Genomic DNA, 71,626 nt, shown 5'->3' on the forward strand with positions numbered 1-71,626 from the left:
ATGGATATTCCCACGGCTGTTGTTGCCTGCGCCACGGCCTCCGCCTCGTATACTGGCGAACAATACCGATGGGAATATCCATGACCAACCCCACTCTCTCGTGCTATATTGCTTAAGTAGCACACTAATTACATTTTTTACATGACTAGCAAAAATACAGTTGGAATTTTTTAACCTTGTTTGTTGCGTCCAGTCTGTTTAGTTCAGTTCGACAGACTAGCAGTATTTTGTCCTGTAATATTTTAGTAGCAGCCTAACGTTATATCCAACTCTACCCCCTTTCCAAAATGTAGCCTAATGGTAACGTACTTGTTTAGGCTAGCAGCTTGTTGACGTCTAGTAGCCTAATGAGCCGCTGGTCTAGGCTTTTTCGTAAATGCAACCCGGTGACAAGTGACTAACTGACTTATTTTCAATGACACCTACCACATAAGGGCGAAAACTGATGTGTGGGCTTATCCTAACAGACAGACCGTACTACTGTTGATACATTTTAACTGTACATTTTGTGCAGAATAACGTTATTTTGGGGCGATTGAGAAAGGGGCAAAGTGAAGTGAACTATTTTGCACTCTGTTATGATACTGTCAGGTCTAGGGTAACACTATGGCTAATATATGCAACTTTTCATTTACAGAATGAGAGAATTTGATGAGTGAGGCACTAACAGTTAAGAAAGTGGATGAGGGTTGTAAAACCAATTGGAACTGGTCTTGGTTACAGGTTGAAACGGAGATTGAGGTCAAGACAGCCAAACACAAATTCAAAATGTCAGACTTTTTCAAAAAAATTGAAAAAAAGGGACATGCCAAATGTACTTTCTGCATGAAAGAGATTAATTATGCTAACAAGGGAGTGCATGCTCTGTTGAATCACTGCCAGAGTGCTATACACACAGAGAGAGTGGCTACCATCATATCTACCCAGTGTGGCCCAGCTCCTCTGTCAAGACAAGCCAGCTACCAGCCAAAGTCAGGCCCCAGCAGACAGAATAAGGGAAGGAAAGTTGCAAATTAAGGAGTATTTCCTGATCGGGGAAACCTTTCGGTCCGCGGTTCAATGATATCATTCAATTGTGCCGCAAATTAACAGACAGAAGTGGGGCGTAATTTAAATTCATGGCTCCGTAGACCAGCAATCTACTTGTCGAGGAGGCTCATAATTTGAGAAACGCTGCAGATCATAGACAGAGAAAGCTCTGGGAATAGAACGCAGGCATATGATTTTGTTGTCACGCGCTACTATGAAAAATGAACTTTATAAAGACTGGCTCGGCCAATAAAAAAAAAGGAAAAAGTATGCCAGATGGCCAGTCCAGCCCTGCGTTCAGGAATTATTTAATTATTATAAGCAAAAGTGGAATGTGCACAATGTTTCATTTATCCCTCCTGATCGGACCTAATAAAACAGGTATTGGGGACGAAATAAGCATACAGTTTAGCCTAAGCTATGTAAACTTCCAATAATTTCAATATTTTACAACAAATGCTTGACTGGTTGAATGGTCATACATGTCATCAGAATATCGCTACCTGTAGCCTGGATGCGAATGAAAGTGTTTAGTGAGTAGGCCTAAGCTTGATGAACCATAAATGAAAAGTTTTCTTAACATTACATTAGGACATTATTACCATTAAACACTTTTACAAAAGTATAGGCCTAGCCTACAGTTAACACTTAATGACCTATCAAATGTCGGCGACTTAAGTGTGTGATTAGATAAATAGGCACTGGCAGATGCAATAGGTAAATAGATATCTTTGCGTGTTAGCACAAGCAGTAGCCTGTAGGCCAATAAAGGCAAGCGTGTTTGCCATTTACATTTCTGACGTCTGATACTTCAAACTGCTGCAAGTGCATCAAGAAAGGTCCTGCCTTAGTCTACAATTGGCCATTAACATGGTCTAAGATTTGGGGGTGGCCAATCGAATCTCAAGGGTGGCCTGTGCCCCCTTGCTCCCCCCTAATGATAGATGCCAACAATTATTGATCTACACAAATATACAATGCATGCCTATACAGTACATGGGTCATTAAAATTAAAGTCATTTAAAGTCATAAAACAGCCACTTAGTCGCAATACATTTTGGCATATACAGTCCAGGAAAAACAATTGAAACACCCTAAAATATATATTTTCTGAAAGCATATAATCTGTAGATAAGATATAGCACCATTTAAAACATGTCCCATCTTCCTCCATGCCATGAACAATGCATTGCCCTCTATTCTGTATAGGCGAATCTAGTGTAAAGGGGATACATTTTAGCCTATATTGTCCAGGCAAAACAGATTAAACACCCAAAACCATATATTTTCTAAAAGCATATAACCTCTAGATGAGATATAACACCAGTTAAGACATGTCTTATCTTCCTCCATGCCATGGAGATGGTTAATAATCCTGTATTGCATTTGCTCTGTATTAAAACGCATTGATTTTAATTTATGGCTGAAAAAGGTAGAGCATTGAAACATTTTCAATTTTAACATTTAAAATCCTATTCTTGTTTAATTTGACCATCATTTGATATCAATTTCACCCCTGTAGGCTGAATAGTAATTGAGATATAGCCATTCTAACCTGTTGACAGCCATTTTTGCGGCCATTTTGAAAATGACCCCTTTCCCAAGGTCAGATTTTACTAGATTTTTAGGATGTTATTTAGCATGTCCAACAGTACCAGAATCCAGAAAAAAACCTGTATCAATTTTTTGGACGTTGAACCCTATATTGACCCGCCTAGTAGGCTTATTTAAAAAAAAAAATAAAGCACTGTTTGGAACAGGGATTCAGTTAATGCGTAGAGCAGACTTCTTTTCTTTCCCTTTTTCGCGAGTTGGGCAGTGAAGTTATAATGCGCATAAGGTAGGCTATGCTCACCTAATTTGAGCCAGAGCCGCTTGCTCTGTAAAGGTATTACTGTCCTTCCCAAACTACGTTAAAATAGTGTGCTTAGCAACCATAATTTAAAAAAAAATCCCAGAACTTTTAAAAAGCTTGAAATACCGCTATAGCCCACGTAGCCTACAGCCAGTATTGTAAAAGTTATGCTTTATGCGGTAGGCTATTTGATGGATGACATGGGTAGGTGGACGTGATTAAGAGGGGCTTTCTGTTCCAGTTTATGTAAAGGTTTTTCTTAGGCTCAATAAGGAGAGAGCAAATTTTGTAAATAAGGTCGGGTATCTTTTTTTTTTTTGGGGCTGGGCCACGATGATGGTGCGTACTATGGAATACAACCCTAGCGGCTCCTGTCTCAGAATATTAATAAACCATCGTTCTGTGCACCTGAATATTCCATGTCTCTCATTGCTAGTAGGGCTGACAGTGATGTTAGCTGCTATAGGAATGCATGTAATATAGCCCATTCAACTTTTATTTTGCTTGTGCAGATGCTGTTTTATGTATGCCAGTGCCTGAAGGCATGTTTTGTTTTAACTTTTCCTAAAGGAATAAATGTGATAAGCCAGTTTTGGTCTCAGTCCCTTCACCGTCTGACTAATAGTTATATATTATTAATATATTAATAAAGCTTAACCAACTTTATTATAAGGGTCCCCCATACTGATAGTTATATATTACTAATATATTAATTAAGCTTAACCAACTTTATTGCAAGCGGTTCCGGCGCCAACAAGAGTGGCAGCATGTCAAGGTAGCTCCGTGTTTTTTTCTTGAATATCCCCTTGGGGAATAAAATATCTATCTATCTATATATCTATTGTAAGGGTCCTATGGGGGGTTCATATTGGGATAGGCAGGAGCACAGTTTAATAACAATTAGTTAACTAATAATAAGTCATTAACTTTTCTATTAACATATAGTTTGTAAATAAACATGTAACATTAAAATGGTGTAAGAAATAACTGTTAATTAGTGCCAAAAAGACATTTAGTTAACTATTAACACATATTAATACAATATTAGTTAATAGATTTGCTAAAACATTAACATACAGATTTTATGCAAACAACAACTAATATTAATTAATGATGAAAACCTTGTGCTAACTTGTGCCAAATAGATATGTTAGTAACAATTAACAAAGGGTTAGGTAATTACTAGTTTGCTATTCATTATGGCACCTTATTATGGAGTGTTACCCTCTATCTTGCACTCCAGCACAATTGACTTTGTATACTCGCGCTTTTGTCTTTCCTACTTTCCTATTTTCTATGACATTTTCCCTCCACAGGTACATGTCTGTAAATTAGGGAATTCGATTGCTTCAGCGAAAAGACGGGGCGTGTTCCGGCGCAAACGTTCCCTGTTGATATTTTGCAGTTTCAGAAAACAATTCCGCCACAGACCAGGAACTCCCTGGTCTAAAGTCAGTGGCGCAAATTCAGATGCTATTTTAAGGGCGCATGCATGGCCACAGGCCTGCAGGAATGAATGCGTTGCACACCGATCTACAGACACCCCCGTGCTCAGACGGAAACATTCAAAGCCTTGATCATATTTGTCCATTTCCCGGTTTTGTTTGTGCAATGGTCGCCTAAAAATTTAGTAGCCTATCTACATGCAATATCTTTACAACAACGCCTAATTACGACCTATTCATTTGGACAACTTTATACAGCCCTATAAAGGCTAAAGTTACCTTTAGTTTTGTTCCAATTTACCGTTGTGTATGGCTTTAAACATCGTGTGCGCTTTAACATCAGCCTAAGCATCATTCCAGCTGCACTAAGGTTTTGAGAAGCACCACAATTTTGCCTACCTTGTTGTAGCCCATCTGAAATAACTCCAAGCCTTGCTATGTTCCCTCCATCCTTTTGTTGTTTTCAAAAAACGTTTTATATCCATGATGGCCTTGAAGTCTTGAGTTAGTGAATTAGCTTAAATCAGCGTATTATGTGCTGTTAACCAGCAACCATAGATAGTAAAAGAAAGCAGCAGGTATGGCTTCAATTTCTGTAGTTGCTGCGTCCATTCATTGCTATTCTCTCTCCTGCTCAAAGAAATGTTGTGCATGCAATAAGTTGATGATGACAAACTCTACTTTACAGAAAATATTGTAAATAGCCTACTGTCATGCAGTTAATGGGATACTGTGCAGAGTTGGAAAGTTAGGTCAACTTGGAAACGGTTTCTCGTTGAGTTGCCTGATGGTAACTTCGCTCCTCTCATCTATACAGTGCAGTTCCCATTTCTGCAAACCATACATAATTACAAGGAAAAAATTACCACACGAGGGAAATCAGTGTGGTGTCCATTAAGATGTGAAAATCTAGCGTACACATTTCCATCAATCACGGCTGTGTTGATGACATAAATTAGGAAATATTAGAGGACTTAAGGAGACGTGATGTTGAACCAGTGTTTCCCATACATTGACTAATCTGTGGCGGGGCGCCATGGAGAAAAAAATAAATAAATAAATCGGCCGCCACAGATTAATATTCTGTTTAATTTAATTTAAATATAAAAGGTCAAATCCTTGCATTGCCATCGAGCTGCGCTTTTTACGCTGTGGCCGCCCGGCAGTGCGGGGCAGAGTAGTGGGTCAACCAATCGGAACAAAGCAGTCAGACGCAGAGGTTGCAGTGAAACAAACTTAGGAATTTATTTATAATGAGTGGGGAAAAGGGATGGGGAGCAAAGTTCAACTCAAATCTTCAGTGCTGGACTGAGGCAGTCAGTGTCGGCTTCTGAGACAAAGGAGAGAGAGAGAGACACAAGACAACGTTAGTGGGGAGTTCAGTCCCTGCCACTGACCTTGTCACCCAGCCCTATTGGTTGTCTTGGTTGTTCACGGTTCTTCAGGCCCTCTTTCCTGTTCCAGCCATCGTAGCTTCCAGTAGCACAATCGCTTCAGCCACGTTCCACCTGAGACTGGCCTTGACATCTGGTCTCCACTCTTCTTAAGTCCAAGCCAGTCTGCCTGAGGTTTGTCCTGGTGAGCTTTAAAAAGGCAGCTAATTGCCTGACTAACCCTCTGCACCTGGCCAGAGACAGGCACAGACACCTGGGGGGCGGAGCTTCCTAACGCACTGCTCTCAGGTAGTACCGCCCATCCAATACTATGCCTCTCATCTGCCTTTGCTGGCCTGCCTGTAGCCATGTGGGGCACTGATCTCCGACAGAGCCCTCACAACGCACGCAGCCTTTTCTTGCCCCGCCCCGCTCTCTCTCGTAGCCCGCTGCCCCTCCTCTGCATGTGCATTTAACAAAATATTCACGATTGTTGAAGGATTGTTGTTGCCACATAGAAGCATTGCATAGAAGACGTCTGGCTAAATTGCTATTAAATCCGCTTAGCATCGTGACCATGCTGCGCAAATTTGTTCAAAACTGCTGCATTAAAGTGAACTCTGCTAAGGTCTTATCACAACATAGTAGGCTACATTGAAGAGAGTAAACTAAGTTAAGTTATGAAATCAAGCAGTATCTCAAAGCTAACGTTAGAATACTGTTTGAATGTCGAATTTAGCATGCTTAGCCTACTTACAGCTGCTTGTCAATTTCGTTGAAGGGCTCATTTTATTGACTCTGACACTGAATGTTTGCAAAATCCCGATGTAAATGGAAAAGTGTTTTCCAAAATTCAAAAGTGCTTGTCCCAAGGAGAAGTACGAACCTTTATTTTAACTATGTAGAAAACGTTATGAATTGCATCCACACATCAGCAGCCTTTCAACTGTGTTACAATTGCAAGGGTTCCCTCAAACGTCTTAAAGTGACAGGCACTCAATTAGACCTATACACTACCAAGACAATCTTAATATCCCCCCTCGTTGTCCAAGTCAGCTACTGCCACAAATTGAATCCAATTCTGTGGGAAACACTGGTTGAACTATATGCCGATGCCATTTAACCCAAATGCCCCAGCAGCAGCACGGGAGAGAAGGGCTTATCTGACTGAACTTATAGCGCTGTGAACGCTCCTGGCTGCGCCTGGCAAATCCGCCATCATAATAGCAATCAGCTATGGAACAAGCATGCCTGTTGTTAAAGGGAATGTGAGATGATGTTCTGATTGGTTTATTGCACGTTACACCCAAACCACACCAAAGAGTAATGTAGCTACTTATATATATATGCCAGGCAGGTTTGAAAAAACACCCTTTCATGCACCCCACACGCACAAAAGGCTACCCTCAACACCCAATACCCTCCCCCACCTGCACTAAGGATCTGTTAGGAGGATGTGTGCCAGCTCTTTCAGAAGCAGAAGATCAAGAAGGGTCCAGGACCTGTGTTCCCCCCCTGCCTGCGAGTAACGGATCTTCACCCAGATCTTTAACCGGTCTCTGGAGCTGTGTGAAGTTCCCTCCTGCTTCAAATGCTCCACCATCATCCCAGTCCCCAAGAAATCCTCCATCCCAGGATTAAATGACTACAGGCCCATCGCCCTGACATCCGTGGTCATGAAATCCTTTGAGGGACTGATGTTGAGCCACCTAAAGGACATAACAGGACCCCTGCTGGAACCCCCTGCAGTTTGCCTACAGGGCAAACAGGTCGGCGGATCATGCTGTCAATATGGGACTGCACGACATCCTGCACCACCTCTACTCCCCAGGAACGTACGCCAGGATCCTATTTGTAGACTTCAGCTTGGCGTTCAACACAATCATCCCAGAACTGCTCTATCAGAAGCTCACCCAGCTCACAGTGCCTGCCTCCACCTGTCAGTGGATCACCAGCTTCATGATAGACAGGCAGCAACAGGTTAGACTGGGGAGCGTTATATCCAAAACAAGGTCCATCAGTACTGGCGCCCCCCAGGGGTGTGCCCTCTCCCTGCTGCTCTTCTCCCTCTACACACTAACGACTGCACCTCGGGTAACCCTTCTGTGAAACTCCTGAAGTTGACTCCACTGTCATTGGTTTGATCCAAGACGGTGACGAGTCTGCTTACAGATTGTAGGTGGAACAACTCAAATGGTGCAGTCAGAACCACCTAGAGCTAAACCCACAGAAGACGGTGGAGATGACAGTAGATTTCAGGAAATGTTTAAAACTCCTTCCCTCTGGTAGGCGCTATAGGGCACTCTTTGCCAAAATCAGTGGCTGTTTCTCAAAGTCAAGAATCTTCGAGGATTCGTGCTTGGTAGAACAGAGCCCTGCCGAGTCAAATTCTTCAAAGACGAGGCAAGGCTTCTTCTTAGCCTTCAGAAAACACACAACTGACACACTGGAACGGACTAGTGAGTGTGCAGAAAGCTGCAGTTGTGTGTTATTGAAAATAATGCATCCTGCCCGCTTCTTTTTGAAAAACAATGAATGCACCACTGTCATTCTCCCACGCCAATAAATTAAACTAGAAAATGTAATTTCGGGGAAATTACCAGTGCATGAAAATGCAAAACATATTGTATATTAACATAAAATGCAAAACAAACTTTTATTTGGAAACAGTTGTGGGCAGAGGAAACAGTTGGCAGGAGGCATAGTTGATAACAACTGACAGTTGAAATGGCTGAACAGTTAAATAGTTGAGTAGTTTAAATAGTTAAATAATCTAATAGTGAATTATTGTAATGAGGACATTTATTTTGAAACAGTTGTGGGCAGAGGAAATAGTTGAACAGGATCTGTAGTCTTAAGAGAGACAGATTGTATGCTTAAAGCCTGAGACAGATTATATAGTTTAAAAGTTAAATGTATATAGTGTAATGGATGTTGATAGACAGAAAGTTGAATGGATGTTGATAGGCAGATTGTTTAATGGACGTTGATGGATAGTTTAATGGGTGGATGAGTGAATGGTTTGAAGAGGATGAATGGATAGAAAGTTGGATGGAATGTGCCTTATATCCTTGTTGGCCTAGTTGAGCAGAAAGCAGTTGATACAGGTGCAATCAGTTTAACTGGCTCTTTGATGGGGCCTAGTTGAGCAGCTGGAAGTTGGTACAGGTGCAAATCAAGTTAATTAGCCCATTGTGATGTCATAGTGCCAATGCAAAGTCTATGGGGAAAAATAAGCTTGTTTTTTGTTAATATCTCAAAAAGTATAAAGTTTACAAAAGTGAAAAATACATTCCTCAAGTGTCCTTTTCAAGACCTACGTTACAAAGTTTGAACGAAGTTTCTACGTTAAACGGTTGAAGCTGAATTAGACGCAGAAATTTGGTGGGAAGAAGAAGAAGAAGAAGACTTTGGATTTTCATGCACTGTAATTATACATGTTTGATTAATTTGCCAAAATAAACCACAGAGCAGCAACCATTAAGCAAAATCATAAAAAAAAATGTTGCTCTCATTAGAAATAAAAAGGTTTAAAGCAACACCAAAGAGATTTTTGATAATGTTTCCAAAATCGTTTCAGTGGTTCATCAACTCGTAACAGGGTGAACGGCACCTCTGCATTCGCTTCGCGGCCCTCTATCGCACTATGTAAGTTTGCCAGATCGGGTAGCGGATCAGTTCGATGGAATGAGACATAAGAAACTACAACTGACTTTGACTTGCTTCTGATGTCGCAATACATCATACTTTCATTAAATCATGCAACATACTCTACCGTGTCTGTGGACATCGTTATTTGGAGCTAAATTGTTTGTTTGTCGTTCGTCTACAAAGCTACCTGGCATTATACTGGGAATTCCTATAAAGTAGCATCTATTGCACCCATGCCGTAAACTTGGCAAACATTGCCCATTTCCCCCCAGTTTGCAGATTTTATCTGGTTATCTCTTCCCTTGTACCCATACTTGTTGACTGTGCATTTGTCATTTTAATGCAGGTTTTAAAGACTGCATGGCTAACGGGTGAATTGATTTGCGTATCAATGGAGTAATGTGGACACACATTGTATCTACTCCCAAACTTATACAATGTTTGTGGAAGCAGATCGGATTTGATCTGAAAATCTGTATCAAAACTGATTCAAAGTAGTGTGGATATAGCCTATATCCCTGGCTTTAAGCAGGTGCAAACATCCGTGGGTTTTGATTGGGGAACGTTTTTTGTATTTCTTTCTGTTTGTTTGTGATTGTATGAAAGCAAATGGGCTAAGTGAAACTATATGCAATTTCTACCAATTCAGTCTTTTCATCTTACATCATTACATTAATGCATTTATATTGAACACTGGTAAACAGCCCATTCCCGTAGCTTTTTATATTTATGGTTTTGTTAATATAAAACTCATTATTTTTCATTTCTGATATTGGTATTGATACTATTGTTATTTGTACTATTATACTTAATGTTGGCCTTTAAACTGTTTATTTTAACTATTGTAATGTTTGTATTCTTTAAGTCACTTTGGACAAAAGCATCAGCAAAATACTATAACTATAACTATGGGAGAAATGGACCTCGACTTAGAAATGAGCCAAAATCATTATAGCCAGATGACTGAATTAGAACATCTCCATAACAGAGGTTTATGGGGTTCTCCAGTGGTGAGTACCCATAGGACCCAAGGAGGGACTAACCGAGGGACCAACCATTAACCGTTGCTAAATTACTAGCCACAGCCCGACAGGTGTCATAATACCAGTTTCGGCCATGGGAGGTGGTATGCGGGCAATGTAACCGCCAGCCAAACTGCAATACACAAATAACTTGCACGACTTGTGGGCGTACTTGAACCAAAGAGTATACTGTACACCTGTCGGGCTGTAGCTAGTAATTTAGCATGCTAATTCAGGTTATCACTGCAGCACTATACCTTGTCATTTTTTAATGACATCATCGCCCTTATTTCTTCTCATTCTTTTGATGCGTGTAGCTCATTTTTTTGGACATTTTTACCTCAATTCTTACACATGGCACCTTTAAAGCTCATTCAAAAACTTGGCTATATAAATGTAACACCTTGAACAACATCCTGTGCAAACATTGGTGGATCAGCTCAATGCTCAGTTCATACAGTATTCAACACAACAGCTTTAATTCAGGCATGAGAGACACTTTGCTCATTGCCTGACATTGCACTTTGCCCAAAATTATATAGAGGGCCCAAAGACTTTAGGTGGCCTCCAAATTCCCCACATTTCAATCAGAAAGAGTATCCATATGGGATGTGGTGGAACAACAAGTCCGATTCATGGCAGTATTACCTTGCAACTTATATAACTTAAAGGATCCACTGCTAACATCTAGCTGCCAAATACCACAGAGCTCATGTAGCCTTGCATGCCTTGGCAGGTTGGAGTTGTTTTGGTGGTATGCAGAGGACCAGAAACAAGGGTCATACGTTTTTGCCTCAGTAGTGTACATAACTCAGATACAATCACCTTTGTCTTCTAGAATATGTGTCTGTTTTGCCACAAAGTTTGCTCACTTCCTAGGCTGAATACACCTGTGGGGTATTTCCACTGAGATGAATCCAACATTACACCAAGCACATGCAACACCTCCACTGAGTCACCTCACTGTGATATCACTGCATCTGCATTTGCCAAAAAAGACCATCAGTTGCTTGAATATCTACAGAGGGCTATTTTCAGGGTGACCATTTCTATGTCCTTGTTTAACATTCAGGTTAATCAACTATAAACTTATATAAAAAGTATAAACATGTAATTGAAACTGTTTTCATGAATGGTTTACAACAAAAAAAGATTCTACTCTAAGACAGAATTCAACTTCCATGCAGAAATAATATTGTAGCACACAAGGGAGTTGTGCTCTAGTCATGTGCTATGTATTCTAGTTCACCCCATATTACAATGTAATGCACGTGTCAGTGTGAATAAGTACTAGTTGAAGAATTTGTGTTAAATGTTGTGTTCATTAATGGTAGGTTGCAGCAGAGAATCACTAGCTGCAAAAGAGAATACAAAACCACCGATGAGGAGGATATGGGCCTAGGGTAGGCTAATAGTGTATTTAGAGAAGCCTATTAAAATAAATGTGTAGTCTAAACATAGACATAGTCTTGAACAGAAAGAGAAAGCCGTTTGAGTATGGAAGATAAAGGTAGAGATCCAGTGCACTGGGGAAAAATTAGCTTGTTCTCCATAGCGATATAGACGCCCTTAGACCTTAGCACCCCCCCCAACACACACACACACACACACACACTTATCACCACCATTATCCACCAATTATCTCCTCTAATATCTAAGCAACGTTTCAGCCTACGTCTTGCGTTTCTTTCTTTTCTAGCTTTGAGGAACGGTCACCTCATGATGATGTGTGCACACTCCGCCTCTTCCCAGCTGATGCTCGCGCCCTGCTGTCAATTTCTATTCTGAGAAGAGTAGTTGAGGAAGGGGGGAAACAGAAAACAAGAGAGGGTCTGCGGGGTAGCGCAGCAAAATATCCATGGGTGGTTGTGTGGGTAGTCATCATGATTCTTCAGGCAGTTTAAACGAAAATTCAGACGGAACTGGAGGTAGGAAATAAGTTATACACTGGGGGTGATATGTTAGTTATTGATTGGAGAAATTTAGTGCATGCTTGTTCCCATGCGCCTTGTCTTCCCTTGTCTGCTGCTGTCTTCACTGTCTGTAACATCGTGCCGATATTATAGTGTTTTTTCTCATGCACTGTTATTCCAGCCGGTCTCATTGTTAGCCATACATTAACGGCAACAAAAATGTTATTATAGCCTTTTGGCAAACGCTGTCTACTGCTTTCAATGGATGCAGCTTTTGGATGTCCCAACGAGCTAACATGCTAGCTTGCTAAGTCTAAAAAGAACGACTGCTAGCCTCTTTCAACTAGCCTATTTCGGTCAGTTGTGTTGTTAAAATGTGGGTCAGTGTTTTCGCGCAGGAATGCGGAACATACTGAGTAGTAACTTATCTTTTTTCTCTCTTATCTCCTAATTATCTGCTCCCTCTCAACTCTATTGCATTGCGTTGTTATTAATTCCTTAAGTCGTTTCTGTAACGTGAGAACATCTAAAAAGGGCAGTAGAATGATACTGTTGCGGGGTAGGGTGCATGTTCATCTCACTGAGCATCAATCACTCCGTGTGTGTATGTTAGCTATCGTGGCCCTTTAGGCCTATGTGAGTAACGTAGATAACAGCACTGTAAAGAAAGATTTTTCTCGCGCATCATTTTAGGTTAACTTTTGGAATCATCATTAACAGTAGTACGGCCACTTAGATAACGCTCTCTTATTAAACGTGCGTTACTGTGGGTTTGTCATCAATTCGGCCTATTATTATCTTGTCACAACCTGGCTCTATGTTACCAAAGCTTGGAAAACATTTTCTTGCGAGTTTAACTTGAAATACTCGTACCAATCCTCAACACGAATGTTCCTCTTTGGTCGGGATTTCCGGTGTCTAGTGTTGCAGATGTTGTAAGGCTACTGTAACTGACAATTGAGCGTGTGCTTTAGGGGGGAGGGGCAGGTTCAGCACAAAGGAGTATACTTGACTCCATACACAATTGACGACTTAAAAGTTACACTTGCCACCTCGGGCTAGGTATATGTACACAAAACAAAATAAAGAAAGACATTTAGTGTAGCATTTAAATGAAATGTATCTGAAATATTTCGGTAAAAACTCTTAAAATTGCTCTGGTTGAGTTTCACTGCACATTGTCTATAACTGTTTAAAGGAGCATACCTCCTTTCCTAATACTACTGAAAAGCATCATATGTTTTTCTTACTCTCATTCTTTGTAACCTACCTGACTGACATTTGCTCTAAACCATGTGGAGAATGTCATCAGTTCAATGGCAACTCTTGTTCATGGCCTAAGGCTACACATCCTGGCACTTGAATAGCTCTAGAAGTGTTTCATGTATTTATCCAAATCTCAGTGTGAAGTTATGACAAAACATTTTCCATTGTTGGCCCTACCTCTCTCAGCCCTCTTCAAAGTGCCATTCAGCACAGCCTTGACTTGCGCAAGTAGTGTAACGGAGAGAATATGCAGCTGAAAGTACAGCTGGACCGACAGAGACCCCCGCACATCTGGAGCTCTGTCCTCACCAGCTGGCACTGGCTTAATTAATGCATGAAGATGAACCCACTTCATCTCCGTCACAGAAGCCCCTCTGTCAATCAGCACAGACTAGAGAGGGGCATTCACCACACCACATTTATCACGGGACTCAACCGCTCTGTACTTCTACTCATTTATTTTCTGGAAGTTTTGTTGTGTTTTTTAATCCGTGCACAAAGTAGTCTCAATGTGAAAACAAAAGAAGGGGCAGCCATCAGGTTGCAGGTTTTGAGGATCGTGGTGGATGAAACAGAAGTCGATGGACTGTCCTGCATTATGCAGTGTTTGAGTTCTCCACACAGGCTCTTCCCAGTCCAGCTTGGCTGCACTTGGCTTACCAAGTAGCCATGGAGATGAGTGAGGTCTGTAGCCACAGAAGGTGGGGTGTCCTTAAGTTCAATTTGATCTTAGAATACAACGTTCTCAAGATCAAATTGGAGTGTCGTGCAACTGTAGCCCATTCTGGAGCTCATAATTCATTTATGAGATGAGTCATTTTTAAGAAACTTTTAAACTGACTGCCATCAATCTTGTGTATTAGAATTAGCCTACTTGCGTAATGGTATTGAGAATTAATGCTCCTACTTTTGTTTTGTTCAAAACCATCACTGTAATGTTGATGGCCTTTAAAAGGATTATTGGAGTTGCAAATGAGTCCCCAAAGAGTTTCCAGAGATCTGTAATGTGGCCCGTGGCACTCAAAGGTTGTGTAATTTTACACTCGTCACATGACCCGTGTGTGCATGTGTGTGTGCAAACCCAGGCAGTGACAGAGGAACACAGTGCCCGACCGTGCTATCCACTGAGGATGTCACACAGGGCTTCCTGCAGATGCACACACATGCTGACTGACCCAGATGACAGCTTCAGAGTCGCTGAGCTGTTTCAGCTCAGCTGTCCAGCTTCTTCATGGGCATGCCACCCTCATGCGTGACACTGTGGGATCTTCTGAGCGTGTGGTGGTCACAGTCACACAGTTCACCAGTGCTGTTGGGTCGTTGCGTAGTTTCCCACCACTGCAATTCAGTCTTCTTGTTTTGCAGGTTTTCTTTCTCTGTGTCTGTGTGTGAGTGTAAGCTGATGTCTCCTCCCTGTACTGACCAGTTGGCAGAGCTGATGGTTCCCAGATGTCAGGCCGCCCTCACACAGCTCGCTCAGAAGAGCTCATATGCCTGACGCCTGCCTGCCGAGGAGAAGTACACACTGGATTAAATACCTCATGGATGAACTCAATTCCTCTGTATTTTCACAAGGGGTGCGGTGGCTGGGTGTACTGTAAGGCCCTGCACTGGCTGAGAGAGAGAAAAGGTCAGATACTAAAAGATTAGTTAAAGGCGAGACCACCTTACAGCTGGATAATGTGTGACATCGTGACTGTCATGAGAAAAATGAGTGGCACTGCTCTGCTCTTCTGTCTCAAGAGTATACGTGCATACGAGCATACACACACAAACACTGTAAGAACATCAAACTTTTCAATACAGCTGGTGTTCATTAGTGGTTCCAGCTAAAAACTGAATTAGCCTATTTTCATCTTGTCCCAAAAATGGACTATTATATCCAACAACTGTTGGTAACCAATATGTGAATTAATTAAGCTCCATGCTTTTCTAATTACAAAAAAATGGCAAAGGGCTTGTTCATAGATGGGTTTTTTTTTCTCTTTCTGTTCTGTTCAACGACCAGCTGCCATGTGTCTGCTTTTATAAGTGATGGGCTTCACAAAGTGCTTTCAGCAAACCGCATGCAATTTGACCAGAGTGACGTGCTGCTATGTCTGGTGTTTTAGTGAAAATTGATACACCGGCTTAATGACCTTTATATCTTTCCTTCGCTGCGACAGTTCCAGTGCTCCATCTTCTCTTTCAGCTCTGCATCCGGTCCATTCAGGTTAATCAGCTGTTGTTAGTTTTATTTACTTATTCTGTAAGCTGTTCTCTTCTCTCATGGATGTGTTGTGACCCAGAGTTAAAGAGAGAGAGGGTGAAGTCGTTTAACATGAGCACTGCTGTCAGTGTCACTGCAACCTTCTAAAATGCTGTTTGCTGTTAAATGATTTAGAAATGCTTTGAGACAGTCAGGAATGGCATTCTCAAGGGACAATGAAAACACGCGCATCTAATCTATTCTACACATTCTTTGTTTCACTGACAGAATGAAACTACATTTCAGTGATCTCACTAAGTAAGCAAATATAACAGGACACCAGAAATATACAATATGCATAGAATGTACAAGAATCCCGATTATTCTGCCTAAATTATCATGGCTTCACAACTGCATGACCACTGTACGGTCGACAATCATTTTTCATATCTTGACACCAAAAACTGCAGTAGTTTCCATTGGAATGAAATGGTGTGATAATCTCTGTGTGTTCTGTCCCCCCGGCACTACCTACTGTTTAGTACGAGTGCTTGTAAATGCCACAGAGCATCTGTGCTAAATTAGATTAACGTGTTGGCCATTCCACCTCACTGCACAGACCGGAGCATCATTCACTAAACAGGAAGTAGAAGAACGATCTTAATCAGGCCATGGATTTTCTTTACGCCGGTGTGTGGCTTCATTAAGTGTGAGTGGATGCTCTTCACAGCAGTGTGGCCTTCAATGTGATCACTTTACAAGATGAGGCCAGTGTGATAGACTTAATTATGTCAGCGTTGTTTCCTTATTTTTTTTGTTATTTAAAGTCATGACACTGCCAAGGAGGGTATGTTTTCGGTGCGGTTTTCTGTCTGACTGTGTGAAGTCTTCCATAAAAACTACTGGCCTGGTTTTCATGAAACTGGTGAAAAGGTGTTGCAAGAGGCAAAGAACCAACATTTTCGACAGGCTCTGACTCACTGGACATCTAGGAAAAAATGTAATCCGCATGCTGTTCTAGTTTAGTTTTTGTTTTTAGTCCTGTGTCAGATATCTTTAAAGGTGCAGTCAGCGATTTGACGCTATTTCAAACCAATAACATTTTTTGTCACAATCATCTTCTCACGACCTGTAGCTGCCCATTCCGTGGATACACTGTTAAAAAAACGGTCTCTGTAGGCAGCCCAGGCTCCGAAAACTGGAAACAAAGTAGGGGCAGCTTGCCCCCCTAACAAAAACGAAACTTTGTGTGGTATTTTCTCTGGGAATACTGAAGGTAGGGGTGAACTACCTCTCTAGTGTGTTTTGTTTGATGCTCTGTTCAAAAGCGTCTGCTAATAAATGTAAATATAGTCTTATCATAATCAAAGACAACTTAGCAAACTAACGTAGCAAACATAAAGAAGAACAAAGCAGTGACACTATGTCTCAGTTGGATAGCAAACGCATAACAATTTAAAGTAGCACTATGCAACAATTTTAGCAAAAATTACCTTAATTATGCCGGTTGAGAGTCGTTCTGATGGTTCTACAACACTTTCTGGGTCGTTTGGTGGGTGCTTCGTCTCCCCCTATCGCTTCTCCGCGGAAAAACCGAATATGCAATGCAATATGTGGTTTGATAGTCTCTTGAACAATGTGTTTGCTCGACCATTTTTTTGTGAGCCCTGTATGTGTTTAGCTTGGTTTTTTGATGGCTAGCTCGCTAGCTAGTGGGGGTTTAGCGTAGCAGTCACTTGCTACCGAAGCTGCAGGGGGAGCTGTGTAGTGAAAAATGCGAGCCCAAATCCAGCGAAAAATCAGAAACAGCGAAGGAATAACCAGACCTGCATAGTTCTTCTTTAAAGGTGTTATATGCAATATATTTATTGTAATAAATCTGTTCATAAATATGGCATTAGAGATTAAACAAACATGTTCTTTTCTCATGACTTTGTACAATTATCAGTCAAAAGGATAAACACAATAAAGCCACAGGGCTTATTTCCATTGTGGTCCTTAAGATGTGTGCATTTGGTGGTGTGTGTCAGTGTTTGCAAGTGTAGGCAAATGGTGAAGGCATATGTTTTAAAGTGAATGTAATTATGTTGGTGGTATGGTATGCACCCACAAGGTTGCCTAAGCATGCAAGTAAAGCAGGCGGGGAAAGGTCAAGCATGCATCACTGTGCAGCACTTCATTAAGTAATATACACACTATTGTCATGTGCAAATCTCCTAACAGGAAAGACATTTATTCAGTAAGCAGTAATTCTGTTGTTAAAAAGCCTACGCCTATGTGAAATGTGGTGAGGAAGGTTGACATATTGTGGAGTTGTGAAAAAATAAAACGGATTACACATACTAGATCATGTGTATAAATGAATGTGATAAGTATCATGGTGCAATGCCATCACTGATTTAGAGTAATGTTTGAGAAATGATTAATGATGTCTTCGGGATATCCAACACAGAGTTTTTTTTTCCCATGAGGCACAATACACTGAAATTCTCACCTAGCCTATAGCCTAGCCTGAGATGCCTAGCAGGTGTTGACATTACAGTAAAAACTTCTGTTGGACATCAGGCATTTGTACTGTAGCCTGTTTGTCTGCGAGTCTGAAGATGTGGCTGGCATTTGTGTTGCGTTGTCTGACTCAAGGCCTACTGGGAAATCGCTTATTCGTCTCAAGACAAAAACATGGGGCAACAAGACAGCTCATGTTTTTTTCTCTCATAATTGGTATTTACGTCAAAGCCTGCATAAACAGGAAGTGAACATGTTGGCCCTGTGACATCAAAGCATGGGGTAAAGTGCCTTCCCCCCTGAGAAGTGTGGAGTAGGTCATGTTACCCTCAAGCCCACCTCCTGATTGAGGCAGCAGGGGACTTTCATCTCTCATCTAAGTGAGGAGGAGGCATGTTCCTCCTGGCCTCCATCCGTGGTGTGCAGTGAGTGGTCATTTCTGGGTCGCACAGAACTACTGCGCAGATTTCCTGGCCAAGCTGAATTATTGATAGCTGGTGGGTACAGTGGTGTGATGTCTATGGCTAGACTCACTCTCGCCTGTGTGGATGGCCATGCAGCACTGAGATGATCTGTACTGATTTCTTTTGCTGGTTGTTTAAGAGGATAAAATAGTTTTCACCCAGTATACATGGTACCTGTTTGTTATGGTAATATGTTTTGAAATTGTGTATCAGGATTGTTCTGCAACTCTCCTGTGATTTGAATCCCAGCTGCTCCGCTTTTCAAAAGTGTCCTGGACTGAAGCCTGGGTCTAGCTCTCTAGAATGCACGGTGACAGAGCATGGGTGGACCTGTAATTCCAACCAGCAGGATTCAGGCGGAGGGTGTTTTTTTATTTTTTTTTTTGTCTGTGCATCTTGCAATTGTTACATGGTGTCCCGGACGAAAGGTTGTGCGTAATGGCCGCCAGATGTTCTCCCCCCTGTAAAATCCCTCCTCCTGCTCTCTCGCTCTCCCTCCTCCCTTCCTCACAAGCAGGTCAGGCTGGCTGTCTGTTGATGTAACTTCTTGGCCTTCGGCCCTTTTGTGCTTCCACCAGAGCCATATACTGGGAGGCCTTTCACTGTCTCCAATCAGTTTAGGAAAGTTCCATGTGTGGTGGAGGACCTGGCTGAATGGCACATCAGAGAAAAGGGTACCTACTGGTCACTAGCCGCTAGTGGCAGCTTCATGTATGCGATATATGCATAAAGCATGGCAGCACACTCAAGGATATTGAATTACTGGTGTCAATGATGTCAATATTGATGTTCAGGTCAGGATTCAGGATGTGTGTATGTGTGTGTGTGCTTGTGTGGGGTGGGGTTGGTTTCGTGAATGTTTCAGTGAGTGTATGATTACTGTTATCCAACGCTGTACGGTGTCCATACCCATTTTCCCACCTGGTTGACTCTCTGCTTGTGACGCAGACGTTGGTGTGAAATTTAACTTGCATTCAGTGAAACGTGCACCTGCGTTCTCAAGGATTCAGTCATGGAGAAGCAGTGTGCAGTGTACTTTGCACACCACATGGTTGTCATTCGCAGTTAATGCATACTTTACTGATGCTTTTATGGGATTGCATGCATACTCTAACCCACTGCTCCCCCTCTCTATCCCTCTCTCTCTCTATCCCCCTCTCTCCCTCCCTTTAGTGGCCCTGGGGCGTAACCAGCCCCTGAAGAGAGAGAAGCCCAAATGGAAGAGTGACTATCCGATGACGGACGGGCAGTTGCGCAGCAAGCGTGATGAGTTCTGGGACACGGCGCCGGCCTTCGAAGGCCGTAAGGAGATCTGGGACGCGCTCAAGGCCGCTGCCCAGGCCTTCGAGAGCAACGACCATGAGCTTGCGCAGGCCATCATCGACGGCGCCAGCATCACTCTACCACATGGTAGGACACCAAGTCAGGGGACAGTCTCATTCTGTGCTCAATGTCCAAGTAACATTTGTCTTACATTTGTCACCTTTCAGAAGTGTTTGTCAACACAGGAGTGGGGCAACTGATTATGATTTGTTCTAGGTATCCAGTATGTGGTATGTTCCCAGGTATACAAGAAGCTAAAGAGCTTTTGTCATATAGTTATTTGTGATTCAATTGAATATTGAAGTGCTATTGAGTGTACCACTATATTTAGAGGCCATTATATAGCATTGAAGGATATAGCTCTTAGAGACCACTGTGCAATTAATTTGATAAACAAGAGAGAATAGATATAGTTATGCATTGTGGAGTTGTAAACATGAGTTCTTCCATCAGTTTAATTTATTTTATTTGTCTCATGTAGTGAATATTGCTAATGGGACAAACGTGGGAGAATTATTTCAAAGCATTCACCCTGACGTTTATTCATTTCAACCATGTTGGCGAATCATGATGTTGGAGAGAGTGTAAGGTATCTATTGAATTGCTGCATTTTTTTAATGAAGTTGTTCTACTGTGGATGATTAAGTAGGCAGGTGTTTGAGTACTCCAGAAAAGGTGGCTTTCTCAGTCCTAATCAGCTTAGATCGAAATGTGTTTGCTTGGCTCCACAGCGTTTTTGTGTGTGCGTTTTGGTTTTGCATTTGTGAGTGTGTTTTTAAGCCAGCTAATCACCTGTAGCTACACTGGGAGCAGTCGACATAGTGACTCACACACCATTACAACAGGGGCGTCACTAGACCTTATTCACTGGGGCACGTGCCTGTCACTTACCAGCCAATAAAAAAAAACAAGGGGAAAAAGAAAGGGGCCATAATAGCCAATCAGGAAATAGCACCTCTGTAGCTGGGTAAGATTGAACGCAACAACCAATGAAAATTGTTCACCTGATTCTTCCGAGTATTTCGTCCGCTGGAGCTCGTCATATCACTTTGAGCACAAAGTAAGTCGTCCCCTGTTTTAATGTTACAACAAATTTGTTTGTTTCACAACTTGTTTGACAGAAAAAAATGACAAGTTGATCGCTGTTAGAGAATGTTGCCCACATAATTAGCATCTGTTTTTCAATGATTAGCGTCGTAGCCTACATTTAGCAACAGTTTACCAGCTTGTGCTCTCTCCCTCACACACAGACTCACACCATGCGTAGGCTGCTTGCACACATGCGGACAATTAATAAGGATTTATACGTATACTGTAGAGAGAGTCCTGTAAAAGTAGCCTAGACTGTTTGTGAAGCTGCCCTACTGTAAAACTAAACATAGCCTGATAAACTGTTCAGAGATGGACATCAGACAATTCTTCCTGAACAGAGGCAGAGGGAAAGCAACAGTGAGGAGAGATGAGGAGGACGAGGGAGGTATGATAATTGTCCATATTAAAGGTAAAATGTATGCTGGTAATAGCCAGTGCTGTGATTTGATCAATGGTTTAATGGTAAACTTAAATAAGTTTGCTGCATTTGTAAATGTAGCCTATAATAATCTACACAGAATCAGAGTACACAAAATCAGACTCTGATTCTATGTAAATTATTAGGCTACATTTGCAAATTATCACCAAAAGTCAGTATGAAGGCTTTAGTAGGCTATTTAAAGGTGCCATGTGTAAGAATTGAGGTAAAAATATCCAAAAAATGAGCTACACGCATCAAAAGAATGAGAAGAAATAAGGGCGATGATGTCATTAAAAAAATGACAAGGTATAGTGCTGCAGAGAAGTCAACCTAAATTAGCATGCTAAATTACTAGCCACAGCCCGACAGGTGTCATAATACCAGTTTCGGCCATGGGAGGCGGTATGCAGGCAACATAACCGCCAGCCAAACTGCAATACACGTGTCTCGGTTGTTACTCTAGGGTAGACCAACTCACTTTCTGGCGGTATACTGCCCCATCTTTTATGGAATGTGGAGTATGAATTGATTTTTTGGCGGACATTACACATGGCACCTTTAAGCTACAACGAACTGCAGTATTGCCAGGATGACTACAGGACCCTTGCCTGGGAGGGAAGTATATCTCAATTTTGACTAAAAATAAGCTACTCTTGTGTATGAAAGCCTAATAAATTCATGCAGTGAGTATACAGTAGGCCAACTTATGCCTATGTGTTTGGATGTTGCTGGATAGTGGCTGCTACAACAATTGAGGGAGAGAATGCTGGAGGAGGAGAAGGAGGAGGAGAAGAAGGAGGAGGAGAAGAGAGGGGAGAAAGAGCACAGGCTGGGCAGTCCAGTACCAGGCAGGAGAAGGAGGAGAGAGACAGGCAAGAAATGGATGAGGACATGATGGGGGCTAGATTTAAAGCCATTAATTCATATTGCGCGCACATTTAAATGTTTTTTTTTTATATATATATATATATTGGGAGTTGGGGGCCTGTGCCCCAGCAAAGCTCTAGGTCTAGAATCGCCCCTGCATTACAATTGCATTTTCACAAACCACACAAGCACTAGCCAGTATTTTAGGGAAAATTGAAAAACACAGACCTTAGTTAATGCCATCATTGGAGACCTCTGTGGTTGATGAGGGGAGCTGCTAGTACATGTGGCCTCGGAGGACACAATACCATAGTGGGGATTGTACTCTTGCAGCTAGGTGACTTCAGTCTGATGTACTGAATAAATGTAATGGTAAGAAATGATGACGGTCAGTGGAAAGTTTGTTTGTATGCTCATCTAATTGCCAGTAGTCTAGTGTTACACTGCATGGCCACAAGGAGGCATCAGTTGGGTGTAATTGGCTAATTCCCCTATCAAGTGCAGTGGTGTGCGACCATAACCACATGTTTCTTGTGGAGGTGCAATGTCAAGCGCAGGTGTGCCTGACCTGGGGCCTGCCAGACCTTCACTTTTGACTTTGAAAGTGTGTGGACCTAACTGGAGGTCAGTGACACACTCAGCTGAGAATAGCCTACCTGCTATCTCCCCAGTCAGCCCATCCGCTGGCACGGCTCGATCTTCTCAGCCAGGCTCGGCGGCACAGTGTGGACGCATGTAAAGGCAGGAAGCATTATGGACGGCTCCCACTATCCCAGCCACGGCCTCTTCAGAGGCCTGGACCAAAGATTGTTAAGGCGGAGCAAGATACTTCGTCGTAGTTCATGTCTATGGGCGCGAAATGGGGATCGAATCCTGTCTGCATAAAGAGGCGTGGTCGATGGCGGTATGGACGAAGCCGCACGTTGCAACCGCCAACAGCAGCTGCATAAATAACCGGCGCACACCTGATATAAGGTTTTCTCCAGACTGGAATGCTCAAAAATGCTAAAAATGTACCTGAAATGTTCAGAAGGGTTTGAGGATCATGAAAACGTGCCCGAAATTCACATTCCTAACTCTATAGAACCAAGACCTTAGCATATGTGGTGAAATTCTGAGCTATGCCCATAGACTTCAATGGAGCAGTCGCTGCCTCTGCTCTGCATAAAGGGGGATTTTGACCCCCCCTCATGCGATCTGGGTTCCCGGAAGTGGCTCCTGATGAAACATCTTGCTCCGCCTTAACAATCTTTGCCTGGACATCCTCTCCAACAAGCTGTCTGTTTCATTGGCCATTATATGGAGGTTTGGTAGCCTATGGGATTCATAGGCATTAAACATGAGCTTCAATGTAATATTATGATGATTCTAATTATGATGATCATAAAAATAGAATAATAACATAGTAATTACGGTACAATAATTCTCAATGTTAAAACTATTCTTCAATTAGAAGTAGTAAAAAAATATTTTGGCCGGAAGCCGGCGACCCAGGTTCGATTCCCGCCCAGTGGTCCTTTCCGGATCCCACCCCGAATCTCTCTCCCACTCGCTTCCTGTCATTCTCTACTGTCCTGTAAATTAAAGGCATAAAAGGCCAAAAAATATATACAAAAAAAATTCAGCAACGAGTAAGACAACTCACATTATACTGGTTTGCAAAGGGACAGCAATATGCATCCAGAATGAACGCTGGTATTATAGCTTCACTATGGCTACCGGGGGACTGTTGAGATTGTCTTGGCTGTGAAATTATCAATTTGTATGTGACTAAAGGATGCTCTTGAGATTATGTGCTATAACACTGTAATGGGATGATAATTTGATCAACTGTCTCAACTGCATCATGAATCTGTCAGCGCTTGAGAAGGCGTAATGTGCTTCTTGTTCCCTGGCAGTGTCCTCAAAAGCCATCCAAGTTAACAAGTGTAACTACTTTGCCTATTTCTTATAATTCCCCTCATCAAGCATGGTAGCTTTAAAGGAAAATGATTACGGCCATGCTAGAGCTAAGTATCGAATTTATTGGAAGCGCTTTTGTCAGATCAGGAGCATGCACAAGAAATTCCACTTTGTCATATCTGTTGAGTTTCCATCCGTAGAGCCCCCTTGCTAAATGATACAGACACCTCCGCAACATGCTGCCGAGGTGCCTCCTGAAGTGACATGTACACGTCTACTCGACGGGGGGGAAATGGAAGTACAGTCTTGCAGTAAGCAGCGGTGTGCGTGGAGGACAGTGCAGCAGCCACAATATGAAAGGCACCAACGGGCCCCAAAGGGCCAGACTGTTGTCCCTGGCTTACTTAGTCAACCATTGGTGAGCACAGCAGAGTTAGAGGGAATAGGTGGACAGTAATGGGCCGGTTCAGTGAATGGCCAGGGTAAAGCCCTGGCTGGAGTGTTACTTTGTGGCATTCCCCGCCCACACTCACCCCACCGCTCAGTACGCAAAGGTCAAATCATCCTTCCGCTGCACGCATTCACACACACACACACAGAGAGAGTGTTTTATTCGGCACACACAGTCATCCTTCCTTCAGGGCTCTTTTGTGTGAAACTGTGACAAGGTATCCTTGGTCTGTTGAGGTAACATGATTTAACCATGCCCGCGCAAATAGAACGTTCAAGCATTGTTTTTGTTTTTATTGTTGAAAGGGTCTATTGGCAGTAATCTAACCAGCTTGTGTGCGGCTCACAGGCCTTTTTGACGTGCTGATGGTTCATTACCATCTGTTTCAATTATGGCAGTACGACAATCGCGCCTAGATGGGGACCAGTTGCTTTCCCGGTGTATCATCCGCTGTTCCCTCGTATTCTAGTTTTTATTCTTCTCTTGTGCCCCCCTGTGCATTTCCATCACTCGAGCCCACTATGTGTTTATCACCCCTCTTCTCATACCCCCAATCTCCCCTCTCTAAAATGTGTCCCACCAGTAGAATTGGATGCATGCACACGGTGCTCTTAGCTGGTAGGCTCTTTGATTCATTGTGTACTGAAAGAATCAGCTGATCAGCTGGTTGAGTGATGTGTGACACAACACACACACACACACACACACACAAACCTCACTCACAGGTTATTATCCCGTAGCGTCTCATTTTTCTGTTCAATAACAAAGCTGTCGTGACATACAGAGACGATACTGCAATCAGAGAGAGCTACGTAGGAAAAGCAATGGTGTTGATAAACGGAATCTTGGAGATGAGTTGAGAGACAAGCTCATTGCCAAGGCCGGACGTCAGCGTCTTTGTTGCAGTCGCACAAAATTAGCTTTTTCATAAACACTGTCAGGTCGATGGTCACCTGAAATGGAAAATGTTGAGTGCTGATGTGCTTAATTCTGTGAATGAGACCTACAGGGAAAAAGCTGAATAATACTATCCATCTATAATAATAACCTGTTGTGAACCTGTTTTGAGTCACCTTCAAAAAAGAATTATAATGGGCCAAGTATTTTAAGATGAATAACATTTAGAGAATGGATTTTCAAAAGCTAGCTGAACTAGATGTACCGCATAGCGGTACACAATATGACCACCGCTCAGTCCTGTACATCCGTTCCACGAAAATAAATCACACTTCAATGTGTCTTCATCTTTTACTCCATCCCCCACTCTTGAAACTTTTGTGTATGCTTGTTTGGCATGCCTGAGTGTGTGTGTGCAGCTGCACAGAAAGTAGCTTACTGGTGCTGAAAAGGTGAATAGATTGTAGAATAGCCAAAGAAGATGTAGCATTGTTATAAAACCTTTAAAATCTCTAAACAATCACAAGTAGGGCAGTTCATCACAGTTCATCCATTGCAACTGGATTGATGAAAGGTCACTTACACCTGTAGGCTACATTGTATTTGGGAAAAGCAAAAGGTATCAGCATAATGTTATTTATTTATTTATTTATTTATAAACAAAAACATCTCTGTCAGTTCCATGCCGTTTTCAACAGCTATCAAAAACAAAGGTAATTTTTGGATGGATGAATTTTTTGTGAATGTTTCTTCTTCTACATAAGATTTTAGTCATCTTTAGTTCATGTGATACTTTATTGTCAATGCACAAATTAAGTAACAGTAGTCTAAAACGAAATGCTGTTTTACATCTAACCAGTGGTGCAAATAACTGACATGTCCAAATGGGCCTTGATGAAATGCGTCGCTAGACTGTTCATACACATTTTAACGGGCCAAAGTTGAAGAGCTGTTGTCCGTTATTGTTCGTGCAAATATAGGCTGATTCATGTTCCCTTGCATTGTGTAACTGAGGTCCATGGCTAGTCTGGCTTTCACCAGACCAAGCTCAATCTTTTAAGAAATCAAAAAATAAATAGCGGGCAGACCAGTCCATAGGCACCCGATATTGTTTAATTTTCCGATTGAGATATCCACGCTCTGGCTATTCTAAATCCAAAAATGCATCAGGGAGTTATGACAAAACTGTAACTAACAAACTAGATCCTAATAGAAAGCTGGCAGCTTCCCTAAGCTACAGGTAGGCTTATACGGTAGGCCTATTTTCAACATAAATTGTCAATAGGCTATGCTGGCGACACAAATAAAATCTCCTTTGGAAACCAATGGCTTACGCCTTACAGTATCAAGCGGACTTAAACTGCCATATCGTGGCGAAAAGTTGTAATAAAATTCACGCAGCTCCATGAGTCAAGGAAAGCGCGAATGAAGTAGCCACTACCTAAATGGGACCCACTACACAGTAGCTTAAGGTGTGTTGCTAAAGCAGCCATAATGAAATGAAGGTGTCATTGTTTGGATACTTCACACACATGCTTTTTAATTTCACAGACTACAACTAACAAGCTGGAATCAAAGCACATCGATTCCCCTCTCACACCATGCACGCACTTAAAACAAAATAAACAGGCGCCTCAGTCTCCGCGCATGTATAGGCAAAACTGTATCAGACCGGGTGTAGCGTTGGTAAATCTTCCATTGCACAGAATGATTTTTGTAGCACGTGCAACAAATGACAGTCGAAAGATACAATTACAGTGCTGCTATCAATTTGCTTGGTATAACCGCATTTATAGTTTTCTACAAATGCAATCAATCAAATTGGCCTCCATCACTCAACCAACGCTAACGGTAACATTACCTAGGTCCTTATTGATATTATAAGATTAACGTACCTGCAGTAAAAACCAAGCATGTCCGATAAACATCCTCAGATTTATTTCGGCTTCAAGAAGAAATGGGAACTACATTTCATGTGAACATCGTCCTATCCTTATTAGACGTTCTCTGCGGTAAACTACAGTCCTTGTAGGAAGCGTCCATTGTTTTTCCAACCCACTTTTAACTTCCTTTTAACACTGCAACGATGCGCTATCTAGTGGACAAACGACTACTTATCGCCAATACTAGAAATGCAGCCATGATGATGAATATTTGGCTTTCTTTTAATCCTACTGAATTTGTAATTATGTATCGGCCGTTCTAATACCGATAGTATGTGGGTGCCTGTGTGTGTGTGTGTGCATGTGTATATGTGTGCACCGCCATCTACAGGCCAATGAGTGTACAGTCACTAAATGTACACATAACCTAATTTTTTTAGGTTTCATTCCCCCCCCCCCATGAATGAAATTCTACGAAACTTGGCATACCCCCAGAGAATGCCAGGTCAATCATACACATAAAATTTGGTGCAGTTCTGAACATCTTAACTGAAGATAGGGGCGATTAAAGCAGAATAATATTGCATTTTCATTTTTTACCGGGGGGGTGCAAATCACAAATGAGTGATTATGAGCCAGGTTGATGTGGGCCCTTGAGACCAACATACCATAAAAGATTCTTCATCCTCAGTGCCACGGTTCAGGTAGTTATTTAGGAAAAACTGTTTTTTTTTTGCGGTTCGGGGGGCCCAGCACGGGGGGGAGTGGCCCCCGGGGACGAAACGAAAATTTTCCGTAAAAGTTTGACAATCATTATATGACCGCTTCGCTAGCGGCGGTCATAATAAAAGACGTTGTTGTGTGTGATTGTAGAGCCAAGAATAGGTATTTATGAGGTTGGATGTTTTTGTAAGGCTTTGAAGGCAGAGTCTGACAGGCTGTTACCCTTCTAAGTAGTTCTATGGTGTTTGTGAGTTATTTTTTGGCAACCTCTGTAAGTGTAGGGCTGGATATCAGGACCTGAGTCTTGTCCCCCTCCCCTTGTCTCCTACAACCATAAATTAATTGATTCTTGCTACAGTAATGCACATATTGCCTCTTGAGGATTGGTAAACTGCAACTTCTTCAACTGAGTACAGTATCAAGGGACCTTTTCTCCTTACAAGGCCATAACACGTCATCTAAATCATTAAAACGAGTCTATAGCTCGAGCATTAAAGATAATAAGTATCCATCTATTCATGAGTTGGATGTTCCAGGGGTAAGCTGTGCCTATGTTTATGACTAATAAATCATGCAGTGCAATCATGCAGTCCTGGTCTGCTGTCGAGGGGAAGTTTGAAATTATCAGCTGACTGAATAGCCTGTTACGAAATCCAATTCAGCAGGGTCTTTTGTTGCAGAAACGGGGAGTTCGCCCGAGTGGCGTGTTTGCCATCGAGCCGTTGCCTAGCAGCAGGCCTGTCAATTACTGTCAGTTCAGCTCGTCACTCTTGCATCCTTGTGGCCCCTGTTTGTCTGACAGGCCTGACTGGTGGTGCCCACGCGTCCCCTTTGGAACAGACACATTCTAAGTGCTGTTCTCGCACTTCTCCTCTTCTTCTCGTTTCTCCCGTCCCTCTCTTTCTCTCTTCCTCTTTGCCTGCCATTGTCTTCTCTGTTTGAAGAGTCACGGGCCAGCTTCTCTGTGGTGATCCATCCACACATCATGTTTTTCCATGGTTCCTCACCTGGTTTGTTGAACACTGAACAGAGCCCTTTGTGAGACTTATCATGTTATTTCCCAGTCTGAGATGGATGTACAGAGGTACTTTTTGAAGGTTTCACATGCAGCTCCTGATAGATGATTTGTTAACTTTGATCTATTCAGTAATCATTTATACTATATATTATGTGTGTGTATGATATGGACCTGTGTCTGCAATAAAGCTTATATATAATCATAGGATAGTATAGTATAGTATAGTATAGTATACCCTATCATGCCATGCCATGATATGGTGCTTCATCAGTTTTGCCGTAATGTAGTTGTTTAGTTCAGTTGTTCGATATGTTGAAGATAACCTTTTCCCCAGATATGAAATTTCATTGAGAAAGTACTACCAAGAAAAGTCATAGTCCACACCATCCCTTCATTCATTACTATTAACTAATAGTAAGCATACCCATGTCTTTAAACTGTTACATCTCACCTCTTCAGTTAACACTAACTCTGATGCCTAAGACTGTTAACAATAATACTCTCCAACTTTGGATTTGAAAGTCCAGTGGACCACTTCACCTTTTCAGTTTCCACCTTCGGCCGGACATATGCTCAATGTGTCCATGCATTCCGCTGAACTACACCTCATGACCAAATTCTCACTGAAAGTGATGAGCTCACATCATCTCTGCATCAAGAACAATGAACTGAGTGCCTATTAGTTTGATGTCAGCGAAACAGAAACCAAGTCCTGCAACCAAGGACTCTTTTTTTACTTTCTTTCTCGTTTACCACCTTTATCACACTTTTACTTCCTCAGTGGACCAAGTTGCACTGCTTTTTCTGCTTTCCAAAGCCTGGTTGGGGAAAGTGCCTGATCACGTCATGTCACAGCTGCCCAAGCGCTTGATGGGGACCTGTGACGTGACATAAGCAGCAGCATTCATACCACATTCAGGTCCAAGTACCCACAGGGACCAGGGTTAGATTCTGACCTGTGGTCATTATCTGATCCCAACTCTCTCTCCCGATCATTTACTGCCAATCTCTTCTGTTCTGTCTCAATTAAAGGCAAAAGACAGACAGACACACACACACACGCTTTTAAAATGCATTTGAGATACTCTCTAATAAGCACCTTAACCCCCAGCCCCCACCCATGGTTTTATTTGTTTAAAGTCACGGGTAGGCATTTTCCAGTGTTGTTGCCTTAAATGTTTTTTAAAAAACGTTCTCCTCAGTCCTCTGCTCTGCCCAGGGTTGCAGTAGGACGCAGGTGTTACACTCCGACATAATTCACCTCAGGAAGAATGCACCTCAGAAGCCAAAATGTGGCCCTGAAAAAGATGAATGAGTTCTGCTTTGTATTTCACCTGCCCGTCTACCTTTTTGTAATCCCCTCCCCAACACATTTATTTCTCTCTCTCTTGCTCCATCTATCTGCATCTCTCTTTCTTGTTCTCACTCTCTCTATCTCCCTGCATCTATCTATCTCTTGTCTATCTCTCTCCTATGCTCTCTGTCTCTCTGGTGCGCAGGTGCCCTGACCGAGTGCTACGATGAGCTGGGCAACCGCTACCAGCTGCCCGTGTACTGCCTGTCACCGCCGGTCAACATGATTGAGGAGAAGAGTGAGCTGGAGCCTCTGGAGGCGGCCGAGCCGCCGCCGGCCAGCGAGGGCCAGGAGTGCCCGCTACGCCTGCGCCTGTCCACTGGCCGCGACCTGCGGCTGGCGGTGCGCACCACGGACACCGTGCAGCACATGAAGCGGCGGCTGCAGGCGCAGGAGGGCGTGGCGGCGGGCGCCCAGCGCTGGTTCTTCTCGGGCCGGCCGCTGACCGACAAGATGCGCCTGGAGGAGCTGAAGATCTCGCGCGACTACGTGGTGCAGGTGATCGTCAGCCAGCCGCCTGCGTCCGTCTCGCCACAGCTGCCGCCTCAGAATCCCACGCCCGTGGAGAACTAGCGGCCAGAGAGGGGGGGTAGCTCTGGGTGGGGAGGGTAGGTGATGTTGGAAGGAAAGGAGGGGGTAGTAGCGTCACGTCAGTGAAACAGGACCTGCCTTTGACTCATCAAAGGGAGTCGCTGCCTAGGATGTTCTTGCCATTTGACTGAATTCCATTTCCATCAGGGTTGGCTCTGTGAGGGCTATAAGACTGTTGTTGGCACGTGAAGGAGTTGCAGGAGAAGAGAAATGCATATGGCATGACTAACTGGAAGGACTTGAGTCAGAGTTTGGGAGCTAAAGATCGCCTCAGCCCCCCTTCTGAATTATTGGAGTTCTTCTGGAGGAATGCTGGGCCGGGTGCCGTCCTCCGCTCTATCTCTCTCTCTCTCTCCCCCCTCTCTGGTGATGAGATCATGCAGAGTGTCTGCAAAGCAGACTGTGGACGGACCAGTGGACGCGCCTGCCTCTTGGTCCCTCCCAGGAAAACTTTAACGCACTGCACATAACTAAGAGCAGGCACATCAGACTTTAATACAGGTCCTTTTGGGTTTGTAAAAAGGAGGGGGACTTTTTTTCAGATGTTTTTCTCATTTACATTACGTTTTAGGTTTTTGATGGAAACTGAACAACCAAAAAAAGAGCCAGGAAATTTGAAACAGAACAGAGGGAAACATTTCTTATGAAAAAACCTGCCTTTTCTGATAATATCTCTTTCAGCCTCTGGTCCAATCATTTCTATGAGGTCAGTTGTCCATTTCTTGCCTATTGTACATTGCACTCTGTCTGCAACCTTGAAACATTTGACATATTGGGTATTTTTAGCTGGTCGACCAGTTCTTAAATGGGGAAAGCCTTCTTTTGTAATAAATCACCTGTCTTGACTTTTTGCCCATGCCTTGTGTAATTTTAGTAGGGGAAATACTAGTAATTGTGATGCATTGCATTATAAATAGTTAAGTACTCTTCAGTAAGCATCCCTATATGTATGTCCACCCTCCATCACCCTCCCTGTCCTTGCTCATGAGGGGAGCGTCATGACGCCTCAGCTCGAGTTAATGATCGAGGCTCGAAGATGTCACCTTTTCAACACGAGGAATCGAAGGGAACACTGTGTTTTGCTTCACTGTACCTGGGAATATCAGCATTATCACAACTAAGTATCTAGAGTAGATGTGTGGGTGTGTAAGTGTGAGTGAGTATGTGCATGTATGTGCAAGTGTGTGTGTGTGTGTGTGTATGTGTGTGTGTGTGCAAGTGTTAGGAGTGGCCTGCATCTGTGTGTTCACATTCCTCTCCGCGTGTACACGGCTGCCTGTTCGTGCGTGTTGTTTTGTGTAAGTGAGCATGTGTGTGTGCGCTTCAGTGTGTGGGGAAGAGGAGAGAAGAAGAAGAAGAAGAAGAAGAAGAACAAAAAGAGACTTTTCACGAGTGGAAGAAGAAATGTGCTTTGCACAAAGACGTTTTGACATCATGTCAGGGCTGCAATGATCACTGGGAATGCGCACAAGGAAGAGAACTCAACCTGATGCTGGTCCGTCTGAGGTCATAGCTGAACATGTGGGGGAACCATAGCCAGAGTCTACAAAGGCTGCCCTGGTAACAACCATCTCTTCTGAATGTAGCTGATCACAAGGAATGAAGACATTCTAATACCCTAACGCTCTTTGTATGTGTGTTTTTAAGTAGCATCAAGACAATGTCCTGATGGAAAATGAAAATGAATTTCAGAAACAATTGCATATTTTAATGAAATAGAATGCATTTTTAATTAAAGCAATGAACTTTTTACTCAAATGCTTTTAATTAAGTGTCTTGCTTTTGTCAAGATGTTATTTTCCCATTCAGTCACATACTTTAACTCAAGGTCATGCTGTGGTTTTCATCTATTGTCATAGCTCATGGAACACTAGTACACTGATAGTGTGGCACCTCACAGAAACTTTTTGAAACAAAACAAAAAAAAAATCCAGTTCAGAAGTCAACAATGACAGAAGCAGACAGGCCATTTATGTTTTGTATTTTTTTTATTTTGGTTAAGGTGGCGAGAATGCTTCAGCGGCTAAAAGCCAAGTGTTGTCCTTTCGACTTCCTCTTCCACAGAGAACAGGAACACTGTTGAGATTTTCCTCCATCCTTAAACTGTGAGGCCCTTTGCACAGCCACAAGGTCACATTTTCTCTGATTTGTATGCTATATTTCACAGTATGTTGGTTAAGGAATATTTGCATATTTAGGATCACAACAGCTAAGATTGGGAGACAAAATAAAGATTCCGTTATCCAAAATACACTACTACATACGCACTAGTACTACGACTACCTGAGCCTGGTTGCTCCTTAGTCAGCGCTGCAGAGCCTAGATGACAAGCTAGCAGGTCTCCATCACAACCAAGTAGGGTGCAGATGTGTGAGACAAAATGTGGGGTTGGTACAATTAGAATGGGGGGTATGTTCTTCTGCCCCCCAAAATTATCTTAAATTGTATATATTTATAGCCTTAACTTGATCTGTTTTTATATGGTAAATACTATACTGCTCAAAAGAATTAAGGGAACACTTCAATCATACACTGGATCGGTACTCTGACACTGTTTGGTTCTGAGCACAAGTAAAACTTTTGAGGCTAGTGTTTTATTTTGCAAGAACTGTCAGACATTCTGTGAATGTAGTTTGAGAATAGAGAAAAACGTGGAAGGTTTCAAGAAATGTGTTTTAACAATTGTGGAAAACTAAGTGTTCCCTTAATTTTTTGGAGCAGTGTATATAATTAATATATATGTATGTGTGTGTGTATATATATATATATATATATATATAAATAATTTTCATATCCGGATATTTAAAAATCTGGATGGGCACGTGTCTTTCCAGCCTCGGTGGCACTGGGCACAATGTCACTGAATGTGGCAGTAAGAGATTTAGTTAGAGAAAGTTGTGTGACTCATATTCCTGTGGCTATATGATATATCACCCAGCTAGTTTGTGGTTTCCTGAAAGGGGAACTATTTTCATACCATCATTTAACAATTCATGTTTGACATTCTCATTTCTCTTAAAATACAATATCTTATGGTCATACTGTTGATTTAAGGGGGGGGGATTTCTTCTGTACAGAAAACTGAAACCCTCCAGTGAAATGAACGATGAAGGTCACAGTTAAATCAGTTGACCAGTGCAGTCATCAGTTTACACCACAAATAAGAGATAAGATAAGAATTTGGGATGATTACTTTTTTGAAGTCATGGCTGAGATAAGTAAGCTCATGTTATGGATCATTGATTTTTGCATTCAGGGGAATCAATATTGCAATCAAAAGGCCTTCTCTTGGGAACAATAGCCTACTGTATTAACCCAGGAATAGCCTTTGCTCTGTTCATTACTTCAGGCTGAGTAATATCAGATTTCATTGAAAATCCTGTTCTATTTGCCAAATATGTTTTTTTCCTCAAGCCTGGGCACCTACAATTGAGTTTAAGGTTTAAGTTCAAGGAATAAAAAATCATCTTTTGGACATCTTTGGCCTTAATTAAAAAAATGACACCATGTTCTTTGTGAATGAATAATGTATCATAAATAAATAAATGTTCTTAAAATACAGGGGCTCATAAGTATACATACTATGTTAAATGCTCATAGAGGCAGGCAGATTTTTATTTTTAAAGGTCAGTTATTTCATGGATATTATTTTTAAAGGTCAGTTATTTCATTTTAACTACAAAGGCCAAGAAAGTTCTCTTGGCCTTTGGAGTTAAAATAGCCCTATATCATATACACATCACATATACACATCACATACCCTTCACCATATCTCACGATTGGCATGGGGTAGGCCTACTTTCCATAAGATCATCTCTCAATGCAAATCAAATCTGTACTAGGCTAACTGAAATAAAACCATGTCAAAAGATGTTTTATTCCTATTTTTAGTCAACTTCAGCATGTGTATGCTAAGGGTAAACATCTGGTTTCAACTGTATAGCTTCGAAGTTCCCTTTCACTAAAAATACGGCCCCTATGTGCACTGATTTCAGTCCTCTCTAGCAGGAAAACACCAATCAAGTGTTGCCCTTTCAGTTAATTACATCAGCTATTAATAAGTGGACTAGTAATGTGCTGTCTTTATGGTAACACAAGTTAAACTGAAGATACTATATTTGTACTTGACATTTGAATGTATTTATATGTATCTCTTCCAAAAAGGGCTGAAATATATTGATACTGATTTCAATTAACAAACAAAAGTATACATTCTTTAAAGCGTTATTATTATCAGTAATTGGAAAATGTAGCTTTATTAAGTCACACAATGATATCAGCACTGAAGATAACAGTGTCAACAGTGGCAACCCATGCCAGGGAGGTGTCATTACGATATTCATTTAAAAATATGTATGCGCCTGTACCATGAGCGGGTCTGAGCACCCACGGGGACCCAGGTTCGAGTCTGACCTGTGGTCATGTCCCGATCCCACCCCATCTCTCTCACTCCCACTCGCTTCCTGTCTGTCTTCACTGTCCTGTCCAAATAAAGGCAAAAAGCCCAATATATATATATATATTATTGAGATGTCATTAAAATGTTGGCTCATTTTACCTGATCTGCACCTTGCTATTTGAATTCCATGATCCTGCTCACGCCCCTCTCGACTATGGCGGTGCCCTGATGAGTGTCTGTTGTGTTGACCATCCACTAACGCCAAGAGGTCACATTTAAGACTCTTTTCCTCAGTGATCCCTCATTGGTGGAATGAGTTCATTTGCAGTGTTCTTGTGATAGTTTTGGGACTTTCAAGAAATGTTTAAAGACTTATTTGTTCATGTTGCACTTCATTATCTTACATTAAATCAGAAACGTGTCATTGTTAAAACTTTAATACCTCTTTGGCTAAGGTAGACCGAGAACTGGACATTATTTGCAGCGGGTCAGGATAAGTGTGTAGGGACTGTCAAAGTAGCTGCTACAGTCTGTTCTTTTAGTCTAAAATCACTTTGTGGTTTGCGTTTCAACAATGTTTGGTCCCTGACTTATTGATGAAGGGGAATGTGTGGCTGTCTGTTGTGCTGCTTCTCCTAGTGTCTGAGAATAAAATGTGTGACAAAATGATTAAAAAAAAGCTCACGATTTTGATTAAAACAAGTGCAGAATTTCATAAAATGAGCACATGATTAAGTAAAACCAGCTCACGATTTACAAAACAAGCACATACAAAATCTCATTTAGACATGAGCTCTGGACAACCAGACTTCATAGCTTTCTCCTTGACTTCCTTTTACATCTATTCTCAATCACATTGACAGGTCATGGGTAGGATAATGATTTGCTGTTCCAGTTCCACTTTTGATGACAAAAGTTTTCAGAAAATGTCAATATAATGTGATACCATGCCTTCATAATATGATGACCAAGTTCAAGTCCTTTTGTTTATGTTTCAGTTCACTGTGGAAGCATTTAGGAATTAGTGAGAATTAGTGTGATGAAACAGTTACATTTCCTCTCAACCAGATCCTCATGTTAAAGGTTGTAATGTAACACGTGTTGGACGTTTACCTAAACTATTTATGATCACATTGAGGTAGCAAGTTTATGCATGGTGGTTTGGTTTTATATGATATGGTAACTACTATCAGGCCAAAATAAAGCCAAAGCGGGGACTTCCCCATTTCATTGAGCTGTAGGAGAGTCCACAAAAATAAAATGTTTTCTTAAACGTCACCTGCCATGGCCAGAAAGTCCACCTGGAGAGTGTTTCTTGCCACAACCCTCTGGGTTTGAGTAATAGCACAGTTGTTTACAGAACAATAGAAGTTCCTTCTTTTACTGCTGGGATTTTCACACTCACATGTATAAAGCCTGCTTCTCCCTCCTCATGACAGAACAGTTGGACAAGCTGCATGAGCTTTTACAAGCATATCAAGGTAGGACAAGATACAAACAGTCTGTTTCTCTTAACAAAGTTTGGCTTTTTTATCTAACATTCTACTCTGTTGGTATTGTCTACCCAGATGAAGTTCATATCTGTTATCATCCTTTTCCTGACTTACTATAAGAGTTGTGAACCCACTGCAACATATCTGCCACCAAATGGTGACTATACTTTACTTAAGTTTTCCCTTTTCCAGTAATTTGCTATATTTGCTTCATGTATATTGGGATTTTTAAAACATTTACATAGCAGTAATGGAATGATCAAAGAATGATTATATCTTTTGTGGGTTTTTGATGCTGACTTACATTTAAATTAATAGAGTGACCAAAGAATGATTATATCATTTGTGACTTTGATTCCCAATAACTTCAGTTTTTGAACATTTAAATTGTAATAATGGACCATAGAATGTATATACAGTATATTTTGTGAATTTGATTCTCACGTCATCCAACTGCTGAAGCCTAAATATATTCTACCATACGCTGTTCGCAGTGCTTCTTCTGCCAGTCACAGAAAATATGTCTGTGAATATCAACCTGATCTGTGGAGATCACAATGATGGTGATATCAGCTGGAAACTTAATGGGAATCCACTGAAAGAACATGGGAACCAAATCCAGATTACCGTGAAGTATTTCAAAGGAGGAAATTACAGCTGCCACAATAAGGCTGGGGACATCCTCAACCACACGCTAGTGCTTCAGGAGGGAATAGGATACCGAAAGAGTATTCTGGTGGAAAATAACAGTTCAGGTAATGAGAGATGTAGAGGGAAGGGGGGTGGGGGGCAGCTGGGTCATCTTTTTTTAAAATAAATAAATGGACATAATTTATTGACATTAGTTGTTTTATATTTGTTTACATTTCCTTTCTAGAATATATTTCATGTACAGCAAAAAACTTTGATGGGAAGTTTCAGTGCTCTTGGACCTTTGATAAAGAACGACAATATGCCGAATTATTTCACTTCGCTATTGCTCGGTAAGGTTCAACCCATTCAAACATTATGTAAAACAGACTATCTCTATCGAATGCTGTAGTATTGTTGTTAGGTTATATGTAGTTTAATCAAATTACGTCAGTTTGTGAGTTACATTCTACACACAAAACTAGTGTTAAAATCGACTTTTAGAGAGTTAACTGAACACTGTTGATGTTACTCTGCAGTGTTTCGGGAGACTCTGGAAATATTACATGCTCTTTGGGTGCGAATGGCAACACCCTGAGCTGTGAGGATGGAAAACACTGTCCATTTACTGAGGAGCCATGCAAGATCGACCTCTTCTTCTACTTCAGAAGCGAGTTCCGCTGTGAACAATACCAGCGCCACTTCTTCATCTCTGACATAGGTACGTCAAGTGTCCAAACCCTACTGCTCTACTCTATGTGTGTGTGTGTGTGTGTGTGTGTGTGTGATTTAAATATCATTATCTTATTATTATTTTTGTTTAGAAGTAGGCCAGTAGATTTAAGGTGATTCCTCTTATTCCAACAGTGAAGCCAGATAAAATGATTATCAAAAAAGTGGGAGATCATACATTTGAGTGGGATTGCCCAGAAACATGGAGCAACCCAAACTCTTACTTTCAACTCCTCTACCAAGTGAAGGCGATTGACCCGAAAGATCCTTGTGAGAAAGACGGTCACAAAAACAAGGTGAGAGATATTACTAGATTGTCCAAAAATAAAATCTCCTTTCATATTAGTCAAGCAAATTCATCAGCCAAAAATAATGTAAAATATGACACAATCAACTTATTTTTCAGTTATGAGCTGGATTTGCTCCAAAACTGTGGAGTCCACTGTTTTCCCAGATTTGGTAGTGAATGAAACAGCTATTTATTGTGTTCATGGCAAACAACCCTAATAAACTTTTGTTTTGTTTTTTGTTCATAATATAGATCACCACATCTAATGACAAGAAATTTACAGTGAAGAAGAGAATGCAGGATAAGAATTACAGACTCTGTGTCCGAGCCAAAGAAGAGGCATCTAACTCCAACTGGAGTGACTGGAGCTCCTATCGTGAGTCACATCCGCAATAACACAGCAATACAAATCCTTCTGTGTCATGGACACACAACACTGCTCTCGGTCTATACCAATGCACATCGATAATATTGTGCATCTCTATGCTGAGTGGAGATTGCATTTAGATTTAGTCATTTATGCTACATCTCTATCAACCATTGTATTTTTTGTGCCACAGTCCACAAGCAGACTCCTGACAACTGATCTCCTCTGTGACTAAAATCTAGAAATAATATTTGTGAGTATATCAACATACTACTATCAACTATAAGCTTTACCATAATGTCATGACACTGGACTGACTTAGGCTAACTGTATCGTAGACCATTTACATTCTAATTATGCTTTCCTTTCCCAGGAGGGAGAAGATGAAGATGATCACACTACTTTCTCTCCCAACACTGCAAGTCTTTTTGTTTTGCATATATTAATTTGTATTAACTTATTTATTTATTTGTATATCTAAATATTGCTGTGTTATTTATCAATAAAGTGTTGCTATAGCAATCATTTCATCTCCAGTTTCAGTAGTTTCAGATTCAGGATGAATTATTCTTAACTGAAATACAGAACCAAATTGTGTAATAAACCATGTCACACTGGTATATACTATAAAAAGTTTGACTTGTTTATTTACATTGAGGATATGTAATGCTTACACATTCTTACATATTTCAAACATAACCATAATCATGTGACAAACATAAACATGTGATGATCCCAGATTAATCTGAGGTACGACCCTTTTGCAGCAGGGACATCTGCTTTTTTACACAGGTCTCATGTTGTATACAGGGAAGCAGGGACATTGTATTTTTACACAGGTCTCATGTTGTATATATTAGCTGTAAGAGAGTCAAGAATGCCACGTGTTTCTGAATGTGGCAAGTCACACTTAGGATGAAGTTGACACTTAAGTGTATGCAGCAATGCACATTGTACATACAAAGTGTGTTTTAAATAGTGTTTAGATATGATGTTGCTCTTCTCTTTTTCTTTTGCTCTTTTCTGAGTTCTTGAATGTTAAGAATGTTCACAGATATAGGAAACCTAACTGGAGTGAGCTGAAATTTCCACTACCACTTACAAAATAAACAATGCTTTCAAGTGAACACAGCTCAATTTGTGAAAGGCCAAACCTCAATATCTGAGTACCTCAGCTTTTAGTATCAACAAATGTAGATAAAAAATAAAGAATGTACCGCAGGGGATATATAAATCACTATCACACATGCAATAGCAAACCTTTTGTGACCCAAGAAGCCCAGACAGTTTGACACTGCTTCAGGTTTGTTAGAAATACAATTATCCAAATGAATCAGTTATCCAATTATCCAAATGAATCAGTTATCCAATTATCCAAAAAGAGGTGTAAGTATGGACATGCAGTATCTATTACCCACAATCCCACAGTCAATCTGCTTTTTCAGAAGTTTTTTTGGGATATTACCACAAAGATATTGTGATTGGTATTGCATATCAAGTCTATCAAAGACATGATCTATGCAAATGTCATAGGGAAATGTCACCACTGTATGTCTCAAAGGTATCTGAATAGAAACTGCTTAAGGACTTATGAGGCAAAATAGAACCCCAACATCTTGTTTAGTAATATAATGCATCCTCATATAGCTTATGCATAGCAGAGCCATGGGCCTTGATGCGACCCTAACGGCATAATGTAAACCAAACAGCAAAACTCATAATACCTTTAAATCTCATGTGCTTTAGGAGTCACCTAATCACAATGATCAGATGGGCTTGAGCAGGGAAGCTGCCATTGTGGAAACCCCAAAAGGCATTTCGCTAATATTTAAAGAGAAAAATGGGGATGAATCGCAGCACTTAATGAGTTACTTGTTCTCTCACTTTCAGGTGGGGGAAAAAAACAGGATGTGTGCCAGACATCAATTAAATATTAGCTCAGTATCAAATGAAGAAAGACTAAGAGGTCCTTTCTCCAACAAATGAATATACCATCTTCAAACATCATTTTGCTAATTTTAAGGAAATTTTGTTTCTGAAGATCCTAAACAGTTAATTACCAAAGTTTTTAAAACTTCACATTTTTGCTTTTAGCATAAATGTTTTGAATGGTCATCCCTGGCATGACTTACCATGCCCAAGGTGAGTTGGCCTTGGAATGATTCACTGCTGTGAATTTTCAGAAACTCTCCACCAATGCAACTGGACCAGTGAGCTTCAGCCCAAATAAATTCAGCAAGGACTGCTTGCATACAAGTCCCTAATGCTGTTAACACTGTTGCAAAATCTAGGCATCAATTACAATACAAACACAATGTGCCATTGGGTGCCCTGCCCTTTGTCCTGTACTATGGGCCCATTCACACCGTCTTAGTACAGAAACACCCCACATACAGCCTTGCCCTATCAGAGGCAGTACCATTTAAACTGACCAAGGGCTTTGATGAAATGTATATAGTCATAGCCAACACACGCAAAAATGAACGGCTGGCCTTACCAACTAGCATTACCAACAGTCATGGAAAGGTACAGGACCACGTAGAATAAGTGGAAGAAAATAAGTATCTTTTGCCCACTGTGTTTTGAAAATGCAACGAAAAGTACATGGGTACACTTTAATCCCATTGAGAAAAGGTGACATGAAAATTGCCTAAAGTATAATCTCCATGGAGGAAAGATAGTTCAGCAGATCCTTCAGCTAGACCATATTTTGGCTGTACCAATGCTGTGCATGCTATTCAGCCATCACTAGCTTCAATTCCAGCACAATTCCACACCATACATACTCCCTGCCTCCACTATAATACTGCAACCTGTGACAACCACACACAGGATGATAAAGAGCACACACACGCCAAGTGTGCACAACACAAAATGTCCATAAAGATGGAGGAAAATGAAGAAACGTATACAGAGAGATGAGAACGGAGCAACGTCATGCTTTTTGGGGTAGCAGTGTTATGCTAAGATGTAGCAGGCTGGGTGCTGAACAGTGCAGTGTTTTATAAGACTTATAAAGCTTACCTAAGCCACATAAAAGACCATGACGGAACAGAAGGAACAGAAGGGAAGAAACTAAAATGAGAGAAAAATGGGCTGTATAACCAGGAGCTATTTGGTGAGGGCTTCAGTGTCTTTCCAGGAGGCGGTCTTCACTGTTTCTTTGAAAGATACCTGTAGAGAAAAAGACACATACTGATCATCAAAAGTTTGTCAGAAGCCAATTCAAAACCAGGAGTAAGTGTAGGAATGCTTGTTCTGTATGTAACGTTACTGTATTAAACCAGGAGTAAGTGTAGGAATGCTTGTTCTGTATGTAACGTTACTGTATTAAACCAGGAGTAGGTATAGGAATGCTTGTTCTGTATGTAACGTTACTGTATTAAACCAGGAGTAGGTGTAGGAATGCTTGTTCTGTATGTAACGTTACTGTATTAAACCAGGAGTAGGTGTAGGAATGCTTGTTCTGTATGTAACGTTACTGTATTAAACCAGGAGTAGGTGTAGGAATGCTTGTTCTGTATGTAACGTTACTGTATTAAACCAGGAGTAGGTGTAGGAATGCTTGTTCTGTATGTAACGTTACTGTATTAAACCAGGAGTAAGTGTAGGAATGCTTGTTCTGTATGTAACGTTACTGTATTAAACCAGGAGTAAGTGTAGGAATGCTTGTTCTGTATGTAACGTTACTGTATTAAACCAGGAGTAGGTGTAGGAGTGCTTGTTCTGTATGTACTGTATTATGAAGTGTTTTAGCGAGAAGGAACTGCTCACCTCTCCCAGTGTTTGTGATTGAGACCTGAGAAGTCTTCTAGCTTAGCAATCTCCCTCAGGTAATGTGACAATTTGTAGAGCTCCTTGTCTTTCTCGCGGTTTAAATGTGCCTTCATGAATGGACGAATCTAAGAATAAGCAAAAAGGGGAATCGAGACGTGACCTGAAGATTGAATGTGATAACACTACAGCAATAATCTAAATATTGGGTACCATTAAAAGCAGTTTATTAATATATTAATGTAATTTGAAATAAATCAATTCTATTTTTCTATTTGTGGAACTTATACCTTCAGTCCATTTTGTGGGTTCATGAGGAAGTTCCTGCCGATGTCATCAAACATGATAGTGTTCTTCTTACTGTAAAAGTCACTGTACTTCCCCCATATCACACCTAGAGGCTTTACCTAGGGAACAAACAATCAATAACACACTGATTTGACAGAGACAGAGACAGAATAACTAGACGGATTTGGTGGGCCGGACAGAGGGACAGGTTTACAGACCTCAACCACGCCCCTCTTGGGAGTGTGTACAGTGATCATGGCTGCGCTGTCGAGCATGAAGGTGATCTTATAGTTGGGGTTGTCGATCACACCTAGCTCCTAGGTTGCCAAAATAAGAAGAGAGAAATTAAACAAGTACATCCTGAAAGACTGACCCCCACTGGACGAATATTGAACCTAACTAAGAAGAAAGTTCATAAAAGACAGCCAATAAGAACATTTTTTTGTTTGTGTTCATATTATATTGGCAAGACAATTCCTTGTCCATGAAGTCCACTGACCATTGTGTGTAATTTCTAGCTGCCGAATTTCCAATAGAAGTCATTTACAGCTGCTACTGTAAGCTAACTCATTTACAGACTACTGATAGGAAACCAGCCAGCATGCTTTCACAACATGTACATCCTGGAAACATCTTTACTACATAGCACAGCCTTGTGGTCATAATCTGCAATGGATACCTTTTCAGAACACTCCGATACAGTTTCATTGGGAGGAAAATTCACAATTCAGATTAACTTACTTTCATCTTTGCATCAATCCATTTCATGCTTGTGGCCGCTAAACAGAAGATAAAACAAAACCCCCAGCAAATATTAGTCTGAATCAAAATCTCAGAAGTGTAACAGAACTTCGCACACATTTCTGGTAAAACTGGATAAGAAATGAAGGGTTCAGATGCAAAAGCCTCTAAATGCCACCTATGTCAAAAATGAGATAAAGATGGTGAGGGGATGCTCTTCACACATAGTATACGCTAATCAAATAATTTAACTTCTAAACCCACTAAATACCACTCTCTTCCTAGTCTGAAATATCGATTTATAGGCAAAAACCTATTGGAGCCTGAATTTAAATGCTCATTTAAAAGAAAAGTGGTCAGACGGATTTAGAGGGTTTTGCATCTGAACTCTTCAAATGTACTTACACCAGATAACGATGTCATAGTCTTCGTATGCAGAGGTGAGGAAGTCATGGAGAAAAGGCCTCATGAGTTCTTGCCCAGTCTCTGCACAGGACTTGTGATCTACATGAGGCAGAACACGCATCTATACTTACTGCCACGAAGCCGAGCACTTCTTATTCGTTCCCATATCTAATGTCCTTACATAAAACAGATTCTCATAAGCTATTTTCATAACTAAAACATCAGAAGGCTATTCATCATCCAGTGACGTGAGTTATCTCTTTGGTAACTTGAGCCACATCAAAGGACTTACCAAACAAGGTGTAATCCACATCAAGTACCAGCAGACGCTTGCCTTCCCTCGGAGGGTTCAGCTCCTCCACTTTATAATCTTTTACCCTTCGAGCAATTTTGGCCAAGTTTTCCTCTCTACATTGAAGAGGAGTTGAAATGATATTATTTCAGGAGTCTCCCAAACATATACTAATATTTCAGTAAGATTTGTCTTTACTCAAATATTCATATTATATATATATTTTCCCCCAATTCCCCACAAATATCATATTGACCACCACCTTGGACATTACAATAAAAAATCAAGGCAAATTTTGATTTCACATAAACCACTCTGCAAAGTTATGCTCAAATGTTTTAACAGTCTGTTATGATACCAACATGTTCTCTACTTCAATGACCTCCTCCTCAATATATTAAATGTTATGTTCAAATGTTTTAACAGTCTGCTATGATACCAACCTGTTCTCTACTTCAATGACCTCCTCCTCAATATCAAAATCGTTTACAACATCATCATTTTCTGGTGGAGGAGCCATGATGTCTTCCTTCATGATACAAAAATAGACACTTTAGATTGTTTACTGGCAAACACCGTACATAAGACCAGTAACTCAGACAAACAAGTATACAGACAGACAAATATAACCCTCACATGCTGATGATAATGTGTATTTGTTGAGCATCACAAAGAATTTTTTCTTGTTCTAACTGAAAATGTAGAGAAAAATGTTTCCAAACAACCTACCAGATTCTCCTCTCGACTGCCCATCATCATGATCTTTGTGTTAGGCTTCAGCTTCAGTGCTCCCAGCTTAACATCATCTTCAGCTGGTTTTCCTACAGTGCAGAACACATCATATAAAATATAACTATTCAAATTCAACAGGTTCCTTCCTCATAAGTTTCACATACATGAAGAATGAAACAAACAAACACGTATTTATTGTTTTCTTGCAATGTACCCTAACTATAACTAATACCTTAGTCTAAAACTATTTCTGTTTCTATGCTTCTGTGTTAATATTTGAGGATACTGTGCAACGTTTGCCTCAGTGTGTCTGTATGTTTCCTTTTAAAACATTCTTTGTTTTGTGTGCACTTTGTATGTTGTTGATTGATGTAGCTTATTATTGATAGATTATTGAAGTAAAAAAACTATTTGTGCCATTTTGAAAGTATTCTCACCTTGCAGCATTGCTTCATACATTTAAATACATTTATTAATTTAGCAGCTTAGTTAGGAATTACTACTGCATCTGTCAATACTATTACTAGAGGATAAGAGTGCAGACATTATAAGCACTAGTCAAAGTGTGGTAGGAGAGGAAAGTGGTAGAAGATGGAGGGGGAAGTGCCTGGTAAGTGCGCATCAGGTGTGTCAGGTTGTCAGAAGCGCTAGGAGAGAGGAGATATCCTTGGAAGAGTTGGGTCTTCAAGAGTTTTTCTAAGACAGAGAGGGAAGCCTCTGCCCTGGTGGTACTTGGCAGGTCAAATCACCATCGGGGGACCACAACTAAAAAGTCTGGATTGCCATGGATGTAGGGGCGGCAGTGCCAGACGTTCCTTGGAAGAGTGCAGCGGCCGAGGGGTAACATAAGACCTTATGAGAGCACTTAAGTAAGTGGCCCAGCAATCACTTTGTATGCAAGCATCAGTGACTTGAATTTGATAAGGGCGGCTAAGGGAAGCCAGTGGAGCTCAATGAACAGCAGGGTAACGTGCCCTCTTTGGTTGATTGTAACGGTTTTACTGCACAAGCTGGGAGACCAGTAAAGAGGGCGTTGCAGTAGTCAAGGCATGAGATGACCATGGTCTGTACTAGGAGCTGAGTGGCGTGTTGGGATAGGTACGGTCTGACTGTCCTTATATTGAATAGTGTGAAGCGGCATGACCGGGCGACAGAGGCAACATGGTCAAAGAAGGTTAGCTGTTCATCAATCATGACACCTAAGTTGCTTGCCACCTTGGTACGTGCAAGAGAAAGGGTGTCAGTTTTGATGTTGATGTTGTGATGTATGGTTTGTTTGGAAGGGAAGACCAGTAGTTCAGTCTTACAGAGGTTTAGTTGAAGGTGATGTTCTTTCATCCAAGTGAATATGTCAGAGAAACAATCTGAGATCTGCGCAGCAGACCGTGGCATCATCAGGTGGGAAAGAGATATAGTTGGGTATCATCTGTGTAGCAGTGATATGCTAAGCCTTGTGGGAGTTGGCATACACAGCACAGCTTCAAGCATGTCTAAACCTTGCACAATGCTGTTTTCAAACACATATGTTTCAAACATCTTACTTTTAACAAATGATGTCATTAGTCTTACCTTTAAGCTTTAACCCCAGAAGTTTTTGTCGTTCTGGTAGGACACCTGTCAAACTCTTGATGGACTGCTTGAGATCCAATACTGTGTCCTCTTCAGACAAGGTGTTGATGGAATACTCCTGTCCACCCCATTTAATGATTACGGACACAGACATGTTGAAGTAACCTCAGGATGTCTGTGGATATATAGTAGCACAGAGTGCATGTTACCAAGGATAGGTCATGGATAGAGGATATATGTATCGCAATATACCGGCTATTCGGTGTGAATATATCATTATATATACCATATGCAAGGTTTTATTGTAACCATCAGCAATTGTACGTTTTAAGTGCTTGCTTATGCTCTTCAATAGTGCCGTGATAGCAGCAACAATAAGACGAACCATTCCAGCTAGCTCACGAGCTATAAATAACGTTGACTGTACAACTTCACTGTCTTACCTACGTTATACCGTTATTGCATTTTTTTTATCTCAAGCTGTATCGAGCGGATGTCAATGAATATTGTCAACAATTAAACACTAGCACCATATGCATGATTCAGAGCAACTGGGGTTGTCATGATGCTTCATTTATGCTAGCTGTATTGCTAGCCAACTTATGACTAACGTTAGCTACAGTGGGTTACACGCTTGACTCTGGCAAGCCATCCTGCAAAATAAAACAGGCAGGAATTACTGTTACATGGTGTCCTCCATGTTTAGCACATCTAACGCAAATGTCTGGTATGTAATTCATTGTGAATATGAATCATAATATGCATTACTTACAGAGAATGACACTCATTCGTTGATTAGTCAGCAGTTCTTCCTGTCTCCCAGTGATGCCTTGGTTTGTTTGTTACCATGCGCCTCCGCTTGCGACTTCCTGTGGCTGGGGATGAAAAGCCTGGAACACCTTTACCTTTTCATTTTAAATCTAGCTTATCGTTCTTCTAGTTTCTCTGATTCTGGATATCAAATGTATAACGTTATATTTTTATATACTTCGGTCATCGGTCAAGATCATGTGAACACGTGCTGTGACTGCATAACGTTACATGTGGATAACTGACAAGCGCTCTTGTTCACGCTTTTTACCTGGTTAATTTTGTATTGTTATTTAATACAGATAGATTTTCAGTCACTAGTTGTGCTTACGTTTATTATTAAATAATATTATTTATTATAATATTATTAAAATTATTGAAAAATAGACTAATTTCTGATTGGCTACATTCTTTCCGGATACTGTTTGACGTCATCTTCCTTGAATTTACCGCGGAATTCGATTCAGGCGGATTTTGTAGCTCCAGGTTAGTGAGGCGCCAACACAGTAGTATTTCTTCAGTTGTTGACAAGTTATTCAAAGCAAAGTATATTTTTGTCTTGGAGGAAGACGCATAAACGTCTTATGTTTTTGCATAACATTTTATTTTACTTTTAAGTGGTAACGTTCTGTAACGTTTGTCAAATATTTGCCATGGCTACACCTCCCAAGAGAATGTGCTCCAGTCCAGCTTTTAACAACAGTTTTGAGAAAAGGACCAAAAAAATATCGATCGAAGGAAACATCGGTGAGTTTTCTGTTTGAACTCCAAATTGTCTTGCAGTTGTCTGATTTAATGCAATGTTAACATTAACTTAACGTTACCTAAGCTAGCTTCTACCCGTAACTTATGTCTCAAGTCAAATGACACTTACCGATACATTAACTGGTTCTAATTTGATGCAACATAAACTCTGCATGGTTTTGACATTACATGATCATGGCAACAATATGATGGGACAAATATTTGGAGTCCCCAGATTTAGATAGTTGAGGTTAACGTAGGTTACTTAAGTCCACGCGCCTAACGTAACGTTACCTACAGACAAATCCGAAATGGTGCTAACGTTAGCTACCTAACCTTCGTCTACTTACTACATTTGTCTCCTGTCCCGTTTAGCTACTCTTGTTTTTGGATGTTGAGAGAGTAATAAAATCAAGTAAAAATCACTAGTGTGATCGACAGCTGTTGTGTAATGAGTTTAACTTTACTGACGTTAGAGAAGAATCAGCAAAGTCCAGATTGGCGCCAAAAGATCTTTGGACACAACACCAGAGAATGTCTAATAGGACATTAAACAGAGAGACATATGGAGCAATTTACAACATACAATGAGCTTAGATGAATGTGATCTTTAAGGCTTAAAAAACACGTTTAACAACTTGTTGACTTCAATGTTATTGTAACAATAGTAGCGAAGACAAAAGCGCGAGGTCGTAAGTGTTTAGTTGGAACACAGTGTACTGTCCCTGCGCAAAGGTCCATGGTTTTATTGACAATGAATCATAGCATGCTACTCCATAAACGGATACAACAAACAAATAAGTACATTTGTAATATTTAAGCTGTCTATCAATAATCTGCATATGTTTTTTTAGTTAGTCTCATTTGAGTGTCAGTGTTTACATCTTTAAAGGGCATTTTGTCGTCTCATTCTGAAGGAGGAATCTCCACTTCAGTTTCGTTTAGATACAGCAGCCTTCCCACCTACCTATATTTTGATGGTTTTAACAGAGGAGTATGTTCATATAATTCATAGCCTGATTTATGTAACATTTTATCCCCTCAAAATAAAGCAAAAGTGTGTTTCTTCCCCCTGACAACTTATTGTATTTTTCAAATCATGGAATGATAGAAAGGTATCCAAAATTACTTCTGTGAAAACATTTGTACCTGGTATGTCAACAAAAATGCATAAATGTACATAAAGTTTGAATTGAACTGAAATCAAATGTTCACGTATACATAGACAAACAGTTAACTGATGCAAGCATCATGATGTATATTGTGAATGCTAATTACATATAACATGAAATCAACTGAAGTAATATTTTCCCATTTGCCCACAGCGGCTGGTAAGTCCACGTTTGTGCGGCTGCTGGAGAGGGCTTCAGATGAATGGGAGGTCATTCCAGAGCCTATTGCTAAATGGTGCAACGTGCAGACAACAGAGAACGAGTACGAGGTAATGACCCTGGATATGTGAGAACAGGGAATCCCTTTACAGATATAGACCCTTTCAAGAGTTCCATTATCAGCATCATAGTTGGCCCCACAAGACTTCCTTTTTAACATTCCATATGTTATCTTAATGCAGAGGAAGTAGATTGGGGCCCAAATAGAATGTTCAAGCATTGTTTTTGTTTACCTTGTTGAAAGGGTCTATAGTAACCAGTCTAACTCCCATTCTCTCTTATTCTTTACCGCATTCAGGAGCTCAGCACTTCACAGAAAAGTGGTGGCAATCTGCTGCAGATGCTCTATGACAAACCCAGCCGTTGGTCGTACACCTTCCAGACCTACGCTTGTCTCAGCCGAGTGCGCTCTCAGCTCCAGCCTCCCTCAGCCAAGCTGCGACAAGCCGACCACCCTGTCCAGTTCTACGAGCGCTCCGTCTACAGTGATCGGTGTGTAGCCTTGACTTTTGGTACAGTGGGACACAGTGTTCTAAGTGTTTTTTGTCATTAAATAGACTTAGAAATACAGAGATGTCGAGGTGACTTGGAGTGGTCAAGTTGCAGTGTGAGTTTTTCCATATCAATTCAACACAAAAAATATTGAATTCGACACGATGGTCTCTGTGATTTCCACTCACAGTGAGAATGGTAATTTTGGTTTCAACTTTGACCCTTCTGGAAGGACATGGGATGCAAACCCAATTTTTCTATTTGTGGCAATTATATGCCATCCTGTTTACAGCTTAAGTGTTACATCTACCTTGTCTATTTTTTCGTCCCTGTAGACTAGAGCATGTCCAAAAAAAGTAGCTTCAGGGGCTTTAATGGTCACTTAGGTCAGGTGCTACAGGACTGAACATTAACATGATACAGATGAGATATTGAGGTAGAGTATTAGGACATGCGTGACCCCCATGACCTTGAGTACCTAATAGTGGTGGACTGCCAAACGGGTTAAAAATGCTCGTCAAAATGTGCCTAGATTAATGATGCTGATGTAATTCCTTAGCTACATTGAACAGTTTGAGTATTATTGCAGTCTGTGTAAAACAGACATGCCTTAATGCTGTTGTTTGGACCAGTGTTGTAGTCAAGTCACTATGCCTCGAGTTCGAGTCCCCAGTGTTCAAGTCCGAGTCAAGTCCAAGTCATTAAAAAAAAATTCCGAGTCGAGTCCACTACTCACCCGAGTCAAGTCCGAGTCGAGTCACTATTGATCCACGTCGAGTCCGAGTCGAGTCCCTATTGATCAAGTCGAGTCCAAGTCCAGCACTAAAGTTTTTTCCCATTGCAGATGAAATCCTTAAAAGCAAAACGGACAATCTTCTGTCTCCAAGCAGGGGTGCCATCACTTGTGTGAAAGTAGTATTGCCAAATTTCTTGCCAAACCCAATGTGTTGTATTTATTATATCGGAGAGAATACCATAGCCATACCATAGCCTATAGGCCTACTCATAATAAATGAGCAATCCACATCCCAATCATACAGGACATTAAGTCACATTATGCTGTTACTGACTGCTGACAATTGTATAGGCGGTGTTGTAGAAGTTCATACTTCACAAGAGCTAGATGGACGTTGGAGTAAGCCTATTTTGTAAGAGGTAGTGTGGATCATAAAAGGGGCATAACATTTTTTTCTTGGGTTCCGGTTTCCGACCGACCCTGTCAATTTATGTGCAACCCAAATTTATTTTATGAGCTTGGGGAAGAAATATCACTAAATCGTCTAGGCTACATTAAATAAATCTACAAATAAAAGGCGAACTATAATTACATTATTTACCCCTTGCGTTATGTATAGGGATGAGCGTATTCTCTCTTACAAAGTAGCCTATGCACAGCTGTTCACGAAGATGATTGTTTTCGTCACTTACCAAGGCACTCGCAATTTTGTCCAAACACCGCAACTTTTTTGCAAATTTGACCAATCATCGTAGTTTCACCGTGAAATTTCACCTACCACAACAGTCCCTCGCGCAGAATATTGAGCCAGATGGCACACTTACTTCTGCACCTTCTGCATATGACGCCAAAGAATGCCCTAACGTGTTCGTTCCTCTGCCGTTTTGATGACAATAAATAGAAGGCTAACGTTAATAATCTGCTTACTTGCATGTCTCAACCTGGTGTTGCTAACCTACCTAGGCTATGAAAGTAAGTAAACCTACTTGGTTTACTGACATTTGAGTAGGCTATGCAACCCATTGGCAAACGTTTACCTGGATACAGGGTTCCTACGCAGTATAGAAAACCTGGAAAAGTATGGAATTTGATTTTAGTAATTTCCAGGTCTGGATAAGTATGGAAAAAAGAAACAAGTAGGCTGACACCAGACATAATTTCACTGAATTTCTTACTTCCAGTAACTATATGCATGTGACAATAAACTTCCTTGTATCCTTGTATGTAGGCTATGCAGTATCCACAGAGAACTAAAAATGTGAGTGCACCTTCCAACACAGCACTTTCCCAATGAAAAGTATCCAACAATGGGCAAGTGTTTTCTGAGGGCTAACAAGTTAATAATAAACATTATTATACACCATTGACAATGTCTAGAATATGGTCAGAAAAAAATTAGACGTACACCACCAATGTAATGACATTAAACAGAAGTGTAGTCAAATAGTTTAAATCAATATGAAATTACTAGATACTTACTTGCTATTAGTAATTATGCAGGCCACAGACTATGAATTATTAAAAAGATATGAACTTAATATGAATTACAAAATATATGAATGTATTGAAACATATGACATGATGCCATCTCTTTAGGTGACTGTCTTTTTTTGGACAGTTCTACGAAAGGTTATACTGCTTTGTGAATTACCTCAGTCAAAGCATTTTCACAAATAAAGTAGGCCTACTTTGATTTTCTGTAATCCCTACTGTTTACCTTTTGATTATCCTTTTTTAATAAGCATCAAGATGATCAGTGTGATTTTGGTCTTACTAACCTTAATTGCCCTACATTTACATTAAAAAAAAAAAAAAAAATCGCAACTATTTTTGCAATTTTCACTTCCTCCTACAATTTCTCCACAAGAAACCGGTAAAAAACACCGCAACTTCCATCCAGGCATTTTAGGTCGCAACAGTCTCAAAAAACCTCAAAAAATTAAAAAGAATCCCTACTGACCCATGGCCTCAACTGACAACCAACAGGAACCAAACCCCTTTTTTTTTTATGCCAGGGCATTTTAAAAAAAAATTATGGCTGTTAAATAGCCTACACAATTTTAGCGCAGTTTGGGAGGGACCGAAAAAGAGCAGGGTCCGTCTTGGTAGCTTCTTTCTGACTCCCGTGACGTGAACACTGGCTACCTGCAACTGCATAATGTTATCACTTCACTGACACTATGGAGACATACTTCACGTCAACAATAGAGATGAAAACTAGCTTTCGGTTAATGGAGATGCAGATCATCTGCCTAATTAATTTCTTTGTGCAACAGGCCACATTCTACGTTCATTTCAGCGAGATGAGTGAAATAAATGTTTTTTTAAGCTGCCATCGCCATAGGCTACTGTTTGCTACGATATTCACCTGTTAGAAATAGAACAAGTTGCTATTTCCTTTTTTTTCGTGCAGTGGATTAGCTATCAAATCGCTCGTTTGAACAGTAACAGTAATCCACTTCATTCGTGGTTTTAAATATAGTTTTTTCTGGCCTACCCACGAGAGGTTCAGTTTGTCAGTTTCACTTGCACAGACACGTAGGCCTAAATTGACACTCTACATGGACACTCTACTAGGCAATTTAATGTTATGCTTCTATATTTTATGACACCAAAATTAAGAAGTAGGCCTATGCTATATCTTGATCGGGAAAACTTTTAGTTTATTTTTCTTTTAATTAGCCTGCTGCAAATTAACAGACAGAAGCACGGCAGGGCACGCCCCAAATGAAAATGAATGACTGGAACCTCGCTTCTCGCGTCAGTCAGGAAAAACACTGTTCACCAAGTCACGATGATCAGCTATCCAGTGTGTGATGTTTAGCCTAGTCTAATCTTAGGTAATGTTATGTCATGTATGAGAACTAATATTGCCTGGCAATACTACATTGAAATAGCGGCGGCCATGTCTCCAGGCATTTTGGTGTTAAAGTTAACGTTAGTTTGCTTTGCATGTGAACATGATGTGACTTGCGGTGTATGACACGAAGCAGTAGCCTAACTTGAACTCAAATTAAGTATTACAAATAATTTAGATATTAAAATCATATAGCAAATTATAGCCTAATGATATACTACAATTATAGCCTTATGATATATTACAAAAAAAAGTCGAGTCCTCGACGAGTCATCGCGAGTGCGAATGCACGAGTTCGAGTCTCAGACTCGAGTACTACAACACTGATTTGGACTGGCAAAGTAAACATTATGGTGTCATTGTTGTATGTCTAGAGTCATTGAACAACATCAGTGCAGCATACACTGCCATTGTGAGTGTTTCCTTGGTGTCTCATTTATTTGCCTTTACTCAATTATTATTGCCTAAGGATTTAAGGGTTGTATCAGCGATTTCAGGCCCAAAAAAGACCCAAACATAAATGATCATTCATCTTTCCTAACTATCCGCTATCTGCCTGCCCCATAAGCAGGCCGTCAAAAAAACCTGTCTCTGTAGGCAGCCTAGGTTCTGAGATCTGTACACAAAAACAATTGCTACCAACAAGAGTTGGCAACCCCTCAAAGGCAAAATAAAGTGTTTCAACCAATAACCGACGAGATGCTTTTAGGAAAGTTTTAATTGCACGGGAGGGGGAAGGAGTAGCGAGCTAGCTCTGTTTTGTTTGAACATCAACAGAAGTGACGTATCTCCGCTATCGCTGATACAACCTTTAACCGCTGGCTTTATTTTGTTGTTATTACAGGTATGTGTTTGCTTCCAATCTATTTGAGTCTGGGGACTTAAACGAGACTGAATATGCCATCTATCAAGACTGGCACAGTTGGCTGCTTTCACAGTTTGAGGCTGAAATTGAGTTGGATGCCATGATTTACCTGCGGGCAGACCCAGAGGTTAGTAAACAACCCAAAATTAAATGTTTGTGTTGATGAAACCTTTTTTAAATTCCAGCATTCAAGATGCTATTTGTAAGTTGTCTATGACTGCATGCTCTTTAGAAACAATGACATGACACCGAAATTCCCTCTCTCTCTGTTATTGTACTTTATAATATCCTGTACCCAGGCCATGTAGAACGTGTTACTAATGAATGACCCATTTATATTGTAGAAATGTATGCAGCGATTACACACACGAGGGCGTGAGGAGGAACAGGGAATTCCGCTGGAGTATTTGGAGAAACTTCATTACAAGCATGAGGGCTGGCTCCACCACCGAACTACACAGTATGTGGTCAAGTGTAATGCTGAACTGTGACTAGTAATGAAAGAACAAGTAGTTTTTTGGCACCAAATTATTTGATTAGTTGACTGTGTGGTGGGTATATAAATCAATAATGATGCAAATATGACCACATGGCATCAAAATGAATCTAAAGATAAAGCTGTCTAGGAACATTTCTTGAAAACTGTTAAGATGTCTTAATATGCTTTAAGAGGATGTGAAGCAGATGGTGAATATTTTACTGTTATTTTCGTTTTTTGTCTTTGGTTGTATTCACAAAGTTGTGCCTCACTCTCTCCTCAGAATGGATTTTGAATACCTCAAGGACATCCCAATTTTGGTGTTGGATGTAAATGAAGACTTCAAAAATGACCGAATTAAACAGGAGGCAGTTATAGATAAGGTATGTATGAGAGTCTTCTTACATGTTGGTAACCTTGCTTAGTCCAACATCAGAATGATGTTTGTTTATGTGTGTATTAATTCATTTATTACAAAGAGTTTAAAATCATGCTGGATCTGTAGCCAAGTGTGATTGCTAAAAAATGAAGCAATACCACTGCACTGTTTCCCAATAGGACATTGGTCAACAAAGCGAAATGCATATAACAAAACATTACATGGGTCCGAAGCCTTGTATTACAGGACAGCTGTCCCTTTTTACATGTGACTTGCTAATTCCTATACAGTGTTTCCCACAGAATTGGATTCAATTTGTGGCGGTAGCTGACTTTGACAAAGGGGGAAAACACTTTTCCATTTACATCGGGATTTTGCAAACATTCAGTGTCGGAGTCAATAAAATGAGCCCTTCAACGAAATTGACAAGCAGCAAGTAGGCTAAGCATTCTAAATTCGACATCCAAACAGTATTCTAACGTTAGCTTTGAGATACTGCTTGATTTCATAACTTAACTTAGTTTAGTCTCTTCAATGTAGCCTACTATGTTGTGAAAAGACCTTAGCAGAGTTCACTTCAATGCAGCAGTTTTGAACAAATTTGGCGCAGCATGGTCACGCGATGCTAAGCCGGATTTAATAGCAATTTAGCCAGACGCCTTCTATGCAATGCTTCTATGTGGCAACAACAATCCTTCAACAATCGTGAATATTTTGTTAAATGCACATGCAGAGGAGGGGCAGCGGGCTACGAGAGAGAGCGGGGCGGGGCAAGGAAGGGCTGCGTGCGTAAAAAGCACAGCTCAATGGCAATGCAAGGATTTTACCTTATATTTAAATTAAATTAAATTAAACATAGAATATTCATCTGTGGCGGCCGATTTTTATTTTGTGGCGCCCCGCCACAGATTAGTCAATGTATGGGAAACACTGCCTATATATTAATACATGAAGATAAAGCAATTTGTTTTATGTTGCTGCCATGGACAAGTTAGTAAAGAACACCGTATTTGTTGCATCATTAACCACATTGTTAGGCACACATTTGGGTATTTTACAGCAATGTGGACCTGGAGGCAACTGAATATACATTTTCCTCCAATGCTACTGACATTATTTCTTAACTTGACCATTTTTAAGGTGATGGTGGGCATGTTTAAAAAGCAGGCTGTTTCATTGTATGATTATGGTATAAATATGGTCATTAGTTGCTATGGTATGATATGGGTTTTAGTAGCTAACCAGCTGTTTCTGTCTTTCTGCAGGTCAAAGAGTTTTTGTCTACGGTATGAAAATGTCTGGAACATTTAAGAGACATAATTCTGAACTGACTGGTACTTGCTGCCAGCTGTACATAATCTGCACCCCCATAAATGCTATTTACAACAAATATGAAAAAGCCAGTTAACATTATGTCCATTCACACAAGTAATTGCTGAGTGAACCTCGGCATCAGATGTCATAACTAGGTCATGTGGGAAAGGGAAAGACTTTTTTAAAAGAAGAATTTTAAATATTGTTTATAGGGTTACTAATCAATAGAAATGCATGTCCAATACATTTAACTGTGTGCTTTTTATATTGTAATTGACAAATATGTGAGAATAGGTCAGCAGGATTGTGTGGTTCTGCCTCCAATGTTTGTAGAGTTATTTATATAAACATTGTTGAACGTTTCAGGTCTTTGAACTCTGAGAGCCAGTCAATTTTAGTGTCCATAATTGTGTGAAATTGGGTGTCACCAAGGGGGGGGGCAGTATACTGCATTTCTGGCATTATGTGGTTGGGCCTCTGATTCTACTTATTCAACCTTATGATGTCCAGCTAGTGGGTCACTTGTTGACTTATCTTTTCATGTCCAGGAAAATGAACTGCTACATATCATACATTCCAGCACATCAGGTTCAGTGGATGATTTAGAATCTAATTTAATGCCTTAGTTTCCACTGGAGTTGGAAGCTGAGTGCTGTAGCGGCTATTGAGATTTTGATATGGATTTGTGTGTAAATATTTGTGTCAGTTCAATAAATTAAAGTGTGAATCTACCATATAGTTAAAGTCTTCTTTTTCAGCAGAGCACTGGGCTACCTTCTGCCACTTGCTGCCCATCACCATGCAGCCACATGCTGAACACAGTTTTCACAGCTGTTATTTAATTTCCACCACACTAGTATTAGTCAAAGTGGAATCGATCTTAACATTTTAGGTCACTGTCCTTGTTCAAAAGTAAACATGTCACAGTATTGTGAGTGACCCTCTTACACAGTGATAATTAGTGATACACATTTATTTTTAACAATAACAACAAATGACCATTTTCCATTAGAAGAGTAAGACCAGGTGGACCAGGAAGCAGGTCGATCTAGTCCAGTGCTTTGTTGTAGGACCACTGCAAGAAGGGGTTATGCAAGGAAGTCTTCCTTCATTGAGGTGAAGTGTTCATGGATGAAGGGTCAAATGTTCCCCTAACTTGTCTGGAATTGATCAACAGCTATATATGGCAATATTTTTAAAGCCATTGTGAAAGGAGTTTACTGGAGAGAGGTATTCACATACTATTTTACAATAAGATTATTTACTAATGGCTGGAGTGGGCTCCAAAGCATTTTAAATACGTTTAGAAATGTTCCTTAGGTTCATACTACATTATAGCATCTGACAAGTCTAAGTATTTATCTATATTACTACACAACTCTCAGAGCTTGTATGGAGTCACAAATGACCACATAAAGATGGTCCGTTCATGCACATGGGAGAAAAAATGTTCCCTTTGAAAACGTCATCGTGTAGGTCATCTCGTGGGAAAAACTAGGGGAAGAGTTTGTTAACAGTTGCCCAGTTGTGGCCTTGTCACGTAGTCCACGTGGACTGATCATGTCCAACAATTTTAATGTGAATTTAGGAACTTGCTGTTTTTGTCACTTGGAAGTGGCATATCCTTTCACAGCATCTTACACCAGTGTTTCCCAAACTTTTTTTCTGAGGACCCACTTTTTAAAAACGACAGACCATCGCGACTAGGGTTGCCACTTGTGTCTGACAAAAATCCTGGACATTTTGACCATCCAATCGACCTTTTTGTTTGTAAGCAACGGCGCCTTTCGCACATCTAACCCAAGATAAAAAACGTCATTCTAAGCGACAATTGTATAGCTAAAATGAGTGAGAATGACAATTTCTAGTTATTTGTTTAGTTAATTGCTTTATTATTTTGTTATATTTTCAACAGTTTTTAGTTGTGGACACCTGCAGTATTGAGAAAAAAGGGGGAATACATAATTAGGTTCTGCTTTTTTGCTTATGTAGAATAAACTTTCCTTTCTCTGTCTCTCCTTGTCCCACACACTCTCCGTCTCCACCTTACCATTTCTAATGAACCTCCACGGTGCGTGCCCCCACCACCACCACCCATGTTAGGCTACGTCATTTTTGTAGAGCCAATAAGGCTGTGCATACGTTTATGGACGTAGGCACGCTTCAATTTAACTGAAATACACATTTTGCGCATCATGTACAAAAATCCGTGACATTCAGTGTCCAGGATTTTTATTTTCCTGGACAGACCATGAAAATCCTGGACAGGTGGCAACCCTAAACGCGTCCCAATTCACTCCAGATCTAACATGCAACCACCAAATAGCCTACTGCCCAAATTGTTGATGTTTTAGGCCCTGGCTTCTCAAACTTTTCTATGTTGCCCCTTCAAACCATTCTACAATGGATAAGTAAAGATCAGAAAAGATCAGTTTTAATGCGCATCCGAGAGTTTGGGGATATCCTCGCATGCTACAAGTACTCTCAGCATAATAAGTTGTTCCTGAATTTCTAAAGAGAGATGTTAGTCTACATTGTGTTGCAGACATTTGGATTCATAACACCGTGGACGTCAATTCTGATATAAACATAGCCTATGCAAATAACTCGTCGTTTATTGTAGCCTAATTGTGGAGGTTTCTCTATTTGGTTTCTCTATATTCCGCATTTTTTAAATTGTGATTGTTTGTGCTAAGGCTGTATTGGTGTTGTGATAGGCTATGTTGTAAGACTGTGAAATTAATACATATCAGAACAAGAGGCTTTTGCGCAATAGGTGAAGAATACAGGAAGATCAACGATAATGCGCCTTTAGGCTACTGTAGTGGAGTTCGTGAGACCGAAAACGTCAGGAAAACAGCGTTTAAAATGTCCATTTAATAGGTAGGCCTACCCTAGTCTGATGCACTGTTGTGCATTTTAAATCAGAACTAAGGAAGAATGTGAGGAGGCTGCTAAAGAGTGCATCTACAATCGAAACTATCAATAGCTAATGTCCGGTCTATGGATGTTTGTTTCGTTGTTGATAGCGCGGTCTTTCAAATGACACATTTTAGTTTTTATTCTGCCAAGCTGAAGAGCTGGTATCTGGTATTGTTTGTGCAACTATACTACATGCAAAAATGCACAGATTGAGTTATGACAAAAAACATGGCACCACTGTGGTATAACGAACTAGATCCTAAAAGAAAGGTGCTTCCCTGGCTGAATGGTAGCTATAAGCTATTAGCCTACACAACATAAATTGTGACTGCTGGCGACCCAAATAAAATCGGAACCAATGTCTTACACCATATTTTTAAGCAAATACAGTTATATTTATATTTATATTATAAATATTTACAATAATGAGCATATGTTTTAACCTTTGCTGTGGCGTCCATGTTTTTCACACATCCCACGGCAAAGCACATAAACACTCACAGTGGGAAAAGCAACATAATCAAGGCGGCGGTCCCTAATATTTAGTGTTTTTCCAAGTGTGGGCCGTCAAGTTCAAATGCCATTAAATAAATGATAAGGAAATACTTTATCTTAGTCTCATCTCAGAGTTGTGGATAAATGTTTGGGTGAGCTGCAGAAGATTTTTAGAAATTAAACTGGGCCTTAGTACAATAATCTTAAGTTGGGAACCTCTGCCATATGGCGTGAACGCACCATGAGTATCGGGTGAATAAACACCATTTAATTTAAGGCCATGATAATGTCATCAGTGACATTATCAAGAGTTGAAAGAAGCTTTATTTACGCTCCTGCTATAACATCGTAACTTTGTCTTATAACAATTATGATTCATTATGAATGCAATATAACCCTTTATAAATGTGTTCCATCATGACTCATTATGAATGCAATATAACCCTTTATAAATGTGTTTCATCATGACTCATTATGACCGCTGCTAGCGAAGCTAGCGAAGCGGTCATATAGGGAGTCAAAGTTTTTTTTTTTTTTTTTGTCATCTACTTCCTGAATTTTTGGTCAACGATACCCGGGACACCGAATCACCGGGGCACATGAAATTTGGTGGGTATGTAGCCCCACTAGACTTTTACGGAAATATTTCGTTTCGTCCCCGGGGGCCACATCCACCACCCCCTCATCCCCCCGCCCCTGAACCGTGGCACTGAGGATGAAGAATCTTTTATGGTATGTTGGTCTCAAGGGCCCACATCAATCTGGCCCATAATCACTAATTTGTGATTTGCAACCCCCCCCCCGTAAAAAATGAAAATGCAATATTATTCTGCTTTAATCGCCCCTATCTTCAGTTAAGATGTTCAGAACTGCACCACATTTTATGTGTATGATTGACCTGGCATTCTCTGGGGTATGCCAAGTTTCAGAGAATTTCATCCATGGGGGTCTAAAAAATTAGGTTATGTGTACATTTAGTGACTGTACACTCATTGGCCTGTAGATGGCGGTGCACACATATACACATGCACACACACACAGGCACCCACATACTATCGGTATTAGAACAGCCGATACATAATTACAAATTCAGTAGGATTAAAAGAAAGCCAAAATAAATACTCATCATCATCATCATGGCTGCATTTCCAGTATTGGTGATAAGTAGTCGTTTGTCCACTAGATGGCGCGTCGCTGCAGCGAGGTGTACTTGCATAATTTTGTTGGAAGTTAAAAGTGGGTTGGAAAAACAATGGACGCTTCATACAAGGAGTGTGGTTTACCGCAGAGAACGTCTAATAAGGATAGGATGATGTTCACATGAAATGTAATTTCCATTTCTTCTTGAAGCCGAAATAAATCTGAGGATGTTTATCGGACATGCTTGGTTTTTACTGCAGGTACGTTAATCTTATAATATCAATAAGGACCTATGTTACTGTTAGCGTTGGTTGAGTGATGGAGGCCAATTTGATTGATTGCATTTGTAGAAAATAAATGCGGTTATACCAAGCAAATTGATAGCAGCACTGTAATTGTATCTTTCGACTGTCATTTGTTGCACGTGCTACAAAAATCAATCTGTGCAATGGAAGATTTACCAACGTTACACCAGTCTGAAACAGTTTTGCCTATACATGCGTGAGACTGAGACGTCTGTTTATTTTGTTTTGGTGCGTGCAGGGGTGTGAGAGAGGGGAATCGATGTGCTTTGATTCCAGCTTGGTAGTTGTAGTCTGTGAAATTAAAAAGCACGTGTGTGTGAAGTATCCAATGACACCTTCATTTCATTATGGCTGCTTTAACAACACACCTTAAGCTACTGTGTAGTGGGTCCCATTTAGAAGTGGCTACTTCATTCGCGCGTTCCTTGACTCATGGAGCTGCGTGAATTTTATTACAACTTTTCGCCACGATATGGCAGTTTAAGTCCGCTTGATACTGTAAGGCGTAAGCCATTGGTTTCCAAAGGAGATTTTATTTGTGTCGCCAGCATAGCCTATTGACAATTTATGTTGTAAATAGGCCTACCTTATAAGCCTACCTGTAGCTTAGGGAAGCTAACAGCTTTCTATTAGGATCTAGTTTGTTAGTTACAGTTTTGTCATAACTCCCTGATGCATTTTTGCATTTAGAATAGCCAGAGCGTGGATATCTCAATCGGAAAATTAAACAATATCGGGTGCCATATGGACTAGGCTGGGTGAACCCAGCCTGATCTGATCTGCCCGCTATTTATTTTTTGATTTCTTAAAAGATTGAGCTTGGTCTGGTGAAAGCCAGACTAGCCATGGACCTCAGTTACACAATGCAAGGGAACATGAATCAGCCCATATTTGCACGAACAATAACGGACAACAGCTCTTCAACTTTGGCCCGCTAAAATGTGTATGAACAGTCTAGCGACGCATTTCATCAAGGCCCATTTGGACATGTCAGTTATTTGCACCACTGGTTAGATGTAAAACAGCATTTCGTTTTAAACTACTGTTACTTAATTTGTGCATTAACAATAACGTTTCAGACTACTGTTACTTAATTTGTGCATTGACAATAAAGTATTACATGAACTAAAGATGACTAAAATCTTATGTAGAAGAAGAAACATTCACAAAAAATCCATCCATCCAAAAATTACCTTTGTTTTTGATAGCTGTTGAAAACGGCATGGAACTGACAGAGATGTTTTTGTTGATAAATAAATAAATAAATAACATTATGCTGATACCTTTTGCTTTTCCCAAATACAATGTAGCCTACAAGTGTAAGTGACCTTTCATCAATCCAGTTGCAATGGATGAACTGTGATGAACTGCCCTACTTGTGATTGTTTAGAGATTTTAAAGGTTTTATAACAATGCTACATCTTCTTTGGCTATTCTACAATCTATTCACCTTTTCAACACCAGTAGGCTACTTTCTGTGCAGCCGCTTTGCACACTCAGGCATGCCAAACAAGCATACACAAAAGTTTCAAGAGTGGGGGATGGAGTAAAATATGGAGACAAATTGAAGTGTGATTTATTTTCGCGGAACGGATGTACAGGACTGAGCGGCGGTCATATTTTGTACCGCTATGCGGTACATCTAGTTATGAATCCAATACAGTATAACCCTTGATGAATGTGTTTCATTATGATTCATTATGAATGCAATATAATCCTTTATAAATGTGTTTATTGCAGTGTGAATTGTGATGTTAAAAACACTACCTTTTTTTAGACTATTTGATCATACTATTATAGCATTTTCATAAAAAAAAAAAAAAAAAAAAAAATTGGGAGGCTTTGATTGATTATGTCAATGTCAATGTCAATGCCCAGCCATTATAGATGGACCAAATTAAATACTTATTTTACTGAACATGATCACTTAATCAATGATTTTGTTTAGATTTATATTTTAGAAAAAAATATATACTTTTAAGCCCACTGTACTAGTCAAAACCAAGACCAAGACAAGTCCAAGACCAAGACAAGACCATAAAAAACATTTGAGTCCGGACTTGAGTACTACAGCCTTCTCATAGAGCACATTTCAGCGGTTTGTCATTCATTTGTATATACTATCTCTGGGCATACAAGCTCCATGTCATTGCTGTTCTTAAGATATCCAGCTACATTTCGCTTAGGCCCAATTAACTACGTACAGTATTAAGGCAGTAGCATAAATCGTAGTGTATACTTGATGTTAGGAATGTGATATCTCTGAAGTTGTTAACAGTTAAACTCAAACTGAGTTGTCATTAATCATGAACAGTCAACCAAAGCTCTGAAATCCTCTCTTGGCCATCTAAGTTTGTATGTTTTATAATCCAGTATCCATCTTGATATAGCCACAGCTGCATGTGCAGCTGATAGGCCTGAAGGAGAAGGAAAGGTATAATATGAATATAAGATATGAAACTCCTTGATATGAAACTTCTCATTGACTTCAAGAAGAATTTTGATTCAATTAAAAGTGTCCTTAAGGTTGACATTCTTAGACACTATGGGATTTTGCACAGTTTTCAAGGCAATAAGGATAATCAGTATGACAAGTGACAACTCAGTGATGGCTGAAAACACCTTATCTGCACTGTTCTTCACCACATCTGGGGTGATATTTGTGTCCCTTGCTTTAGGCTGATGACATCACAATGGACTAATTAACTTGATTTGCACCTGTATCAACTTCCAGCTGCTCATCTAGGCCCCATCAAAGAATCAGTTCAACTGATTGCACCTGTATCAACTGCTTTCTGCTGAACTAGGCCAACTCTCTCTGTGTCTCTCCATTCTACAAGGATATAAGGCACATTTCATCCAACTTTCTATCCATTCATCCTCTTCAAACCATTCACTCATCCACCCATTAAACTATCCATCAACATCCATTAAACAATCTGCCTATCAACATCCATTACACTATCTACATTTTTTAAACTATATACTCTGTCTCAGGCTTTGAGCATACAATATGGCTCTATTAAGACTGCCGTTAAGCAATTAGAATCCAAGGCCAGGTGGCCAGGCTATATTAAACCTCATCTACCTAGTTCAGTCATTCCAATTATTAAACCTCATCTACCTAGCAAATAATTTAACCTTTTAAACTATCCACCTATTTAACTGTTCAGTCATTCCAACTATATTAAACCTTATCTACCTAGTTCAGTCATTCCAACTATATTAAATCTCATCTACCTAGCAAATCATTTAACCATTTAAACTATCCACCTATTTAACTGTTAAGTCATTCCAACTATATTAAACCTCATCTACCTAGCAAATTATTTAACCATATAAACTATCCACCTATTTAACTGTTCAGTCATTCCAACTATATTAAACCTCATCCACCTAGCAAATAATTTAACCATATAAACTATCCACCTATTTAACTGTTCAGTCATTCCAACTATATTAAACCTCATCTACCTAGCAACCAATATAGTTTGTTTTTACTCTGTATGATATTTTAACATTTTCATGCACTGTATTTCCTTCAGGAAATGCTTTTCTAGTTTAAATAGGGGCCCTATTATATCACACATAGCGTAAACTATGTTGACTGATGGGCCCCTTTAGATATCACAGGTGAATAACATAATTTGTGGCACATGATTGAGGGGCCCTATTATGACATATCACATAATGTAAGGTGTTATTTGAGGCCCCTTTCAGATATCAGGGGTGAATAACATAACCCGAGTTATATGGTTGAGGGGCCCTTTTATGACATATCATACTATTTGACTGAGGGGCCCTATTCAGATATCAGGGGTTGAGAACATAATAGCGACTGCAGAGCCCTTGGGCCCCTAGGATGGGCCAGGTAGGCCCGTTCAGTAATCCACCCCTGCTTGTGCATTAAAACCAGCTTTTTGAAACCAACTTCTTGGCACCTACTGTAAATAGCTGATGCTAACTACTGTAGCTGATGCTTCCTAGCCTTACCACTTGTCTCCCACAGTGCAACATTCTGCCATCACCTGCTCAAAGGTCGGCTGATGCACATATGTGACTCAACAGGCAACCTTTTGCAATCCAATGTTTATTGTGGACAGGGGTAGGTTTGGCCGCTATGACAGGTCTGTGGCCACCCAGGCCCATTATGATGCAGCGACAACTTCAGGGATCAGAATAGATTTGGAGTTGTAACTTTGTGGCATTTCCCAAATCATTGGACCATATTCTTAGGATGTGCACATAGCCTATGTGATGTTACAATTTCCATGAAACAACGATCCAAAGCACATCACATCTAAAGGGAAATCTGCAATAAGAATTGATTTATCACATATGGGGCTATTCCACCCACACATTTAAATAGGTAGGCCTACCTAGTAAGTTATGTGTGGTTAAACCATATGGTGATCAATGCATAGAATATGTATTTTGTTACAGTGTATCATTGTCTGGCAACAGCTATCATCTTTAACCCAAGTTAACTTCTACAACTGTAACATAACTTAACGTATTATGAGAGTGAGAATGATAGGCGTGTCACTGTCCAATGGTGTTTTTAAAACAACTGTGGTAAATCTCGAAGCTTTCTTGTAAACCAACCTTGACGTCGCGTGCGTTTTCATGACTATCACAAATATAAGCCAATGATAATGGAAGAGCAACCAACCTAACCAATGAACTCCGCAAATGTTGCGGTAGGGCGGGTTCATACACATATGGAACGACATAGGTTAGGTTGTTTGAAAGTTAATGGCTTGAGGGAAAGAGAATCGCTTCAGGAGAGTTTCGGGATTTTTCTGAAGTGAAGCTTGACTGTTCTCAAGCAATATAACCACGAAGAAAGTAATACGAATAAGTTACTTTTGACCAATACGTGTAATATCTAAATAACTATGCAGGATGCAGTAGCCGGGACAGCAATGATGACGGACGGCTTCGAGGACGAGATTGACTCGGTGACTCCTCGCTCCCCTGCTTTAGGGATGGGGGTTGGAGCTACAACAGGAGCCGGACTTGGGGCCCTTGGTATTGGCGCAGGAGGAAAGAAAGTCCGCTTCTTTGGTGAGGCAGGTGGGCCCACAGCAGATAGGATTGATTTTAAGCTCGCTGCAGCCGCAGTGCTATCATCTGGTCCTGGATCTGGCAGCGACGAAGATGAAGTATCTGAGGTAAGCTAGGTAGCTTGTAAGATAGCTAGCTTATGTTGGAATATGAGATTTTATGCTAACGTTAGCTAGCGTTAACATTGGCTAAACCACCCAAACCATACCGTCCTCCAAAATTGACAGGCGCGCTAAAGTTAGCGTAAACGTCATGTAGTTGTAGTGCTATCCGATGAAAATTCAGCCCAATTATTTTACGACACGTAGACTAACAACAAATATGCAGTGTACACAGTGGTTTCAGTGGTTTATTTTACTGACCCCACGACTTCTTATGTGTATCTTTAGAGCTAGTTATGGCTTCTTGGTTAGCCATTTAGCTTGTCATTTAGCAGCTAACAGTTAACGTTAACTCTGACGGCCTCGACTATGGCCTAGTAGCGTGAGAGGCTTACAAGCAAAGTTATGTCGCTTACCAGCTGGCTAATTGTTTATCTTAACTGACTGGTCAGCTGGGTTGCAGTGGTGATGCCTGACATGATGAAAGTCCTACCTAGCTTTGAGAGATTGTCAGTATTATTGAGAATGTTTTCTAGTTAGCTCATGCAAGCTAACATCTACGTGACAGCAGTTTTGGCCAATTCTTTCGCAATAATCTGTTTGGACAGATGTCTTAACATATAACATTAGTTATCTAATAAGTGGCATCAATCTTGACACCTAATATAACTTTACTTAACTAAAGGGACAGGTAAGTTGAGAGCCAGCTAACGTTACGTTTAGTTTATGTGAATAATATTAACGTTACTTCTCAACATCGTCTCAGGTTTCACCTCATTTTCACAACCAGCCTCCTTGACTATGTTAAAATAATATAGTGCAGTAGTTACATCTTTCTAGCAATGCTTATAGGGCCCTTTTTGATGTCCTCGTGATAGTAATGACTCTATCTAAAACTTAATTCTTTCCTAGTAGCAACAGGGGTTTAAATCGGAATGGAAGAGCGGTATATTTCAATGTTAATTTGGTGGAATGTTACTGTAGATGTAAACCCTTGAGACATAATTTGCACTGCTGTAACGTTGCCACCTAATTTAATGAATGTAAAGTTAAGGCTAAGACCTGAATTACTTGGGATGTCTGTTGCTGAGATATTTAGTGAAAAGCTGTAAGCAACACACCCTTCAATTATGTTGGTTGATGTTAAGTTCCCATTAATCAATGTGTGTCTGAACTGAACTGAAGGGTCAGTGTCAATTCTGTACATTTTTCTCTTTAACACGTGTATCTCCTAACTTTTGACTAATTAAGCACTAAAGGTTAAATTGTCGAACATAATCTAGGCATTTAAAGGCAGAATGTAATGTATATCTGGCACATCTTGCATCTTCAGAATTAACAAAAAAAGATAGCCCTTCGATTTACAAAAAAACAAGATTCCACATTTTTTGTGGTGTGTGTGTGTCTGTCTGTCTGTCTGTCTGTGTGTGTGTGTGTGTGTGTGTCTGTCTGTGTCTAATAGTTTTGTCAATTCTGTAGTTGCAAGTATTAGGCCTAGACCTACAAGCAGGTACTGCCAGCTGATTGGCGGACTGATGTCAGAGTTGAGAGTTCACATACAGACATAAGACACCCACTGTTTGTCCTCGTTCTGTTTGTGCGTCTTGCATGTGATTTCTCTGTTCACTGTCCAGAGGGCAGGGCTGTGTCTGTTGCCTTTTATAACCTCTAATGGGGAGGTTGCTCTCTCTGCTCCTGTTATTGGCATTTCGTTTGGAATTCAGAGGGGTGCTTTATTAAAGGCGGGTGAGTGCTGGACCTACTTCACAATCCAAGGTGAAGCCCATACCAAGAGGCTTTGTGTCTGCAGCTCTCCATGGCACTGCACTTTAGGGGACCCTGGTTATCCGATGGTCCCACTATTTCCTCGGGTTTTAAACCGTTCTTTGCAGCAAAAAACAAACAAACCTAAAAGAATGTGCAGATCTTGCCTGCAGCCACAAGGTTTTTTTTTTTTCTAGGGATTATGTGTGTACTGTACACTTCAAAACTTACTATAGTTTATTGCCCTGTCTTCTCAGATAAAGGAGAATGTGTGGAAATGGAAGAAGAGTTGTCTTGTCTCTTCGTCAGAAAGTGCTGGAGGTGCCCTCAAGTGATGTCACACAGTGATGTTACAAGCTTCTCTTGTGTAGCTTAGCCATTTCCCTTATAATTTTAAGGTTATAATTTTAGTGAGATCAGTATTTTTGAGAATATTCATTGGGCTACAGAAATTCATCATGTACCTTTAACTTGTACATGCACGTCTTGTCGGACAAAATTAATAAACACTGCTTGACGCAGTAATAGCCAGAAGCTCAAGAAAATAAAGGCAGTCCTTTATTTTGGACTGTACAGTGAGGGACTCCGCTGTCATTATTTTGATAATTACTACAACACTCGAAAGTACCATTGTTACAATTATGAAGTGCCATGAAGGCATTATTGCAGAAGGTATGCCGAATGGAGCAATGGCATTTGTGTTCTGCTGAACTGGACGCATAGCAGATATGTTGGATTGTGGATTTGCAAGTGTCATCATAGTGACATCTAGAATTCTACGAAAGCAGTGCAGATATTATCACCTTTTACTTGTCATGATTGCGTATTTGTGTGGTAAGCATTATGCTTTATTTAGTGGTCCTTAATAATGCTACAAAGTTTAATGACCAGTGAGAGTGAAATCAATCATTTTGATCTATCGATCAATCGATCACTACTGATCTAGTAGTCGGCACTAGTAGCAAATATTGTCTCTTCAGTTTTGGGGTATTCTTGAAGATGGGTTGTATCAATTAATGTTCTGATTCAGAACGCAAATGGGCAACAATGCACCAATGTAGAGCAGCAAACTTCTCATTAGTGTGTATTGAGTAATCTTATGTCTGGACTCAGTGGGATATTTCAAATGTGGCAAAATAGACCTAGTGAACAAATCCTTAGTCCTTCGAGCTGTCTCAGGTTTATCTCTTGGGCAGAAGAGTAAGGAATGTGGATGACGTGGTGGCCACACAAGAACACACATTGGTGGCCTGACCTGTTGCTCCAGTTGTATAGTAGGCTGAATACCTAGTGTATCGTTTTGAAACTACAGTCTGAAGGCATAGTCAGGTATTAAAGATTTGTGGGTGGCTTGCCCAGGATTTATACACACAGATAGCCCATAAGCATGCCCAGAAGTCAGGATTACACACCCCAGTGGCCCATCAGCAGCACACAGACAGAAGACAAAACTGTTTTCATCTACTAAAAGCAGGTAATTACAGATACAGAGAGGTTAAATTCCTTGTGTTGTAGGTAGGGATGTCCCACAGTAGCCAATCCATAACCAAGCCTATTTACCATCAACAACAAAATCGCCAACAGAGCACCCTTCATGAGCATTTCACTGGGTTATCAAGCAGGCACCTTCCTTCAACTGTGTTTCGTTGAAGTAGGCCCACGACATGTCCAGATGGTCTCAAAAGTCATGTCTGACCTCCCAGACCCACCCACTTTCACGCTGTGAAAGTGTTTTCTAACAACAAATTCTTCTGTCACTCACACTTTGTTGCTGCAGCCATTTATGATCCGATCAGCAACATAACCAGACAAACCCTTGATGCGGGGACCCACAAATACCCACAAGTTCTTCAGTCAATCCTCTTCATTGTTGTGGCTGTTTATGATACGACCAGTAACCTAACAAGACAAGCCTTTGATGTGGGCACCAACAAATGGCAATAAGTTCTTCAATAACATATTTGCATCTGAAGATATTTGCATGTCACATTATGGGATTCCAATGGCACAGAAAAGCACAGAAAGTACTGGATTAAAAAAGGACTTACAGTACAGAGCATCACTGAACATCAACAGTATATTTCCCAAGGCCTTCACTAGAGCACATGAAACAAGGTGCTGGTGGAGATTGGTCAACCCTCTAAGTGCCATATTTGTAGTGCGTCAGCTTTCACATGCAGTACAATAAAATCATAGCCTGGGTAACGTCAGACCTCATCTCATTGAGATGGGGTCTGGGAACTAGACATTAATTTTCTCGTATTTGAAACGTAGTTTACGAATGCCCAGAGCCGTTTATTGGGCGCTATGAATGTCTATCACATGCGTCTGTATGTAGCTCATAACGGCTTCGGTGTGTCGTCATCGTCTTGCTGCCCTCCCTCCGTTCTGTGATTGGTTCCTTCGTTGAGGTGAAAACGAAGTCCATAGAATCCAGGCTGCCTAGCAGCGTGAATAAAATCACGCGCATAAGGCGGCATGGAAAAAGCCCAGGCTAATAAAATCATATAAAAGGAACGACATTCTTTACTTCGCTATTTAAAACAAATGTACAGACGCAAGCAGCCTGTGATGCCTCCTAGGGGCCTTACTACGTGAAGAAGATATGCCATTTTTTTTCCACTGACATTTGTCTTGTGGACGTTTCTGTCGTGGACATTTCTGTTGTACATATGGGTCTGTTCAGTTTTCCTGTGCAGTAAACCCCGGGGTACCATGTGAAGTGGTTTTGTGTGTTTGACCCTCTCTTGGTTATTGCTGCCATTAGTCTGGCATCTTTAGTTATTCATGAGGGTGTTTGTGTGGGCTCTCGTCTTCTTGGC

General features: G+C 40.6%; 5 protein-coding genes across 12 annotated transcripts in view; 4 read left to right on the forward strand and 1 right to left on the reverse strand.

The window, feature by feature from the left end:
- Positions 1–12,122: 12,122 nt before the first annotated feature.
- Positions 12,123–31,757, forward strand: ubtd2 (ubiquitin domain containing 2). Its single transcript, XM_048237973.1, has 3 exons — positions 12,123–12,303; positions 19,885–20,121; positions 30,788–31,757. The coding sequence occupies exons 1-3, from the start codon at positions 12,234–12,236 to the stop codon at positions 31,213–31,215; spliced, it is 735 nt and encodes a 244-aa protein (XP_048093930.1). The 5' UTR covers positions 12,123–12,233; the 3' UTR covers positions 31,216–31,757.
- A 5,317-nt stretch (positions 31,758–37,074) lies between these two features.
- Positions 37,075–39,672, forward strand: il12bb (interleukin 12B, b). The gene is made up of 9 exons (XM_048237537.1): positions 37,075–37,113; positions 37,201–37,282; positions 37,620–37,880; positions 38,003–38,108; positions 38,295–38,476; positions 38,623–38,783; positions 39,029–39,152; positions 39,337–39,396; positions 39,517–39,672. Exons 1-8 carry the CDS (start codon positions 37,090–37,092, stop codon positions 39,360–39,362), a joined length of 966 nt encoding a protein of 321 aa, XP_048093494.1. The 5' UTR covers positions 37,075–37,089; the 3' UTR covers positions 39,363–39,396; positions 39,517–39,672.
- Positions 39,673–39,763: 91 nt separating this feature from the next.
- ublcp1 (ubiquitin-like domain containing CTD phosphatase 1) lies at positions 39,764–47,979 on the reverse strand. The gene is made up of 11 exons (XM_048237346.1): positions 47,717–47,979; positions 46,945–47,119; positions 45,373–45,464; positions 45,087–45,172; positions 44,644–44,759; positions 44,352–44,450; positions 43,947–43,984; positions 43,424–43,522; positions 43,208–43,324; positions 42,918–43,045; positions 39,764–42,317 (listed from the first exon to the last, which is right to left on the reverse strand). Exons 2-11 carry the CDS (start codon positions 47,096–47,098, stop codon positions 42,296–42,298), a joined length of 951 nt encoding a protein of 316 aa, XP_048093303.1. The 5' UTR covers positions 47,099–47,119; positions 47,717–47,979; the 3' UTR covers positions 39,764–42,295.
- A 144-nt stretch (positions 47,980–48,123) lies between these two features.
- On the forward strand, positions 48,124–57,746 carry zgc:110540 (deoxynucleoside kinase). 2 transcript variants are annotated; one of them, XM_048237347.1, is made up of 8 exons: positions 48,124–48,501; positions 49,824–49,939; positions 50,188–50,381; positions 52,346–52,375; positions 54,819–54,966; positions 55,184–55,299; positions 55,601–55,700; positions 56,962–57,746. In XM_048237347.1, exons 1-8 carry the CDS (start codon positions 48,408–48,410, stop codon positions 56,986–56,988), a joined length of 825 nt encoding a protein of 274 aa, XP_048093304.1. In that variant the 5' UTR covers positions 48,124–48,407; the 3' UTR covers positions 56,989–57,746. The 2 variants fall into 2 exon arrangements, with proteins under 2 accessions (XP_048093304.1, XP_048093305.1); XM_048237348.1 differs by lacking the exon at positions 52,346–52,375 and having other exon boundaries at positions 48,140–48,501.
- An 8,862-nt stretch (positions 57,747–66,608) lies between these two features.
- Positions 66,609–71,626, forward strand: part of ankhd1 (ankyrin repeat and KH domain containing 1) — a 38,038-nt gene continuing 33,020 nt past the window's right edge. For all 7 annotated transcript variants that reach the window (XM_048237985.1, XM_048237988.1, XM_048237986.1 and 4 more), the window contains exon 1: positions 66,609–67,046. In XM_048237985.1, the coding sequence (XP_048093942.1) occupies positions 66,771–67,046 (276 nt within the window). In that variant the 5' untranslated portion in view covers positions 66,609–66,770. The remainder of the gene's footprint in view (positions 67,047–71,626) is intronic.

Source organism: Alosa alosa, chromosome 2 (genome assembly GCF_017589495.1).
Source record: "Alosa alosa isolate M-15738 ecotype Scorff River chromosome 2, AALO_Geno_1.1, whole genome shotgun sequence".
Taxonomy (NCBI): Eukaryota; Metazoa; Chordata; class Actinopteri; order Clupeiformes; family Clupeidae; genus Alosa; species Alosa alosa.

Excerpts from the sequence above, each read along its gene's own strand:
- ubtd2 (XM_048237973.1), top strand. The coding sequence starts at position 12,234 with ATGGGTGGTTGTGTGGGTAGTCATCATGATTCTTCAGGCAGTTTAAAC. Across the intron at positions 12,304-19,884 it reads AAATTCAGACGGAACTGGAG|TGGCCCTGGGGCGTAACCAG; the intron begins GTAGGAAATAAG and ends CCCTCCCTTTAG. Across the intron at positions 20,122-30,787 it reads CAGCATCACTCTACCACATG|GTGCCCTGACCGAGTGCTAC; the intron begins GTAGGACACCAA and ends TCTGGTGCGCAG.
- il12bb (XM_048237537.1), top strand. The coding sequence starts at position 37,090 with ATGAGCTTTTACAAGCATATCAAG. Across the intron at positions 37,114-37,200 it reads GCTTTTACAAGCATATCAAG|ATGAAGTTCATATCTGTTAT; the intron begins GTAGGACAAGAT and ends TTGTCTACCCAG. Across the intron at positions 38,784-39,028 it reads AAGACGGTCACAAAAACAAG|ATCACCACATCTAATGACAA; the intron begins GTGAGAGATATT and ends TTCATAATATAG.
- ublcp1 (XM_048237346.1), bottom strand. The coding sequence starts at position 47,098 with ATGTCTGTGTCCGTAATCATTAAATGGGGTGGACAGGAGTATTCCATC. Across the intron at positions 43,523-43,946 it reads GGATTGATGCAAAGATGAAA|GAGCTAGGTGTGATCGACAA; the intron begins GTAAGTTAATCT and ends TTGGCAACCTAG. Across the intron at positions 43,046-43,207 it reads ACCCACAAAATGGACTGAAG|ATTCGTCCATTCATGAAGGC; the intron begins GTATAAGTTCCA and ends GCTTATTCTTAG.
- zgc:110540 (XM_048237347.1), top strand. The coding sequence starts at position 48,408 with ATGGCTACACCTCCCAAGAGAATGTGCTCCAGTCCAGCTTTTAACAAC. Across the intron at positions 50,382-52,345 it reads CGCTCCGTCTACAGTGATCG|GCTATGCAGTATCCACAGAG; the intron begins GTGTGTAGCCTT and ends CCTTGTATGTAG. Across the intron at positions 55,701-56,961 it reads AGGAGGCAGTTATAGATAAG|GTCAAAGAGTTTTTGTCTAC; the intron begins GTATGTATGAGA and ends GTCTTTCTGCAG.